The following is a 71,931-nucleotide window of genomic DNA, read 5'->3' as shown; positions in this document are numbered from 1 at the left end:
AGGGCGGATGTGGTGGTCTCAGGCAGGGCGGATGTGGTAGTCTCTGGCAGGGCTGGTGTGGTAGTCTCTGGCAGGGCTGGTGTGGTAGTCTCTGGCAGGGCTGGTGTGGTAGTCTCTGGCAGGGCTGGTGTGGTAGTCTCTGGCAGGGCTGGTGTGGTAGTCTCTGGCAGGGCTGGTGTGGTAGTCTCTGGCAGGGCTGGTGTGGTAGTCTCTGGCAGGGCTGGTGTGGTAGTCTCTGGCAGGGCTGGTGTGGTAGTCTCTGGCAGGGCTGGTGTGGTAGTCTCAGGCAGGGCTGATGTGGTGGTCTCAGGCAGGGCGGATGTGGTGGTCTCAGGCAGGGCGGATGTGGTGGTCTCAGGCAGGGCGGATGTGGTGGTCTCAGGCAGGGCGGATGTGGTGGTCTCAGGCAGGGCGGATGTGGTGGTCTCAGGCAGGGCGGATGTGGTGGTCTCAGGCAGGGCAGATGTGGTGGTCTCAGGCAGGGCTGGTGTGGTGGTCTCAGGCAGGGCTGGTGTGGTGGTCTCAGGCAGGGCTGGTGTGGTGGTCTCAGGCAGGGCAGATGTGGTAGTCTCTGGCAGGGCTGGTGTGGTAGTCTCTGGCAGGGCTGGTGTGGTAGTCTCTGGCAGGGCTGGTGTGGTAGTCTCTGGCAGGGCTGGTGTGGTAGTCTCAGGCAGGGCTGGTGTGGTAGTCTCAGGCAGGGCTGATGTAGCTTCTGGGGTCCCCCTTACTCCATTGGGGCTTAGGCAGAGTCTAGCCACTAGAGTCCCGCTGTAGCTCGGATCTCCTTCAGTGGCTGCACAGCAGAATGGAACAACAGGAGAGACCAGCACTGACCTCTTAAACCCCCTGAGCAGGACGAGAGGTGGAGGGGGGTCATTAGCAGGATGACAATGGAGGGACTGCCTTAATTGAGTTTAGGGACATTTTGGATGACAATGGAGAGGATACACTAATTGAATTTGGGAACTCTTGTGGAGGGGGCGCGTAAATTACAGCTAGGGGCCTTTGGCACACAAGGGTAGAATACTAATTGTAGGATGCCTTTCCTATGGCCAGGAGGAATTAAAGGAACAAGGAATTAATAACTGGGCTGGCAGAGAACTCGTGACACTCCGGATCATTAATCAGGAATTAATAATTGGCCACGCCCCTATACCGTGACGGGGGATTTACTAAAGGCAATTAGACTGTGCACTCTGAAAGTGCCGTTGCTCCAGAGCTTAGTAAATGAGAGGAAGCTCTGCTGACGTCCATCATCCAATCATGTGTAAGCAAAAATGCAGGTTTTTTTAAAAAAAATTTTATGTTCCTTGCACGTGATTGGGTATTCTTTTGCAAAGTGAGTCTTTACCTCATTTACTAAGCTCTGGAGCCACTGCCCTTGCAGAGTGCTCAGTCTGTTTGCTGTTAGTAAATCAACCCCATTGTGTTCACCGTTCCCACAGAAAGATTCGTCTCTGGTGCGATTTCATGGCCGGTTATGTGTCGATGGGATCCGGCGTTCCATGCGCTGAATGTTCCCAGGAATGACTGCTGTGGGCTGGGAACCACCACGGCTGGGATAGGCAGTGATGGACGTACCGCCATCTTTGAAATGTTTCAGCCATTCAAATGTCTTACAGCGGCCAAGCGTCTCATCGCCGTACTGCGCTTGAAGTCTTCGTTGTACGCCTTCGTTCACAAGAAACGTCATCAGCACCCTCTGTTCCATGCACGCACCAACACTGCTGTCCGCCATCTTGATTAATGTTCTCTGGACTGGCCCACGACATGTGCGCCCCCTATCAGTAATAGGACACACTGCCACTTACTACTGTGTGTAGTACAATTTTTCGATGTTCTAATTTGTTTGCACCCATAAATCTTTACACACACTGAGGGGAAGTTGGGATATTACTCTCTGGTGGTAGCTGCACGTTTTGGCCACTGTGCGCTGACTCAGCATTTTTATGACGTTACCCAAAGAATTGGTCATCTCTGACACCATTTTAGTAATCAGAAGTATACCAGTCTTGTGTACGGTGGTCCTTCCATAGCACACCCTGTGTGGACTGTCGGTCACTGCTATACACAGGCTGATGTCTGAATACAGGAGGTGTGCAGGACTTCCACCTCCCTTCTCATGACTCCCATTATCTCATTATCCAGGAGAATCATCCTCATCCTGGAAAACATTTCTCGGGTGCTTATCGTACGGCTTATTTACCGGATAACAAGGAGGGGAGAGACATCCTGCAACTGCTGAAGAAAGCCTTTGATCAGAAACTGATCTTCACCGTGGGAGATTCTCGTACAAGCGGAGCCACCGACATCGTCACCTGGAATGATATCCATCATAAAACCAGCACCCATGGGGGCCCACAAGGGTAAGATGAATATATATAGTATACAGAGAGATGTGTGTTCTACTTTATACCTCGTGTATTGAGTTGTATTGTTGGTGCTATAAGACTCCTGTATGATAAAATATGGAGGTGGGGTTATGGGGGGGGGGTGTAGGGTATTCTGACTTCTGAGGGTATATATAATACAGTATATTCAAGAGGCAAATGGCTTACTGTGCAATCGTAGGCCAACGTGTTCACTAATAGGATATGTAGCACTACCCCTGTAGGATCCTGAGTTTTGGGTCCCCCTAAGCTATGCATGGCCAGGCGACACGCATTCTCTTCACATCTCCACATGCACACAGTCAGTAATACGGTCCCCGAACTGGTTTTTAGTTGTGTATAAGAATATTTATTGGGTTTTTAAAACCCAATAATAAATTGGCGACATATATGGGATATCCTGTCAATATAGAGGAGTAGAAATCTCCAATCACATTCTACAAGAAGGAACATTGCATGAGAACAGTAAAGTGCATTCGGATTCGAGAATTCCCAATCCAGAGCAGATGTAGACCAGTAACTAAGGAGGTGCTGTGATAAAAGGCGAGTGAGAAGAAAAGGAGGACTGAAAGTTAGAGCCAATGGATGAAGAAGTGGGTGAAGGCTACAAAGTGTATGGTGTGGTCTGTTTCTGGATAAGCAGGGTGTACTGAGATGTCGGCCGATATCCACCAAAAACACAAAGAGGAAGGTATATAATTAAAGATGGAGATGGAAGAGAAGGAATGACGAAAAGGAGGAAACACGGGGGAGAAGGCAAACGAATACGGAAGAAAAGGAACACTAAAGTAGGAAGAGAAGGTGTGAGAAGAGAGAGAAGAGGCAGATTATTATTATTATTATACAGTATTTATAAAGCGCCGATAGTTGGCTCAGCGCTGTACATTACAGAGGGGGACAGAACATGTGACAGAACAATACCAATACAATGTGATACATGAGGGGATTGAGGGCCCTGATCCTTGGAGCTTACAATCTAGGAGGGAGGGGATGGTGGCACAGGAGGAGATAGCTGTGGGGGATGGAGTGGTAGGACGAGTGGAGGAGGTCGGCAAGTTAGCAGGGGGCGGGGTAGGCTTCCCTGAAGAGATGGGTTTTCAGGGTGCGCCTAAAGGAGAGGAGAGTAGGTGATAATCTGATGGGTTGGGGCAGGGAGTTCCAGAGGATGGGTGACACCCTGGAGAAGTCCTGGAGGCGGGCATGGGAGGAGGAGACCAGGGAACTAGAGAGAAGGAGGTCTTGTGAGGAGCGGAGTGTGCGTGTTGGGCGGTACTTGGATATTAGGTCAGTGATGTAGTTCGGGGCAGTATGGTGGACGGCTTTGTACGTCAGTGTTAGGATTTTGAATTTGATCCATTGCGCAATCGGAAGCCAGTGGAGGGATTGGCAGAGGGGGGTGGCGGAAACGGAGCGGTTGGAAAGGTGAGACCACTAAGGCTCATGTTGTGGAGTAGGAAGAAAGATAAAAATACGGAAGGGGGGGGGGGGGTAATAGAGAGGTAAGAAAACACTACCCGGGGAACCATATAGCCTGAAAAACAAAACAGAAGAGTAGTTGAGCTGGAACTGAGTTCGAGAGAGAATAGTAGAGTGAGTGGGGGTCAGAGAGGAGGGTGTCCCGTGACTCTGTATTCCACCAAGAATAAAAGGGAGGCCGTGAACAACTCCAGTTGCTTGGTATAGACATGTGATGCATTCTGACAGCAGATCTACAAATAGCATGATGTCATATATCATATCGAGGGTTCAAATCCCTGTTAGGGAAAAAAAAGATGAGGGTTGGGAAAGGAGGAGAAGACACATGAGAAATAAAAATGTTACACATCAATAATCTAGCATGACTTATACACAGCAAATCCCTACTGTAGGTAGAGCAACATTACATCATATGAGAGGCTTTGTAAAATGGCTTAAACCTCTGGAATCCTGGAGGAAGGATAATTGCTCCTGTGCAGAGAGAGACCCCGTGATGTAGAGCTTCCACTTCCGGAGGTATTGATCCGATCTGTAGTTGGATGGTGAGGAGACTAGGTTGAGCCTGTCTAGGCGTAGGAGAGAGTTGAGGTCTTGCTTTAGGTCTGGTAAAGTCAGAGGACAGTTGGAGACCCATTTCCGTAATATGGTCCTTCTTGCTATCAAGAGACAGGTAGATATCCATGGTTTGTTGTTTCTGAGAATTAATAATTGAGAGGAGGAGATTCCTGTAGCTGATTGTTCTGTGTTACCGAAGAGAAGAAGGGGCGGATCATTGGTCAGTTGGAAACTGGTGACAAAAGTTATAAAGGTGGTCACTTGCTTCCAGAAGACAGATATACAGGTGAAACTAATATATGAGAGACTCATTCCATGCAAAGCAAGATAGTTCCAGCCGTGATTTGTCATCATTGTGATGATTATGGCTTACAGCTCATGAAAACCCCAAATCCACAATCTCAGAAAATGAGAATATTGTGAAAAGGTGGAATATTCTTGGCTCAAAGTGTCCCACTCTAATCAGCTCATTCAGCCATAACACCTGCAAAGGGTTCCTGAGCGTTTAAATGGTCCCTCAGTCTGGTTCAGTATGAATCACAATCATGGGAAAGACTGCTGACCTGACACCATCACTGACACCCTCCATAAGGAGGGAAAGCCTCAAAAGGGAATTGCAAAAGAAGTTGGATGTTCCCAAAGTGCTGTATCAAAGCACATTAATAGAAAGTTATGTGGAAGGGAAAAGTGTGGAAGAAAAAGGTGCACAAGCAGCAGGGATGACCGCAGCCTGGAGAGGATTGTCAGGAAAAGACCATTCAAAAGTGTTAGGGACTTTCACAAGGAGTGGACTGAGGCTGGAGTCAGTGCATCAAGAGCCACCACATACAGACAGATCCTGGACATGGGCTTCAAATGTCGTATTCCTCTTGTCAAGCCGCTCCTGAACAACAAACAACGTCTAACGACTAAAGAAAAACAGACCTGGTCTGTTGCTCGGTGGTCCAAAGTCCTCTTTTCTGATGAGAGCAACTCTTGCATCTCATTTGGAAACCAAGGACCCCGAGTATGGAGGAAGAATGGAGAGGCCCAAGGACCACGAGAATGGAGGAAGAATGGAGAGGCCCAAGGACCCCGAGTATGGAGGAAGAATGGAGAGGCCCAAGGACCCCGAGTATGGAGGAAGAATGGAGAGGCCCAAGGACCCCGAGTATGGAGGAAGAATGGAGAGGCCCAAGGACCCCGAGTATGGAGGAAGAATGGAGAGGCCCAAGGACCCCGAGTATGGAGGAAGAATGGAGAGGCCCAAGGACCCCGAGTATGGAGGAAGAATGGAGAGGCCCAAGGACCCCGAGTATGGAGGAAGAATGGAGAGGCCCAAGGACCCCGAGTATGGAGGAAGAATGGAGAGGCCCAAGGACCCCGAGTATGGAGGAAGAATGGAGAGGCACACACTGCAAGATGCTTGAAGTCCAGTGTGAAGTTCCCAGAGTCTGTGGTGATTTGGGGAGTCATGTCATCTGCTGGTGTTGGTCCACTGTGCTTCATTAAGTCCAGGGTCACCGCAGCCGTCTACCAGGAGATTTTGGAGCACTTCATGCTTCCTTCCACAGACGAGCTTTATGGGGATGCTGACTTCATTTTCCAGCAGGACTTGGCTCCGCCCACACTGCCAAAAGCACCAAAACCTGGTTCAATGACCGTGGGATTACTGTGCTTGATTGGCCAGCAAACTCGCCTGACCTGAACCCCATAGAGAATCTATGGGGCATTGCCAAGAGAAAGATGAGAGACTTGAGACCGAACAATACAGAAGAGCTGAAGGCCGCTATTGAAGCATCCTGGTCTTCCATAACACCTCAGCAGTGCCACAGACTGATAGCTTCCATGCCACGCCGCATTGAGGCAGTAATTGCTGCAAAAGGGGCCCAAACCAAGTACTGAGTACATATGCAGCTTCTACTTTTCAGAGGTCCGATATTGTTCTATGTACAATCCGTGTTTATTGATTGCATGGAATATTCTCATTTTCTGAGATTGTGGATTTGGGGTTTTCATGAGCTGTAAGCCATAATCATCACAATGATGACAAATCACGGCTGGAACTATCTTGCTTTGCATGGAATGAGTCTCATATATTAGTTTCACCTTTTTTGCTGCAATGAAATAAATGAACTTTTGCACAATATTGTAATTTTTCGAATTTCACCTGTAGACGGGCATAGCCAAAATCTGTGGTGTAATGAAGGTTTGAGACAGCCGCAGAGTGGACATGTGGACAGAGCCGGGTCAGTTTTCGAACAGAGACAGGGCATATAGGCACGGTGCATGATCTTGAACTGCTGTTCACGCCAGAACTCGTTGAGGTTGAAGGCACAGGTGGTGTTGAAACCTGATAGTAGTTGTGAAGGCATTATCAAAGTCCTTGACCCAAGAATTCACTGAGGTAGATGATTCCAGGGGTTTCGTGTAATGAAGATTTAATGGTCCATAAATGTTTGATATTTTGGGGATTTTGCCAGAACATCTATTATTGTCGTGTGGAATCTAGTAGATTTGAGTGGAGCAACGGAGTTGACATAATTCCTTACTTGTAGAATGTAAAGAAAATGATGGGAGGGCAAGTTAAAAATTTGTTGAATGTTATGAAGAGGCTTTGGGGAGCCAGTAGAGGTATCCAACAGGTGCTGAACCAGAGTGAGGTCATGCGTGACCCAGGTTCCATAAGCTGCATATAGTTGCATGGGAGAAAAAGAGGTATTATGATGGATAGGAAGGAAACAAGAGAGCCACGGAGTAGTTGTTTTTATTAAGGGGTTAATAACTTGGATGGGGTCTAGGGGTATATGAGATGCCCAAGCAGATGAAAAAATGTGAGGATGAACTTCTTTGCAACCATTTCTATACAAAAAATGTGGATTGGGGAAAAATAGCACTTCTCTTTAAGTCCCCTTGGTTTTCCTCCTCTTCATCCGGCTGCAATGAGGGTATCCCTGGGCAAGGGATCCCAGGAGCTGGCACATAAGTAGTCCCAGATGAGAACTAGTTGGGTCTTGCACCTAATTGCCCTCTCCCATTCTGTGGCCCAGGGGGTGTAGAAGTACCCACACTGTCCTGTCATGTTTGCTTGGTGGGTTACAGCTGCTTTCAGGCCTTTCGCTGGGCTGCTCCTTCCTTGATGACAGGTTGTCCTCCCTAGGAGACGGTTAGACAGTGGAGGTCCTTCTATCCAGCCAGCAGCCTGTAGGTAGGCTCACCTCCCTGGGATCCACCTCCTGGGCTCCAAACTCCATCCTTCTCTCACTGCATCTTCCACCTTTCCTGCTGCTCTCCAGGCTCTATGATATTTAAGGGTTGTCTTTGGTCACCATGGTCAGCCTCCTGCCAGGAAATTATCCAACGTCTCTCAAACATGCAGACCTAGGCCTCCTCCCCTGCTCCACCCCTGTTCCAGAGAGTTCTCTAAGTTTCTGGAGACGTGGGAGGGCTCCAGAAGGTGAACTCACTTTCTCACTCCCTGGCTGACTCATCCCAGGCTGCTACGCCGCCTCTAACTACAAAACTACAAAGCCTATCTACCTAGAGGGCTCTACAGATATTAAATAGACATGAGGAGTCTTAAAGTGTTACTACACCCCGGAATATGGAAATGCAATTGTTTTAGTAAATATAAACTGCTAAATACCGTTTCTTATTAGCCATATATAGCTGTCTTGTGTCTTCTATCAGTGTCTAGCAGAGCACTGGTTAAAGCTTGTAAAAGGAATTTTCATTCTGCTCTAGGAGGCTGCAGAACCCCTGACCTCTGTCTGAACAGTGCTAATTGGCTTTGTGCTGATCACATGCACCCTCCCAAAGGGAAACAAAACTCTCTAGCAATACACACTAAACTGAGCATGTGCAGAGTGACATGCCTTAGAGCTCTGTACTATCAGCAGATGGATTGGGGACAGTAGAAGGGGAGGATCAGAGAAGACAGGATCAAACAGCTTTTTAACACAATGCAGAGTATTAACCCCTTAGGTTCCACAGTGAGTATACCCAGCATGCTTTACTGCATCTACAGACTGATGTCACTGTTGGGGGTTTAGTAAGCATTTTAAAGGGCTTTCCTATGTACAACATTCCTGGGTGGTAATGAATGAAATTTTTCCTTAACCTCTTGTGGCCGGCCGACCGCAAATGTGTGGCCTCCCGGCATCTGGGTCTAGACGCCAAGCTGCTGCACATTTGTGAACTATTTAAAAGCATATGTGCTGAGAGCGCGCGCCCTGCGAGCTCCCAGCACACACGTTCGGTACTCACGGAAAGGTCAGGATCTCCTCTTTCGATTGGGACCTTTCCCGATCATGTGACTGCCGTGAGAGCGAATCATGGCGGTCACATGACCCTAAACCCCCACCTCCCACCTTTTGGAGCCCTTAAAGGGCCGGGAGGCGTCAGCGCCAAGGGGTAAACAATACAAGACTATCTAAGATGGTCTAAGGCAGCTTTTCTTAACCGGGGTGCTAGGCAGCCTGGGGTGCCTTGAAGTTTTTTTAGGGGTATCTTGGCAAAATGTCTAAAAATTGCCCAAAATTTGTATACAAGCCAGCGGGTGGAACAAGTCTTCCTATTAGTTACACAAAGCCGCAGGTTTTCACTGTGTGCCATTATGACCTTCTAGCCATCGGTGGCCTGACAACCAATCACATCATCAGTCAATAAGGAGGATGTTGGTGGCCTGCACAGCATCCTAGTTTAACCCTCCCCCGCCCCTCTCCATGTCAAGGTCCTACCTTTCTTCAGAGCTTGTGCATCTCCATGAGCTGGCATCCATCTTGGTTTTCTGCAAAGCATGGTGGGAACCTTTATGCCTTCATGCTTCTGCGGCTCCTCCTCAGTAGGGTGTGGTTGAGCACATTTAAACCTGCTGTCTGCAAGTGTGCTCTGCACTTGTGTCCTGTATGTTGCCCTGTTGCAAGCTCTTGTGTTGTTCCCATTGCTCTCCTGGTAACCGACTCGGCTTTGACAAGACTATTCTCTGTGTTAACCCTTTACCTGACCTCCCGTTGCTGAACCCGGCCCGTGACCTGAGTATTCTTTGCCTACCGTCTAGTACTGTCTGCTCCGTTGTTATTGACCCGGCTTGTCTGACTACTCTACTCGTGTTCCCATCTAGCTCCCACCAGCTGTACGCCATTGGCGGCAGTCGTTATCGCAGCTGGGGTCACTCGGGGGCCGCGACCTGGTCTCAGGCTGCGTCAAGTCCATCCCCACCATCAGGGGCCCTGGTGAAGGGTAGCCTGGGGCTTAGACTCCGCGCCCTGAGGGACTCCGGTCTGTGGGTAGTGGCTATCGTCAGTCGCAGCGTGACCGTACCATAGGCCTGCCTGCCCGTTCCAGCGTTCCTGCCCTGACATTACACAAGTGCCATGAATCCTGACGGTGCAGGTACGCCTTCGATCCCTATGTTACTCGCCAGACTTGACCAACAGGATCGCTTGTTGGATCAGTTCGCTCAGGCGTTGCAGGCTCTGCTTGCACGCACAGCGCACCTTACTCCTGGGGCTATTAGGTCAGCTGTTACTCCGGTGGACTCTCCCACTGTTGCTCCGGTTGTTGCACCTACCTCCGCATCTGTTGCGGAACCCGTGGTACCCAGAGGTATGACTGGTTCTGCCCCTCTTCCTCAGCGCTTTGGGGGGGAACCGAGTCAGTGTCGTGGTTTCCTTAACCAAGTGGGGATTTACTTTGAATTAATACCTCACGCTTTCCCTACTGAGAGGGCAAAGGTGGGCTTCCTAATCTCGCTACTCTCTGATAGGGCCTTGGCCTGGGCTAATCCCTTATGGGAGAGGAATGACCCGGTGATTCACGTGTTTACCCGTTTCGTTGCCTCCTTCCGTACGGTATTCGACGTGCCCGCTCGCTCCGCTTCTGCTGCCAAATTGCTCATGTCCATGCATCAGGGTTCACGAACAGTTGCCGAGTACGCCATCGAATTTTGTACTTTGGCGGCAGAGGTGGGTTGGAACAATGAGGCTCTAGTGGCTGCTTTCTCTCATGGTCTCTCTGATGCGTTGAAGGACGAGATCGCAGCCAAAGAACTGCCTATGGAGTTAGAGGCACTCATCTCCTTCCTAATCTTGATTGACACCAGGCTCAGAGAGAGGCCTTCATTTAAGGAGCGTCTGCGGAGGCCTCCTAACCGTTTGGCGCCTACGTTTTCTGTCCCACCCGTGCCTCCCTCTCCTCCCACGCCTCCTGGGGATGGTTTGTCTGGTAGTGAGCCCATGCAGCTGGGGTTTGCTCGCCTTTCCGAGGGGGAGCGGGCCTCTCGGCGTCGGGAGGGTCGCTGCCTGTACTGTGGACTCGGGGGGCATTTTCGACAGTCCTGTCCGGTCCGTCCGGGAAACGCCCGCACCTGAGATCCTGTCGGGGCAGATCTTGGGTGGAGTTTCCTCGTCCCCGGTTTCCCGTAAAGATAAACCGCTTATCACCGTTGTCCTCTCTTGGGCAGGAGGCTCGGTGACGGCCCAGGCGTTGGTAGACTCTGGGGCTGGCGGTTTGTTTATGGACAGTTCGTTTGCTGCCCAGTACTCCATTCCTATGCAGGCACAAGAGACTCCATTGGTTCTCGAGGCGATAGATGGCAGGCCCTTGCAGCCATCGCAGGTTACCCACGAGACCCTGCCTCTGGAGGTAGCTATTGGGGCTGTTCACAGGGAATTGGCCTGTTTCCAGGTAATTTCTTCCCCGCACTACTCTGTGGTTTTGGGCTATCCCTGGCTTCAGAGGCACAATCCGACCTTTGATTGGCGATCGGCCGAGATTCTCTCATGGTCACCACGGTGTGGGGCTGGTTGCATCCGTGGTCCGGTTAAGGTGCTGTGCACCTCCTCGGACTCTGTGCTGCCCACTGAATATGGGGAGTACCTGGACGTGTTTGACAAGGTGCGCGCCGGTGCTCTGCCTCCTCATCGTCCATACGATTGTGCCATAACCTTACAAACTGGTGCCACTCCTCCGCGTGGCAGGGTGTATCCTCTTTCGGTGGCAGAGAATCAGGCCATGGAGGAATACGTTGCGGATGCGCTTTCCCGGGGGCACATTCGCAAGTCTACGTCTCCAGCAGGAGCTGGGTTTTTTTTCGTGAAAAAGAAGGGAGGTGAGCTGAGACCCTGCATTGATTTTAGGGGTCTCAATCGGATCACAATTAAAAATGCTTATCCTATTCCGTTGATCACCGAGTTGTTTGACCGCCTCAAGGGAGCAACGGTCTTTACTAAACTCGACCTTAGGGCTGCCTACAACCTCGTACGGATCAAGGAGGGCGACGAGTGGAAGACCGCGTTCAACACCAGAACCGGCCACTATGAATACCTGGTTATGCCCTTCGGGTTGTGTAACGCACCCGCGGTCTTTCAAGAGTTTATTAACGATGTCTTACGTGACTTGTTGCAGCAGTGCGTGGTGGTTTACTTGGACGACATCCTAGTTTACTCTGCGTCTATGGAGACTCATCCAGGATGTTAAGCGGGTGCTGCAACGGTTGCGTGAAAACGAGCTTTTCTGTAAGCTCGAGAAGTGTGAATTTCACCAATCCCAGGTTGCCTTTTTGGGCTACATCATTTCCCCGGTGGGTTTTTCTATGGACCCTGAGAAGGTTTCAGCGGTTCTGCAGTGGCCTCGTCCCAGTGGTCTTCAGTCCATTCAGCGCTTTTTGGGATTTGCCAACTATTATCGGAAGTTTATCAGGAACTTTTCCACATTGGCAAAGCCTCTCTCAGACCTGACCAAGAAGGGCAGTAACCCTCACGAGTGGTCACCCGAGGCCATCTCAGCTTTCAAGGCTCTGAAAGCCGCCTTCACTTCGGCCCCAATTCTGTCTCATCCCAATCCTGGGTTGCCTTTTGTTCTCGAGGTTGATGCATCTGAGACAGGAGTAGGCGCTCTCTTGTCCCAGCGTCGGTCACCCGAGGGACCCCTACTTCCTTGTGGGTTCTACTCCAAGAAGCTTTCCTCTGCAGAGTGCAACTACCAGATTGGAGACAGGGAGTTGTTGGCCATTATTCTGGCTCTCAAGGAATGGAGGCACCTGCTTGAGGGTTCTGTGGTCCCGGTCCTAGTTCTCACTGACCACAAGAACCTCACATATCTCTCGGAGGCTAAGAGGTTGACACCCCGTCAGGCCAGGTGGGCTCTGTTTTTGTCACGTTTTAACTATGTGGTCTCTTACTTGCCTGGTTCCAAGAATGTCAGGGCTGATGCCTTGTCGCGGCAATACTCTGAGCTGTCCAGGGAGGACACTGAGCCGACCTCGGACATTCCTCCAAACCAGATCCTGGCTGCCATTCGTACCAACCTGACTTCTCCCCTTGGGGAGCAGATTTTGGCGGCTCAAACTAACGCTCCCCCTGCGAGACCGGCTGGAAGATGTTTTGTACCTGAGGGATTGCGTACCCGCTTGCTACGTACCTACCATAATTCTAAGACTGCCGGTCATCCTGGTAGGAACCAATTGTCCTGGGTCGTTTCTCGGTTATTCTGGTGGCCATCTCTCCGTTCTGACATTGCCTCATATGTAGCAGCTTGTTCGGTCTGTGCCCAGAATAAATCTCCTCGGCACCTTCCATTGGGCCTTTTGCAACCCATTCCCAATGGGGAGCGTCCCTGGTCACACCTGGGCATGGATTTTATTGTGGATCTTCCTGCGTCTCAAGGTCATACGGTCATTCTTATGGTGATCGATCGCTTTTCTAAGATGTGCCATTGCGTTCCGTTCAAGAAATTGCCGACTGCACAAGAACTGGCTACGGTTTTCGCAAAGGAGATCTTTCGCTTGCACGGGTTGCCCAAGGTGATTGTCTCGGACCGTGGGAGCCAGTTTGTGTCCAGGTTCTGGCGCGCCTTCTGCTCCCAGTTGGGTATCGAGCTTTCCTTCTCTTCGGCCTACCACCCTCAGTCCAATGGGGCTGCGGAGCGTTCCAACCAGGCCCTGGAACAATTCCTTCGTTGCTATATATCGGATCATCAGGACAACTGGGTCGATCTCCTGCCATGGGCAGAGTTTGCGAGGAACTCGGCTGTCAACTCCTCCTCTGGGATGTCCCCCTTCATGGCCAACTATGGGTTCCAACCCGCTGTATTGCCTGAGTTGTTCTCTCCACAGGACATTCCGGCTGTGGATAACCACCTGGCTGCTCTGCGCTCCTCATGGGGGCAGATTCAGAGGTCCTTGAAGGACTCTGCACAGCGCCAGAAGCTCCAGGCTGATCGTAGACGGTTGCCCGCTCCCTCATACCAGGTCGGAGATCGGGTGTGGTTGTCCACTCGCAACCTCAAGCTTCGGGTGCCCGCACCAAAGCTGGCCCCCCGTTTTGTTGGTCCTTTCCGCATTCTTCGCAGGGTGAACCCGGTTGCCTATGCCCTTGCTCTTCCTCCTGGGATGCACATCTCCAATGTCTTCCACGTATCCCTGTTGAAACCTCTGATTTGTAATCGCTTTACTGCCTCTCCGCCTCGGCCTCGTCCTATCAGGGTCGACGGCCATGAGGAGTATGAGGTGAGCCGCATCTTGGATTCTCGGTTGGTCCGCGGTCGGGTACAGTTTCTGGTCCATTGGCGTGGTTATGGTCCCGAGGAACGTTCCTGGGTTCCTTCCGCGGATGTTCATGCTCCTGCCCTCCTCCGCGCTTTTCACGCCCGATTTCCTCAGAAACCTTTTGTTGAGCCGCGGAGGGGGAGGGGCCCTTGAGGAGGAGGTATTGTCAAGGTCCTACCTTTCTTCAGAGCTTGTGCATCTCCATGAGCTGGCATCCATCTTGGTTTTCTGCAAAGCATGGTGGGAACCTTTATGCCTTCATGCTTCTGCGGCTCCTCCTCAGTAGGGTGTGGTTGAGCACATTTAAACCTGCTGTCTGCAAGTGTGCTCTGCACTTGTGTCCTGTATGTTGCCCTGTTGCAAGCTCTTGTGTTGTTCCCATTGCTCTCCTGGTAACCGACTCGGCTTTGACAAGACTACTCTCTGCGTTAACCCTTTACCTGACCTCCCGTTGCTGAACCCGGCCCGTGACCTGAGTATTCTTTGCCTACCGTCTAGTACTGTCTGCTCCGTTGTTATTGACCCGGCTTGTCTGACTACTCTACTCGTGTTCCCATCTAGCTCCCACCAGCTGTACGCCATTGGCGGCAGTCGTTATCGCAGCTGGGGTCACTCGGGGGCCGCGACCTGGTCTCAGGCTGCGTCAAGTCCATCCCCACCATCAGGGGCCCTGGTGAAGGGTAGCCTGGGGCTTAGACTCCGCGCCCTGAGGGACTCTGGTCTGTGGGTAGTGGCTATCGTCAGTCGCAGCGTGACCGTACCATAGGCCTGCCTGCCCGTTCCAGCGTTCCTGCCCTGACACTCCATCAGGGCTGGGATCACATTAGCTCAGTGATGGAGAAAAACTGAGGGAGAAGAGAAACATTGGCATACTAGTCGGTACCAGTGTGCAACTGAGGGAGAAGAGAAACATTGGAATACTAGTCGGTACCAGCGTGCGACTGAGGGAGAAGAGAAACATTGGAATACTAGTCGGTACCAGTGTGCGACTGAGGGAGAAGAGAAACATTGGAATACTAGTCGGTACCAGCGTGCAACTGAGGGAGAAGAGAAACATTGGAATACTAGTCGGTACCAGCGTGCAACTGAGGGAGAAGAGAAACATTGGAATACTAGTCGGTACCAGCGTGCAACTGAGGGAGAATAGAAACATTGGAATACTAGTCGGTACCAGCGGGCAACTGAGGGAGAAGAGAAACATTGGAATACTAGTCGGTACCAGCGTGCAACTGAGGGAGAAGGGAAACATTGTAATACTAGTCGGTACCAGCGTGCAACTGAGGGAGGAGAGAAACATTGGAATACTAGTCGGTACCAGTGTGTAAAGGTGTATTTGCTTTGGAAGAATAAATCCCCTCCAATGTTGGGGTTCTACATGTGTGGATGTTGCTGTGTTTTATAAAACGACTAGAATAGTTCTTCCCATTTTAGAAGGGGGCGCCTCGGGACCGTCTATTTTAAAAGGTTGAGAAATGCTGGTTTAGGGAATTCCAAAAGAAGTTGTTGTTTTCCAGCTGCCATAGACCAAGGAGCAACCATACGATCGCAAGTGTTTGTATGATCAGCCAGCCAATCAGCTGTCTGCATTCTAGTGAATGGGGAATAGATGTCTATCAGTGGAAGTGTCTATAGCCTGCACACAGAGGAGCACGGGGGGGGGGGGGGGGGGCTGCAGACCGGGACTCGGGAGGTTCTGTTATGTTGTGTATATATATTCTGTTACTGGATCCAATAATTCCTGCATCCCCCGGAGGAGAACGGAGGGAGTAGGAGAGATCAGTTGTATTCTGCACTCCTCTCTCCACAATACTGATTATACATTCTTTTTATTGATATCATTTAGAACAAGAGGGACTATATTATTCAGAGAGTAGGAATTGTATGTACAGAGGAGATATATATAGAAGGTATACATTGTATCATTTTTTTTTTTTTTTCCTCTTGTAGGTTCGGTTACCCGGATCCGGATTACCTGAATCGTGTGCGGGATGAGCTAAAAGCGAAGGGGATTGAGTAAAAAAAAAAAAAAAAAGTCTGTAATCTGTATACTCACCGGCCACTTTATTAGGTCCACCGTTCTAGTGCCACAAAAATCTCCCCCACACCATGACACCACCACCAGCCTGAACCATGGATACGAGGCAGGATGGATCCCCCACACCATGACACCACCACCACCACCAGCCTGAACCATGGATACAAGGCAGGATGGATCCACCTCACCATGACACCACCAGCCTGAACCATTGATACAAGGCAGGATGGATCCACCACACCATGACACCACCACCACCAGCCTGAACCATGGATACAAGGCAGGATGGATCCACCTCACCATGACACCACCACCACCAGCCTGAACCATGGATACAAGGCAGGATGGATCCCCCACACTATGACACCACCAGCCTGAACCATGGATACAGGGCAGGATGGATCCACCACACCATGACACCACCAGCCTGAACAGTTGATACAAGGCAGGATGGATCCACCACACCATGACACCACCAGCTTGAACCATGGATACAAGGCAGGATGGATCCACCACACTATGACACCACCAGCCTGAACCATGGATACAAGGCAGGATGGATCCACCACACCATGACACCTCCACCACCAGCCTGAACCATGGGTACAAAGCAGGATGGATCCCCCACACCATGACACCACCAGCCTGAACCATGGATACAAGGCAGGATGGATCCCCCACACCATGACACCACCAGCCTGAACCATGGATACAAGGCAGGATGGATCCCCCACACCATGACACCACCAGCCTGAACCATTGATACAAGGCAGGGTGGATCCATGCTTTCATGTTGTTTACATCAAATTCTGACCCCACCATCTGAATGTCGCATCTGAAATCCAGACTCATCAGACCAGGCAACGTTTTTTCAATCTTCTATTGTCCAATTTTTATGATCCTGTGCGAATTGTAACCTGTGTTGTGCGTTCAGAGATGGTATTCTGCATACCTTAGGTGTAACGAGTGGGTATTTGAGTTACTGTTGTCTTTCTATCATCTCCAACCAGTCTGCCCATTCTCCTCTGACACCAACAAGGTATTTTCCTCCACACAACTGCCCCTCACTGGATATTTTCTTTTTTTCGGACCATTCTCTGTAAACCCTGGAGATGGTTGTCTGGGAACATCCCAGTAGATCAGCAGATTTTGAATAATCAGACCAGCCCGTCTGGCACCAACAACCATGCCACGTTCAAAGTCACTTGAATCCCGTCTTTTCTTTTCAGTTTGAACTTCAGCAAGTTGTCTTCACCAGGTCTAGATGCCTAAATCCATTGAGGTGCTGCCATGTGATTGGCTGGTTAGCAATTTGTGTTACCAAGCCTTTGAACAGGTGGACCTAATAAAGTGGCCAGTGAGTGTATTTGTGGTTCCATGGGGTTTAATCGTTGGGTGGAGTGACCCTTCACCATAAACATGTCATGTGAGGATATTTGGTTTTGTAGAACAATGTGAGTATATTTCCATGTTCTCCCTTTTCTGTCCGTGGTTTCTGCTCTGCACATCCTGGAGATGCTTTGTATGGGATCTGTCTGTGGATGTCTGAGCACCCTCCAGCAGCGGAAGAATGTGTCGGCGCCGTGCATTAGGAGGGCTTTCTGCTGCCCAACTCAGAAGGGTGCAGGAAGAGGTGACAACACTGCAGCTGAATGGACAAAGCGTTGTCACCCTGGGAAAGGAAGTTCCTCTGGAGACACCCGATGCTAGGAACACCAGGAATGATTCATTGAAAGCAGCAAATATATAAAAACATCAACTTTTTGACATCACTGGATCCCATGCGGCATCATATTCTCATATTCTGTTTCTATGTTCGGGTTTAGATGTTGCATCGGCATTGTCCGTCCTGATGGTGGTTGTACTCTGGATGGATGATATAAATGATATCTGACAGTCTATGGGAGGGTTTTAGAGTCTGCACACCATTACCGGCACCAATGTTCAACCAACACTGAGCACCATCGGCACAGGTATCCGAGTAGGTCACATATATACAAAGGGTTCATTTTGATCTGTAAGGATCCATGTATACATGTGGGGGAGGGATCACCAATCAGTCATAAGGCAGCTAATGTGTGGAATACATACAAGATGCCAGGACCCTCAATATGGTGGTGGGGTGAAAGAACCGGCAGAGGTCCTTGCAAAAGGGAGTTTTTACTTCTTTTACCCCCAAAATATTGGGTTCTTCCCAGAGGGGTTTTCTGACAGGTGTGCAACATTACACACCCGGCCCCCAACATGGGAGGGTCAGTCTGCGCTCCAGCCACGCCCAATGCAAAATAATAAATGTTTAGCATTAGACCTATGTACACCGTGCCAAATGGTAACTTAAAGGGGCGTGGTCACACAATCAGCGAGGCAGTGACAACTAACCGTTTTTACATCAGAAGCCCTCCCCTCCACATTAGGGTTCTCCATTCACATTAGTTCTCCCACTCACCTCAGGAGTCCCCATGTTTGAATCAGAGTCTCCATATTGGGAGTCTTCAAGTCTCATCAGGAGCCCCCCATTCACCTCAATGTCACATATACATGCAAGTCCCCATCACATAATTTGCAGTGCTGCAAATTAGAGGATGGGAGCCGGGAAGCGACTCCAGATGGGTTCCTTCTCAGACGAAAGTTCCACCAGCCTATGAATCCCGGAGCTAGCCTTTCACTAGTTCCAGGACTCCGGTGGTTGGATGGCAGCTAGCTTCTAGCAAACAAAAACCTGGTTGGGAGACTGCGGGGGGGGGGGGGGGAGGTGGGATGCATAGAACAGAGGCTTCCCCCACTAAACAATATACATTGAAGATTCCTCATTGGTTCTTCCTAGTCCAATCGCTCTGCTTCCTTTCTCATTATTCTAGTTGAGGTTCTGATTTCTTATATGTAGTGTTACCCCTCTTGAGAGCCACTGGTTTTGGGTCCCCCTAGTGTCATGCATGGCCAGGCAACACACATTTTCTAACAGTAACCAGTCCATGGGCTTGTTTTTTGTTCTTTTTTTGGGGGGGATAAACAACTTGGATAGGGTCTTGAGGTATATGGGATGGCCAACTAGACTAGAAATATAACTCTGAGGACAAACCACAAAATGTAGGATCCTGGACTTTCTAATCCCTCAAGAGTGGCATCAATCTCTTCATGGATCAGTAACACAGTCTTCATGAGGAGCACTTGGTCCCCTCTAAGTGAACCTCTTCAGATACCACCTAGAAACTACCCATCCACCTGGCTGCCTTTTGAAGGGTATCCTGAAGCAAGAGATTCTGAAACAAGCTTGCAGCACTGTCCCAGGGACAACTGGTTGGGTAAAGTACCTAGCAGCCCTCTCTCCTGTAGGCCCCAGGGGTGTAGAGGTGCACACACTTTGCTTGAGTCCTGTGGATTTGGGAAAAAAAACTGTTTTCAGTCTTTTGCTGGGCTGATTTCCTCCCAGGCTGTCCTTGCTTGGTGGGCTGTAAGGCAGTGGAGCTCCCTCCATCAGCTTCCTTTCCATCCTTCCTCCAGCCTGGAGGCAGGACCCCCCTTCTTCGGGGTCCCCTCTCAAGCTACACAGCAGCACAGCTCAGCACTGCATCTTCCACCCGTCTCCCTTGCTGGCTCATATTTATGGGCCAGTCTGCCACACTACCAGGCCTCCTGCCTGGGATTGATCAGACTCTCATGAATATGCAGATCAGCTCCTCTTAGCCTCCTCCCAATGGCTTCTAGAACCTTCTCCAAGCTTCTAGAACCAGAGGGAGGTACCCGAGGCCTGATCTGTAGATCCCTCCATCATGACCTGAACAAGCCTCTAACAAGCCTCTAACTACACAACCAGCTATGTACACAAGAGGGCGCTACATATGTATTCCCAACAGTAGCTGCCATATGATTGGGTGGTGATCACCCCACCCTGTACAGACATGGATCCTTGTAGATACAGATCAGGATTAACAATGTATCCTCCAATTGTATGATTGATGTGATCTGATGTACTCCGATATCTCTACTATGATATATATACTGTAAAGGCATTCTCCGGATGAGGCGTGCTGACTCCATAGACTCACGTCGTGGTTGTTGGGAGCAATAAAAATCTGCGACAGATCAGAGAAAACATCCGCCGATCACAGGGACTGTCCACTGGAATTGTCTGATGTGAACATTCCGGGGTATGGATGAATTATTGGGGAAGAGCGGGGGTGGGTGGTGGTGATGGAGGGGTGAAGACTTGTCATATATATCTGATGAATATAATGAATATCTGCCAATAAAATGTATGAATAATCCCGATGGATCAAATAAAATCACATTTCTGATTGTGTCCAATTAATTATTTGTATGTGTTGTTCATTCCGAACTTCAGATAGACAATTCCGTATGGAGGAGATACAGGACACGGGTCACTAGACCGAGGACACTGGACTCAGGACACGGGTCACTAGACCGAGGACACTGGACTCAGGACACGGTCACTAGACCGAGGACACTGGATTCAGGACATGGGACACTGGACCTAGGACACGGGTCACTAGACTGAGGACACTGGACTCAGGACACTGGTCACTGGACCTGGGACACTGCACTCACGACACGGGTCACTGGACCCAGGACACTGGACTCACAACATGGGTCACTGGACCTGGGGCACTGGATTCACGACACGGGTCACTGGACTCACAACATGTGTCACTGGACCCGGGACACTGGACTCACAACATGGGGCACTGGACCCGGGACACTGCACTCACGACACAGGTCACTGGACTCACGACACGGGTCACTGGACCCACGACATGGGGCACTGGACCTTGGACACTGCACTCACTACATGGGTCACTGGAGCCGGGACCCTGCACTCACGGCATGGGTCACTGAACTCACAATGCAGGTCACTGGACCCGGGACACTGCACTCATGACAGGGTTACTGGACCTGGGACACTGCACTCACGACACGGGTCATTGGAGCTGGCTTTAGACTGCTACATTCAGGTGTGTGCTGTGACCGCTGTGACGGTGCTGGGCCCTGCCACAGTGTGAAAAGAGGTAACTGGCACATAGGCTCCTCCCCCATACAGGTCGAGGGGCTCCAGCATGTAGACTCTAAGCACAGAACATCGATCTCGCAGCTTTCTCCGGTTTGGTAATTCCCAGATTGGCGTCTGGAGTCCAGAGGCTTCAAAGAGTCTTGGGAGGGTAGAAGCCTCTAACTCTGGGTCCAAGTCTTACCGGAGGCCAACAGCCTGTCTGTACCGGTATGCCCAGCCTTTACAATCAAGGGGGCGTTGGTGGTTCAGGGCTCCACCTGGGGGCCAGGAGGGCCCCAGCCCAGAAGTCAGGGTGTGGGCCAGAGCAGCTGATAGAGCTGAGAAAATGGCTAACAGTTGGTGGGACGGTCTGAAGGAGTAGACAAGAGGCCTAGACCTGAGGTTGGAGCAGTGATACCGCAAGTAGGCAGGAGGACTAATGCCATTCTCCTTTCATGTTTGATGATGGTGGAACCCCCTGAGAGGGGAACCTTTTTCATTTTTCAAGCGGAACTTTCACTTTGGTCCTAGAAGTGGACCAACAAGCCCTGAAACATATTTACTGGCTGGGTTGGACTTGGGGGGCGCTCACACTGGGACTGTGTTCCAGTCCCCCCCTCTGGTCTGCACTCACTACACTTTCAGGGCTCATTTACATCACGCCCCTGCTAACCAGACCGGTGGTCCCTGTTTCTGGACACAGTCTTCTATGGAGGGTTCTGTGCTCTGGCACGGTCTCCATGTCAGCACACCGGTCTGGACCACAAGTGAACCGGCAAGTGGCCCCAGGCACAGTTCACCTAACCGATCCCACTCGGGGTCCAGGGCACTCACTTTACACAAAGGGCTAGACCTTACTTAGAACCGGTTCAAAGTTCCATTGTGAGTGCAGCCTTAGGTTCCATGCAGTTCCGGGACAAGGTCACCCAACACTCGGGGCGAAGATGCCAAACAGCATCCCCCCAAATGTATGAGAATTATGAGTTAGCAAACCCCCCCCCCCAAATAAAAATATGGGCACTATTCTTCACACTTACCTCCTAGGCATAAAATTCTCCCTCCAAAATAATTACCCCTCTTCCAGTACAAATCCCCCCCCAGCTGAAATTATCTCCCTCCCCCCCTCCTAACACAATTCTTATACCCCTTAAATTTCCCCTCTGAGCATAAATTCTTTCCACCAAATTCCCCTCTCTCAGCACAAATCCCCCATATCCCCTCTCCAAGAACTTATCCCCTCCTCCCAGATTTCCCCTTCTAGCACAAATCCCCCCAAATCCCCTCTCCTAGGACTTATCCCCCCCCCCCAAATTTCCCCTCCCAGTGCAAATCCCCCCAAATCCTCTCTCCTAGAACGTATCCCCCCCAAAAATCCCCTCCCAGCGCAAATCCCCCCAAATCCTCTCTCCTAGAACTTATTCCCCCCTCCCAGATTTCCTCTTCTAGCACAAATCCCCTCTCCTAGGCCTTATCCCCCCACAAAATGTCCCCTCCTAGCACAAATCCCCTCTCCTATGACTTAACCCCCCAAAAAAATTCCCCCATGAGCAGAAATCCCTCCAAATCCCCTCTCCTAGGACTTATCCCCCCCCCCAAAGTTCCCCTCTCAGCACAAATTCCCCCAATCCCCTGGCCTAGGACTTATCCTACCCCCCCCCCCCCAAAGTTCCCCTCCTAGCACAAATCCCCTCTCCTAGGACTTATCCCCCCAAATCCCTTCTCCTAAGACTTCTCCCCCCCCAAAAAAATTTCCCTTCCTAGAAGGAATTCCCCCAAATCTCCTCTCTTAGGACTTATTCCCCCCCCCCCCCAGATTTCCCCTCCTAGCACAAATCCTCTCTCCTAGGACTTATACCCTCTCCCAAATTTCCCCTTCCAGCACAAATCCCCCCAAATCTCCTCTCCTAGGACTTATCCCCCCCAAAACAAATTCCAAATGTCCCCTCCTAGCACAAATCCCCCTAATGTCCCCAAATGCTTAGACCCCCCTTACTAACAGAAATCCACTCTCCTAGTACAAATCCTCCCCTCCAAATCACCCCACCTAGCACAACCCACCAAAATCCTCACTGTGCCCAGGGCAACCGTCCCTCCTGCCCACCCCTTGTCCCTAACTTCATGCACACTAGCGGTTTTTTAAGCTGAAACTAACCCCCCCACAGGATAAAAAAAAACATTGGTAATCGCGTTTTAGTAGCATTTAGGAGCATTAGTGTTTTATTGGCGTTTTTAGTCTCCATGCACATTATCGTTTTTTTAAGCTCCTAGAAGCTAAATAGTGTTCTCCTCTGTGCCCGCGCCCACTACTAGAACTCTCCTAACAGCTTTTTTATTCATTCACTATACCCGCTCTCCCCGGACCCCGCGTTCACTATATCCGCTCTCCCCGGACCCCGCGTTCACTATATCCGCTCTCCCCGGACCCCGCGTTCACTATATCCGCTCTCCCCGGACCCCGCGTTCACTATATCCGCTCTCCCCGGACCCCGCGTTCACTGTATCCGCTCTCCCCGGACCCCGCGTTCACTGTATCCGCTCTCCCCAGACCCTGCGTTCACTATATCCGCTCTCCCCGGACCCCGCGTTCACTATATCCGCTCTCCCCGGACCCCGCGTTCACTATATCCACTCTCCCCGGACCCCGCGTTCACTATAGCCGCTCTCCCCGGACCCCGCGTTCACTATATCCGCTCTCCCAGGATCCCGCGTTCACTATATCCGCTCTCCCCGGACCCCGCGTTCACTATATCCGCTCTCCCCGGACCCCGCGTTCACTATATCCGCTCTCCCCGGACCCCGCGTTCACTATATCCGCTCTCCCCGGACCCCGCGTTCACTATAGCCGCTCTCCCCGGACCCCGCATTCACTATATTCGCTCTCCCAGGATCCCGCGTTCACTATATCCGCTCTCCCCGGACCCCACGTTCACTATAGCCGCTCTCCCCGGACCCCTCATTCACTGTATCCGCTCTCCCCGGACCCCGCGTTCACTATATCCGGTCTCCCCGGACCCCGCGTTCCCTATATCTGCTCTCCCCGGACCCCGCATTCCCTATATCCGCTCTCCCCGGACCCCGCATTCCCTATATCCGCTCTCCCCGGACCCCGCATTCACTATATCCGCAACATAGTGCTCACTGCGGTTCACTTTATTTCATAATCAATACAAGAAACTCGCTCTCTTAGATGTGGCAAAAACAGACAGGCGCTGTGTACAGAAACCTGGAAGAAGCCGCACAAGGACCAGATACATGCAGATGACAGTATCTCCCTATCTTATGGATGGCTAAGCTCCTCCCAATAAGGTTTAGTTGTGCTGACGTCATCAGGGGCACCTGTGCCACAAAGAATTTGGACTGTTTTGGATTTTTCACTGCAGAGTTTGATGTTTTCAGATTTAAGTTTAATTTTAAAGAACTGTCCCGATTATATTAGCGCACAACACTTGGTTTTTGTTAAATAATTGCACCTGGAAACTTTGATCTTCTTCCCCGAGGCTCCAAGGAACTATCAATTCAGGACACTGGTCACTTTTCTTTGTTTGGTATTTGTGCTCTGAAGAGCTTACAGTCTGCAGAGAAAGAGGGCAGAAGAATGGAGACATGGAGGAGAAAACTATAATTCAGCTGAAATAACTGGGGGGGGGGGGCAGCTGTTGCTTGAATTTCCTGGGGGAAGAGACAACCCAATCCATGGCTGTTCTATGGAAGACTGATGGACCATCATGGCTCCTCCATGCAGATTTTCCCACCATTATCGGCATCATGGAGTTTCTTGAATTTTCTGGGACAAGGGACAACCCCAACCATGACCTCTTCTATGGAAGACCGATGGACCATCATGGCTCCTCCATGCAGACTTTCCCACCATTATCGTCATCATGGAGTTGATGCTGTTATCCAAAGAAGGATGACCCACAGGATGACCCACATCAAAAGGAGGATGACATGATATCAGCTGTTGCTTGAATTTTCTGGGACAAGAGACAACCCCAACCGTGACCTCTTCTATGGAAGACCGATGGACTATCATGGCGCCTCCATGCAGACTTTCCCACCATTATCGGCATCATGGAGTTTCTTGAATTTTCTGGGACAAGGGACAACCCCAACCATGACCTCTTCTATGGAAGACCGATGGACCATCATGGCTCCTCCATGAAGACTTTCCCACCATTATCGCCATCATGGAGTTGATGCTGTGTTATCCAAAGGAGGATGACATGATATCAGCTGTTGCTTAAATTTTATGGGAAAAGAGACAACCCCAATCATGACCTCTTCGATGGAAGACTGATGGACCATCATGGCTCCTCCATGCAGACTTTCCCACCATTATCGGCATCATGTAGTTGCTTGAATTTTCTGGGAGAAGAGACAACCCCAACTATGACTTTTCTATGGAAGACTGATGGACCATCATGGCTCCTCCATGCAGACTTTCCAACCATTATCGACATCATGGAGTTGGTGCTGTGTTATCCAAAGGAGGATGACCCACATCCAAAGGAGGATGACATGATATCCAAAGGAGAATGACCCACCATGTCACCTATAATACACTATTATTGGAAACGTTCAACTGGTGATGCCATATGGGCCAACCATGATTGTTCTCCACTCCACCCCCCCCCCCCTCCTCCCCAGCCAGAAGCAGTCAGCTCTCTGCTGTCTGAGGCTCATTGAGTAAAAATCCCAGAAATATAGACCAAAGCCGGCCATACATGGTTGTTTTTTTTTTTTTTCTGTTGGTTGCACTGGATGGTCTGGTGTCTTTTTTCAACCAGACTAACTACAGTTGCAAGAAAAAGTATGTGAACCCCTTGGGATTACATGGAGTTTTGCATGAATTGGGCATAAAATGTGCTCTGAACGGCATCTAAGTCACAACAATAGAAGAACACAGTCTGCTGAACATAATACTACACAAATATTAGATGTTGCCATGGTTTAATTGCACATAACATGTAAACATTCACAGTGCAGGGAGGAAAAAGTATGTGAAGCCCTAGCTTAATGACTTCTCCCAGAGATAATTGGAGCCAGGAGTGAGCCAACTTTGACTCCAATCAGTGTGATGATATTGGATGTGTTGCTGACACCTGTTTTGGGTTTACTGGTTTCAAGAAGCACTGTCTGATGTGAACCATGCCTCGCAGAAAAGAGCTATCAGAAGACCTACCATCAAGAATTGTTGACTTGCATGAAGCTGGAAAGGGTTACAAAAGTATCTCCTTGAGCCTTGATGTTCATGTGTCCACGGTAAGACAGACTGTCTACAAATGGAGAAAGTTTAGCACTGTTGCTACTCTCCCTAGGCGTGGTCGTCCTGTAAAAATGACTGCAAGAGCACAGCGCAGAATGCTGCATGAGGTAAAGAAGAATCCCAGAGTGTCAGCTAAAGACCTACAGAAATCTCTGGCACATGCTAACATTTTTGTTGACACATCTACAATAAGGAAAACATTAACCAAGAATGGAGTACATGGGAGGATACCACGGAGGAAGCCATTGCTGTCCAAAAAGAATATTGCAGCACGTTTGAAGTATGCAAAAGAGCACCTGGATGTTCCACAGCACTACTGGCAAAATATACTGTGGACAGATGAAACCAAGATTGAGTTGTTTGGGAAGAACACACAACACTATGTGTGGAGAAAAAAAGGCCCAGCACACCAACATCAAAACCTCATCCCCACTGTGAAACATGGCGGAGGGAGCATCATGGTTTGGGGCTGCTTTGCTGCCTCAGGGCCTGGACGGATTGTTGTCATTGATGGGAAAATGAATTCCAGAGTTTATCAAGACATTTTGCAGGAAAACGTACGACCATCTGTCCGCCAACTGAAGCTCTGCAGAGGATGGGTGAGGCAACAGGACAATGACCCAAAGCATACAAGTCATTCAACAAACCAATGGCTGCAACAGCACAGAATACGCCTTCTGGAGTGGCCCAGTCAGAGTCCTGACCTCAACCCGATTGAAATGCTGTGGCATGACCTTAAGAGAGCGATTCACACCAGACACCCCAAGAATATTGCTACACTGAAACAGTTTTGTTAAAAGGAGTGGTCCAAAATGACTCCAGATCATTGTGCAGGTCTGATCTGCAACTACAGGAAACGTTTGGTTGAGGTTATTGCTGCCAAAGGAGGGTCAACCAGTTATTAAGTCCAAAGGTTCACATACTTTTTCCTCCCTGCACTGTGAATGTTTACATGTTATGTGCAATTAAACCATGGCAACATCTAATGTTTGTGTAGTATTATGTTCAGCAGACAGTGTTCTTCTATTGTTGTGACTTAGATGACGTTCAGAGCACATTTTATGCCCAATTCATGCAAAACTCCACGTAATCCCAAGGGGTTCACATACTTTTTCTTGCAACTGTATGTAACAAAAAAAATATCCAATTGCCTCTCGGGGGATCAGGAAGGAATTGTTTTCCCCTGCAGGAGCAAATTGGATCGTGCTTTGCTGGGGGGTTTTTTGCCTTCCTCTGGATCTACTGTGGGTGTAGGAATATAACTTTTTTTATTTTATTTTAATGGTAGAACTGGGTGGACTTTTGTCTTTTTCAGCCATGTAACTATGTAAAAAAAACTGACCCAAAACTGACTTTTTAATACAAAACATTAAAAAAATTGCTTTTAAAAGGTAAAGAGAGACCCCAGATCTCTCCTTAAAGTGGACCTGTCATGCTTATTTCTGTTACAAGGGATATTTACATTCCTTGTAATAGCAATAAAAGTGATTAAAAAAAACAACAAAACAAAAGGGACGGTGTAAAAAAAAAAAATTAATAAGAAAAAAAAAATTCTAAAGCCCCTCCCCATTCCTCTATACTCAAGTGCAGAAATATGTTCGCAGCACACATGCGAGGTATCGCTGCAAACGTTAGAGCGAGAGCAATAATTATAACGCTAGAGCTGCTCTGTAACTCTAAACTGGTAACCTGTAAACATTCCTAGAGTCACCTTTGGAAATTTTTAAGTACCGTAATTCCATTCCACACCCGTGTGCAATTTTAATATGTTGGGTGTCTATTTACTCGCCTCTTTCATATTTTAGACAAAAAAAATGGGGTATATATTGCGTTTTTTTTATTTTTTTTTATTTCCATAAAGTGTTTTTTTTTCCAAAAAATTGTGCTTGAAAAACTGCTGTGCAAATACCGTGTTACATAAAAGATTGCAATGATCGCCATTTCATTCTCTAGGGTCTTTGCTAAAAAGAAATAAAGTGATACATTTATAAATGATATAAAATTACAAATGTATAAATAAAATTTCATATACAGGTGAAACTGGAAAAATGAGAATATGGTGCAAAAGTTCATTTATTTCAGTGCAGCAACTTAAAAGGTGAAACTAATATATGAGACTCATTCCATGCAAAGCAAGATAGTTCCAGCCGTGATTTGTCATCATTGTGATGATTATGGCTTACAGCTCATGAAAACCCCAAATCCACAATCTCAGAAAATGAGAATATTGTGAAAAGGTGGAATAATCTCGGCTCAAAGTGTCCCACTCTAATCAGCTCATTCAGCCATAACACCTGCAAAGGGTTCCTGAGCCTTTAAATGGTTTCTCAGTCTGGTTCAGTAGGAATCACAATCATGGGAAAGACTGCTGACCTGACACCATCACTGACACCCTCCATAAGGAGGGAAAGCCTCAAAAGGGAATTGCAGAAGAAGTTGGATGTTCCTAAAGTGCTGTATCAAAGCACATTAATAGAAAGTTATGTGGAAGGGAAAAGTGTGGAAGAAAAAGGTGCCCAAGCAGCAGGGATGACCGCAGCCTGGAGAGGATTGTCAGGAAAAGGCCATTCAAAAGTGTTGGGGACTTTCACAAGGAGTGGACTGAGGCTGGAGTCAGTGCATCAAGAGCCACCACACACAGACGGATCCTGGACATGGGCTTCAAATGTCGTATTCCTCTTGTCAAGCCGCTCCTGAACAACAAACAACGTCAGAAGCGTCTTACCTGGGCTAAAGGAAAACAGACCTGGTCTGTCCTCAGTGGTCCAAAGTCCTCTTTTCTGATGAGAGCAACTTTTGCATGTCATTTGGAAACCAAGGACCCAGAGTATGGAGGAAGAATGGAGAGGCCCAAGGACCCCGAGTATGGAGGAAGAATGGAGAAGCCCAAGGACCCCGAGTATGGAGGAAGAATGGAGAAGCCCAAGGACCCCGAGTATGGAGGAATTATGGAGAAGCACAAGGACCCGAGTATGGAGGAAGAATGGAGAGGCCCAAGGACCTGAGTATGGAGGAAGAATGGAGAGGCCCAAGGACCCCGAGTATGGAGGAAGAATGGAGAGGCACAAGGACCCCTAGTATGGAGGAAGAATGGAGAAGCGCAAGGACCCCGAGTATGGAGGAAGAATGGAGAAGCCCAAGGACCCCGAGTATGGAGGAAGAATGGAGAAGCACAAGGACCCGAGTATGGAGGAAGAATGGAGAGGCACAAGGACCCCGAGTATGGAGGAAGAATGGAGAGGCCCAAGGACCCCGAGTATGGAGGAAGAATGGAGAGGCCCAAGGACCCCGTGTATGGAGGAAGAATGGAGAGGCACAAGGACCCCGAGTATGGAGGAAGAATGGAGAGGCACGAGGACCCCGAGTATGGAGGAAGAATGGAGAGGCCCAAGGACCCCGAGTATGGAGGAAGAATTGAGAGGCACAAGGACCCCGAGTATGGAGGAAGAATGGAGAGGCACAAGGACCCCGAGTATGGAGGAAGAATGGAGAGGCCCAAGGACCCCGAGTATGGAGGAAGAATGGAGAGGCACAAGGACCCCGAGTATGGAGGAAGAATGGAGAGGCCCAAGGACCCCGAGTATGGAGGAAGAACGGAGAGGCCCAAGGACCCCGAGTATGGAGGAAGAATGGAGAGGCCCAAGGACCCCAAGTATGGAGGAAGAATGGAGAGGCACAAGGACCCCGAGTGTGGAGGAAGAATGGAGAGGCACACACTGCAAGATGCTTGAAGTCCAGTGTGAAGTTTCCACAGTCTGTGGTGATTTGGGGATCCATGTCATCTGCTGGTGTTGGTCCACTGAGCTTCATTAAGTCCAGGGTCAGCGCAGCCGTCTACCAGGAGATTTTGGAGCACTTCATGCTTCCTTCCACAGACGAGCTTTATGGGGATGCTGACTTCATTTTCCAGCAGGACTTGGCTCCGCCCACACTGCCAAAAGTACCAAAACCTGGTCACTGACCGTGGGATTACTGTGCTTGATTGGCCAGCAAACTCACCTGACCTGAACCCCATAGAGAATCTATGGGGCATTGCCAAGAGAAAGATGAGAGACATGAGACCGAACAATGCAGAAGAGCTGAAGGCCGCTATTGAAGCATCCTGGTCTTCCATAACACCTCAGCAGTGCCACAGGCTGATAGCTTCCATGCCACGCCGCATTGAGGCAGTAATTGCTGCAAAAGGGGCCCAAACCAAGTCCTGAGTACATATGCAGCTTCTACTTTTCAGAGGTGCGATATTGTTCTATGTACAATCCGTGTTTTATTGATTGCATGAAATATTCTCATTTTCTGAGATTGTGGATTTGGGGTTTTCATGAGCTGTAAGCCATAATCATCACAATGATGACAAATCACGGCTGGAACTATCTTGCTTTGCATGTAATGAGTCTCATATATTAGTTTCACCTTCTAAGTTGCTGCACTGAAATAAATGAACTTTTGCACCACATTCTCATTTTTCGAGTTTCACCTGTACGTACACACACACACACACACACCAACTTTTAATGTATACCTATAGTATACAGACCATTGTCAATGTTCATTTGCTAGGAAGGTTAGATATGCATGTGCATGCGTGTTGTATGCATACATGTAACATTTACATTGTCTCCCTATAATTGTATGTAGCTCATACATGCAGCATTCCTGTTTAGTAAAAGCACATTAATAGAAAGAAAATGTAATCTGCTGCACAAAAAATGACACTAAACAAATAAAGCATCCAGCACCAAGGTGTAGGATACACTATACCAGGGGTCTCCAAACTTTCTAAACAAAGGTCCAATTTACTGTCCTTCAGACTTTAGGGGGGGTTGGAATGAGGCTGTTGGGAGTAGAAGAGGTCCTGCCATCAGTGGGAATAGACAATACCCCATCTTTGGTGTCAGTGGGAAGAATTGGACCCCATTATTGAGGTCATTGGAAGGAATTGCAGCCCATCATTGGTGTCATTGGGCTCCATTGTTGGCATCATTGGGAGGAATTGTGCCCCATCATTGGGAGGAATTGTGCCCCATCATTGGGTGTCATTGGGAAGAGTTGTGCCCCATTGTTGAGGTCATTGGGAGGAATTGCACCCCATCATTGTTGTCATTGGGCCCCATTGTTGGCATCATTGGTAGGAATTGTGTCCCATCGTTGGGTGTCATTGAGAGGAGTTGTGCCCCATTGTTGAGGTCATTGGGGGGTATTGCACCCCATCATTGGTGTCATTGGTAGGAATTGTGTCCCACCGTTGGGTGTCATTGGGAGGAGTTGTGGCTCATTGTTGAGGTCATTGGGAGGAATTGCACCCATCATTAGTGTCACTGGGCCCCATTGTTGACATCATTGGGAGGAGTTGTGCTCCATCATTGGATGTCATTGGGAGGAATTGCACCCCATCATTAGTGTCACTGGGCCCCATTGTTGGCATCATTGGGAGGAGTTGTGCTCCATCATTGGATGTCATTAGGAGGAATTGTGCCCTATCTTTGGGTGTCATTGGGAGGAATTGTGCCCCATCCTTGGGTGTCATTGGGAGGAATTGGGCCACTTCATTGGTATCAGGGATGAAATAGTGCCCCAAGGGCCGGATAAAAGCAAGCAAAGGGCCACATCTGGCCCCCGGGCTGCAGTTTGGAGACCACTGCACTATACAATTCACTTATATTTGATTAGGTGCAGCGCTAATAGGATACACTATACCAGGAGTCTCCAAACTTGGAGAGTGACGGTTGGGAGTAGAAAAGGTCCTGATGTCAGTGGGAACAGACAATGCCCCATCTTTTGTGTCAGTGGGAGGAATTGGACCCAATTGTTGAGGTCATTGGGAGGAATTGCAGCCCATCATTGGTGTCATTGGGCCCCATTGTTGGCATCATTGATAGGAATTGTGTCCCATCGTAGGGTGTCATTGGGAGGAATTGTGTCCCATTGTTGGGTGTCATTGGGAGGAATTGTTCCCCTTCATTTGTTGTCATTGGGAGGAATTTTGCCCCATTGTTGGGTGCCATTGGGAGAAGTTGTGCCCCTCATTGGGTGTCATTGGAAGGAATTGTGCCCCATCGTTGGGTGCCATTGGGAGTTGTACCCCATCATTGGGTGTCATTGGGAGGAATTGTGCCCCATCATTGGGTGCTATTGGGAGGAGTTGTGCCCCATCATTGGGTGTCATTGGGAGGAGTTGTGCCCCATCGTTGGGTGCCCATGGGAGTTGTGCCCCATCGTTGGGTGTCATGGGAGGAATTGTGCCCCATCATTGGGTGCTATTGGGAGGAGTTGTGCCCCATCATTGGGTGTCATTGGGAGGAATTGTGCCACTTCATTGGTATCAGTGGATGAAATAGCTCCCCAAGGGCTGGATAAAAGCAAGCAAAGGGCCACATCTGGCCCCCGGGCTGCAGTTTGGAGGCTACTGCACTATACAATTCACCAACATTTGATTAAGTGCAGCACTAATTTAAAAAAAAACCTCTGAAAAGTGAAATGACACTCTGAAGATTGAGCTCAGTAGTTAATAGTAGGACTCATATTCCTCAGGAGGGCGGACCATCACTCTAAAGGGTTAACTCAATATCCATTGTGGATACAAATACAAACACTCAATGGAAATATGAAAAAACAAAAACCTCTGAAAAGTGAAATGACGCTCTGAAAAGTGAATTTAGCAGTGAATAAATAGCTAATATCCCTCTGAAGGGTGAAACCACCACTGAAGAGCCAGCTCAGTGACCACTATAAATACAACCTCAGTATTGACTAGGGATGCACCGATACCCTTTTGTGATTGGAGTGTATGAGTATCATCACTTTTGGTCAAGTACTCAAGCTCCACCCAACATGTTTCGTCAAAAATGACGTCATCAGGGGTTTTCTTGGCGCGGCACTTAATCAAAAGCACATTAATACACTACAGGGTTTTTGTTTCCTTGCTTTTCCTCAAAGCAGCCATAAAGATAAGTGAAATCAAGATGGAGTGAAAAATAAGCGACGCTAAAATTGGTCATTTCTGGAGTTGCTTGCGGGCGACCCCCGGACACAGCCATAGATCATCACTGGAAGATGATGTGATATTCGGGGTAGGCCTGGTTGTCATGAAATATCACAAACATTGAAGGGTCCTGGGCGTTATCCGTCACGCTGTCATAGCGGTCGGTGGGTTCGACTACGTTTTTGGCTGGAGGTTCTTTCATCCCTTGTCGTCCAACACAGTAGAGTCCGGTGAGAGCGCGGGCCAGGTACATGTGCTTCTGTCCGTCTCTATCAGGGCTGGCGTAATTAACGGAATAATCTGCATTCACTGCAAAATATGTGCCATTTCCATAAAGAGTACCTGTATGAAATGAAAGACAAGTCACACATTGGGATGACTTAACAGGAGAGTTCCAGAGGAGAGGTGCAGCAGGAGAGAAGGTCTGGAAGTGCGAGTGAAGATGAAAAAAGGCTGAATTCACACCATGTGTCTCTGTGTTTACAAGTGGTTCCATTATCGCCCAGCACACATCAAAGTGCTCTGGTGCACATGTCAGGGCATGGGTGTGAACTGGCCCATTTGGAACCATTGGACTTTGGACAGCATTGCGTTGAGACAGGCAGCCTGCTTTGCAGTGGCTATTTTAGTGATTTTTGTAACATAAATATATACATAGAATAATACATTATAAATACCTTCTGGAAATGAGAAGCTGAGCTTCCCCTATTCACAGGCTAATTAACTTGTGTGACTGGTTCGCAAAGGCTAGTTAAACAGGAAGTGATGTTGGCAGGAAATGGGGGGGAGAATTGAGAACCCCCACCCATGTGCTAAACACAGGAGGTCTGGAAGGAAGAGGAGGACCAGCTACACTATATTGCCAAAAGTATTGTCCCCCCCCCCTCCTCCAGTCATGTGATTCAGGTGTTCCAATCCCCTCCATGGCCACAGGTGTTCCAATCTCCTCCAAATCATTTGATTTAGGTGTTCCAATCCCCTCCATATCATGTGATTCAGGTATTCCAATCCCCTCCCAATCATGTGATTCAGGTGTTCCAATCCCCTCCCAATCATGTGATTCAAGTGTTCCAATCCCCTCCATATCATGTGATTCAGGTGTTCCAATCCCCTCCATATCATGTGATTCAGGTGTTCCAATCCCCTCCATGGACACAGGTGTATACAATCAAGCCCCTAGGCATGCAGACGGCTTCTACAAACATTGGTGAAAGAATGGGTCGCTCTCAGGAGCTCAGTGACTCCAAGCGTGGTCCCCTGATAGGTGGCCACCTGGGCAATAAGTCCATCCGTGACATTTCCTGGCAACTAAATATTCCACGCTCAACTGTTAGTGGGATTATAACAAAGTGGAAGCAACTGGGAACAACAGCCACTCAGCCACCAAGTGGTAGGCCACGTCACATGACAGGGCGGGGTCAGCGCATGCTGAAGCGCACGGTGCGCAGAAGTCGCCAACTGTCTGCAGAGTCAATAGCTAAAGACCTCCAAACTTGGTGTGGCCTTCAGATGAGCCCAACAACAGTGCGTAGAGAGCTTCATGGAATGGGTTTCCATGGCCGAGCAGCTGCATCCAAGCCTTCCATCACCAAGTGCAAGGCAAAGCGTCGGATGCCGTGGTGTAAAGCACGCTGCCACTGGACTCTAGAGCAGTGAGGAAGTGTTCTCTAGAGGGACCAATCACAATTCTCTGTCTGGCCATCCGATGGACGTGTCTGGGTTTGCCAGGAGAACGGTACTTACCTGACTGCATTGTGACTAGTGTAAAGCTTGGTGGAGGGGGGGTTATGGTGTGGGGTTGTTTTTCAGGGGTTGGGCTTGGCCCCCTAGTTCCAGTGAAGGGAACTCTTAAGGCGACAATTTCATGCTCTCAACTTTGTGGGAAGAGTTTGGGGATGGCCCCTTCCCTCTCCAACATGACTGCACACCAGTGCACAAAGCAAGGTCCATAAAGACATGGAGGAGCCAGTTTGGGGTGGAGGAACTTGACTGTCCTGCACAGAGTCCTGACCTCAACCCCATAGAACACCTTTGGGATGAATTAGAGCGGAGACTGCGAGCCAGGCCTCCTCCCCCGACATCAGTGCCTGACCTGACAAATGTGCTTCTGGAAGAATGGTCCAACCTTCCCATAGACACCCTCCTAAACCTTGAGGACGGCCTTCCCAGAAGAGTTGAAGCTGTTATAGCTGCAAAGGGCGGGGCCAACTCAATAATGAACCCTACGGACTAAGATTGGGGGGCCATTAAAGGTCATGTGCGTGGAAAGGCTGGCGCCCAATATGGAACCCTACGGACTAAGACTGGGAGGCCATTAAAGATCATGTGTGTGGAAAGGGCGGGGCCAACTCAATATTGAACCCTACGGACTAAGACTGGGGGGCCATTAAAGGTCATGTGTGTGGAAAGGGCGGGGCCAACTCAATATTGAACCCTACGGAGTAAGACTGGAAGGCCATTAAAGTTCATGTGTGTGGAAAGGCCGGCGGCCCAATACTTGGGGCAATATAGTGTATGTTCATTTTCCCTGAGCAACCGTCGTGAAGCTCGTGAAGCTAAGACACACATTAATTGGGGCAAATAGAGCTGATTGCTTATGTATGGACAGATTGTGTGGGTGCAGATGTAGAGCCCCAAATACCAACACTGTGTATTTGGGGCCACTCACCCACACCTGCACACTTCTCGAATTAGGGCCTGTGGCTGTGTTCATACACAGAGACAGAGGCTCCTGTTCATTCATAAACTGAAGCATAGCAAACACAGTTTACTATGCTTCAGTTATGAATGAACGCAGCGAGTGACTGATCACTCACTGTGTTCATTCCCTAAAGGAAGGGGTCGGTAAATTACACATTTACCAGGCCCCTTTCTCCGCTCTCCATCCTGAACATCCCCCTGCACACAGCAGCTTGCAGAGGGACTCAGATGTGGGCAGGACAGTAAGGGGGATTAGTGAGTTGGAGGGCAACCATAGGAACGATGCCCTGTGTGCCTCTCCCTCCAGCAACTGAAAGTTGGTGTGAGGGAAAGAGGGAGAAACCTTCTTTAAGCCGCTGCAGAGAGCCGCAAAGGGCATCGTTCCTGTAATTGCCACAGTACCGATCATCCTCCCTGTCCTGCCCACATCCAATTGCCCCTATTACCTTGGCCCTCCTGTATGCCAGGGCCCCGTAAAGGGGTAAAGGGGGTATGCTCTTATTATTGGCCCTGCTTCCAATATTTAGACTAGGGAGGCAGAACTGACAGAGACAAAACCTTGTGGAGATATGTCAGGGCGTGTATAGAGTAGTCAGGAGTCCATCTGGGACAGAGGAGCACGTGCGCCAATGCACAGGCCAGGCACATCCACTAGTGTCCTATGTGGACATGCTCATTTGCACTTGTGTTTGCATGCACATCCAATTCCACAAATTGGCACCAAACGCCCCATTCAAGGAGAGGAGCAGTGACAGAAGATTGCTGGATGATCTTCAGCTTGCCCTTGTTTCTTGCTCCCGTCTTATTATTGACTCGGCTTGCCTCTGGACTTCTCCTCTGCTGGATCGCTACGACCTCAGCTCATCTAAGGATTCTGCTTCTCTTAATTACCCGTATAGGACCCTGACCTGGCTCCTGACTCTTCTGCTGTATCCATCCTCTTGATCAGTGTAGGACCCTGGTTCCAGCTCCTGATGACACTTCTCCAGTTTTCCCCTACCAACCTGATTCTGAACCACCTTCATACACTACAGGTGTCATCACACAGCTTACTGCTGAACCTGCCCTGTTCCACCTCAAGTGTGCCTTGTGTTCCTGCTCACATCCTTGCCCACCTACCTAAAATCTACCCAGTCAGACACTTCTTGGAGCAGCCACCGGTGAACCAGTCTATTGGCACCTGTGTCTTCTTTGGGCCTTGCACTCCCTGCCAGCACCTCCAGGGGTACATAGACCAAAGCTGCAATGGAAGCCCTCTGATCACTTTGGCCTCCAACCAGGAGAAATGCTGCTTTCACACACAGCAGCAGCTCTGCCCGCCCCCCTCCCCCGCAGGCCATTAGAAGAAGGCTTTGTATTTTGTGAATGGATTCACATAATACAAAATGCTTTGTGACTGGAGAGTAGGAGGGGAGGGGTGGGCAGAGCGGCTGCAAGAAACCAGAAGGTCCAGCATTGGGGTGCTAGAAGTATAGCGATAGCTGTACTCCCGGCACTCAGTAAAAATGAAAATTGCAAATTAAAAGGATAAGTCCATGAGGTGACACACACCTCATTGAGCTTTACCCATAGTAATCTAAACCATCTTACAAAATGGCGGAATTCCTGGAGTTCATTTTTAAGCTGTAATTGTTCCTCTGAAATCTCTCACCGTTTTTCCCTGCGTAGCTGCGGTTGAATCCATTATGATTGACGTGTTGGATGGAGTTGAAGTCGGTCCCATGGAAAAGCTCCTTCTCACTGGTGGTGGAACTGTTCTTGGAGTCGATGTCCTGCTTCGTTATCTGGTACTTGAGCCAGAGATGTCTGTTCTGTACACGCCGAATCTGGGAGGACAAGGCATGCAAAGGTTCAGATCTATACAATGTTCTACCAACTAAACTGCAGAGTGTTCCACCCACTATAGAGGACATGTTCTATGAAGAATACAAGTCAAGTATTGGTTCTAACATGGTGTTATGGGTGGAATATTCTATTGAAGGTTTATGTCATAGTGCCAGTCATTATTCTGTAATTGGAGTGCCCAGTTCTTTCAGTGCCTCACAGGCCTCCGCTCTGTTGCTTCCCCGTCTTCTGGAGAACTCTAGAATCATATTGGGACAAAGAACAGGGCATGCAACCTGAATATTTATGGAACTCCAGCCAATCCCTGGGGAGCTGGTGAGAGAGCCCATAAATAATCTAAGGCTTGAGTAGCAGGGTGCATTATTCCTGGGCCCAGTCCTGCTGGAGGAGACCCCTGTGCAGAGGCTCTGCCACGGGTGCTGAATTTTAGGAGAAGCCTTCAGGAAGACACAAAGGTCCCAGATAGGCTTTGCTGGGGTGACAATTTGCTTGAGTCTGGTGATCAAGTTGGTTCCGGAGATGCTCATTGGAGAGAGCCAGGAGGAAGTTGGTGGGGAGTCAAGAGTCAAGCAGAAGAGCCAGGTGACTATCGGTAGGAGGCAACCGATGATCCTGTGTGGGTACATGACTCCAGTGCTGAAGAGTCAGTGACTGTGTGCAGCTTTGTAACTTCCGGAAGGAGTACTAGTCACTGTCAGCGTACAGATCCTGAGGGACATTCCTTTTTCTACAAGTGCAGCCAGAGAGTTGAGAACTCCTCTAGTTATCAAGTTCTACAGTTTCAGGGTATCCCATGATCCCTACCCCTATCCAAATTCATCGTTCCCGATAAAACCCCCAAAAGAGAAACCTCTAGACTGTTCTTTGGATCCCGTAGAAGAATAAGGGACATGCAGTATGCCTGGCTGTGTGTGTGTGTGGGGGGGGGGAGGACCAAATTCACCAGTGGTTCATTTGGGGGTGCGCCACTAGATATAGAGTTGTGCTCTAAAGTTTGCACCCCCTGGCAGAAATGGTAAAACTTTGGCATTGATAAGATTTTGATGAGCCAAAAACTGTCTTTTATTGAAGGATGGTGATGATATGAAGCCATTTATGATCACAGAGTTGTCTGGCTCCTTTTTAAGCCGTAATGATAAAAGAAATCACCCAAATGGCCCGGATCAAAAGTCCCCCCCCCCCCCCCCGGAATGTTCGGCCTTGGTACAGACACGCAAGGTGACACACACAGGTTAAAATAGCAATTAAAAGGTTAATTTCCCACATCTGTGGCTTTTGGAATTGCAATTAGTGTCTGTGTATACATAGTCAGTGAGTTCGCTCTCACATGGATGCACTGAGCAGGCTTAGATACTGAGCCATGGGGAGCAGAAAAGAACTGTCAAAAGACCTGTATAATAATGATAGAACTTTATAAAGATGGAAATGGATATAAAAATATATCCAAACCCTTGAATATGCCGGTCAGTACTTTTAAATCACTTTTTAAGAAGTGCACAATTCGGGGATCTCTTGATATCAAGCCAAGGTAAGGTAGACCAAGAAAGTTTGCAGCCACAACTGGCAGAAGAATTGTTCAGGATACAAAGTAAAACCCCCCACAGGTCACCTCAGGAGAAATACATGCTGCTCTGAAAAATGATGGTGTGGTTGTTTCAAGGAGCACAAAATGAGCTGCATAGTTGACTTGCCAGAAAGAAGCCTTACTGCGCCAATGACACAAAAAAGCCCGGTTGCAATATGCCTGACAACACCTTGACACTCCTCAAAGCTTCTGACACACTGTAATCTGGAGTGACGAGGCCAAAATAGAGCTTTATGATCACAACCATAAGCGTTATGTTTGGAAAGGGGTCATCAAGGCCTATTTCACCAAGAATACCATCCCCACTGGGAAGTCAATGACTCTTCCTTCCCCACCTCCATCAATGAGCCTTCCCTCCCCACCTCCATCGATGAGCCTTCCTTCCCCACCTCCATTGATGAGCCTTCCCTCCCCACCTCCATCCATGAGCCTTCCCTCCCCACCTCCATCGATGAAACTTTCTTCCCCACCTCCATCGGCGAGCCTTCTCTCCCCACCTCCATTGATGAGCCTTCCCTTCCCACCTCCATTGATGAGCCTTCCTTCCCCACCTCCATCGATGAACCTTCCCTCCCCACCTCCATCGATGAGCCTTCCCTCCCCACCTCCATCGATGAGCCTTTTCTCCCCACCTCCATCGATCAAACTTCCTTCCCCACCTCCATCAGCGAGCCTTCTCTCCCCACCTCCATCAATGAGCCTTCCTTCTCTGCCTCCATTGATGAACCTTAACTCCCCACCTCCATCGATGAGCCTTCCCTCCCCACCTCCATCGATGAAACTTCCTTCCCCACCTCCATCGGCAAACCTTCTCTCCCCACCTCCATCGATGAACCTTCCCTTCCCACCTCCATCGATGAGCCTTCCCTCCCCACCTCCATTGATGAGCCTTCCTTCCCCACCTCCATCGATAAACCTTCCCTCCCCACCTCCATCAATGAGCCTTCCCTCCCCACCTCCATCGATGAGCCTTTTCTCCTTACCTCCATCGATGAAACTTCCTTCCCCACCTCCATCAGCGAGCCTTCTCTCCCCACCTCCATCAATGAGCCTTCCTTCCCCGCCTCCATTGATGAGCCTTCCCTCCCCACCTTCATCGATGAGCCTTCCCTCCCCACCTCCATCGATGAGCCTTCCCTCCCCACCTCCATCAATGAGCCTTCCCTCCCCACCTCCATCGATGAGCCTTCCTTCCCCACCTCCATTGATGAGCCTTCCTTCCCCACCTCCATTGATGAAACTTCTCCCCACCTCCATTGACGAGCCTTCTCTCCCCACCTCCATTGACGAGCCTTCTCTCCCCACCTCCATTGACGAGCCTTCTCTCCCCATCTCCATTGACAAGCCTTCCCTTCTCACCTCTATCAATGAACCTTCACTTCCCACCTACATCAATGAGCCTTGGACGCCCATGACCCTGACCCCGGTTGGCTGTTTTTTTCCTTCCTTGGATAGCATTTTGTTGATCCTGACCACTGTAGACCAGGAACATCCCACAAAAGCTACAATTTTGGAGTTGCTCTGACCCAGTCGTCTAGAAATTACAATTTGGTTCTTGTCAAAGTCTCTCAAATCCTTCTGCGCGTCCATTCTTTCCGTTTTCCTGAGCTGAATTTTGATGACTTGGCTGTCAGATCACACTTCCTGTCTTTTGATTTTGCTCTGCAATTGTCTAACATTGCCCTTGGAGATATTTTGCATCCCTGCACCTGTTAGAAGCTTGCCAGAGGTCCAGAAAGGCAAGCAAATAGCTCAGCACTTTCCATCTTTCCAGCCTGTATCATGTCACCAGTGGAGCCTCTACTAGGGGATCTATCTGGCATCACCCAGTAGCGGTGTGACCCTGTGAACCTTGCATCTCCAGGTAAGTCACACATCTCTCCCTGATGGCATGGAAGATCCACCTACTCCATGACACATACTTAGCACCAGCCTCCAGTGCCATGTTGGCATGTCCAATCTCCATCCTATGAGCATGTGGGGAAGTGCAACATGCTGCGGGCAGTAAACACACAGAGTCTGGTTGCGGTGAAACTTGAACCTTGTATTGAGCAGAATGCCAACGCTACAAACACCCTAGTAGAGCACCGCTAGGAAAATAACACAGTTCAACACAGCAAAAGATGTGGCTGAGGAGAGGTGCCAATGTGTCTGTTTCAGAGGGAGAAATGCGGCCTGGTTGGTCTAGTCCCAAGAGGGAAGGCTTCTTCTGGACAGTTACTTTCCCTAACAAGCTGAGTCTCCTTCCTTACCCTAGTCACTCACAAATATGCCTGCCAAAACCCATGGACCATAGACCCTGCTGACCCAAGATGGCCATCAAGGGTAACATGGCTGCAGTGTAGCCAACCAAAACCAAAGAGAAATGGTGTTTGCCTTGGACTTCCTCTCCAGGCTTTGGCATCAGTCAGGTTGAGTGCCACCTACAGTGGAGAAAACAGACTGCACTTGCCTACAGGTAGACCACCATCACTCCCAGCCAGAATTCTATCAGTGACATCTGAACCATTCATCACAATGTATTGGAGACAATACCTTCAGTATTGTGTTTCCACAGCTCTTCTGGAATTTCTGCTGTACAGAAGAGTATTCAGGAGTTCCTGGAATGACATCCACTTCCATTACACGTTTCCTACCCATCGGCTTCCAGTGTGACGGTAAACTATGATAATCCCCATCTGTAAGATAAGATGTGCAGTCAGGACCAGAAGAAGAACTAGACAAGTAAAACCTTGGTGTACAGCCGTGCTGAGAGCATTGACATGGCAGCCAATAAGACCTTCTTCCTGGACAGGGCTGAGGATTTTTCTAGGAATTGAAGGACTGACACTTCTCAGATTTTTAATGTTGAAAGTTCACTGTGTGCCATAAAAAGACTCAACCAGGACAGAGGCTTTTGGAGGGGACTGCAGGCTAGCCTCTTGCCTACTGACCATGGGTCCTGGCATCTGAGGGGGCTCTATCCTTTAGGAGGTGTGTGCCTGGGGGGGACCTTTGGAGTAGTTTTACTTTGCATTCATGTCTCTCCCGAAACACACGAAGAACTGGAGGACCAGCATACAGATTTGGGGCCTCTGTGCCCAAACAGTGGTGTATTTAGGTTTCGTGCTGCCCTAGAGAATCGGCTCTCCCCCCCATGGAGATACCCTGACACTGACAAACACCCCCCTCCCCCACGATAAGAGCCTGAACGGGAGAGCCTTCCATTACCATGGCCCCATGCACACTGGCAACCCCCCCCCACACACACACCCTGGCAAGAGACACTCACCTTCACAGCTGCTGGACAACCCTGGGAACAAGAGTAAGGCTCTGCATACACCATCAAGCAGTCTTTCTCAGATCCCACCTTGTGTCCTTTCTTCCATCCCTTCTTTTGGGGTTTGGCGCTTCCCCCCTGAAAAATGCTGCTGCCCCCCCTGAAAAAATGCCGCCCTAGGCAAATGCCTTGTTTGCCTTGTGGTTAATACACCCCTGTGCCCAAACCAGCATTGGCTGCTTCCATCCCCCTCCTAGACTCAGGGCAGGTCTTATTATAATCAACTCAAACCAACCTGATGCTGAGGCCTATTGCCGCAATCTGTTTGTTAAGGTGTGATGTGTTTACTGTTGTGTTTTTGTCCCAATGTTAATTGAGTTAATTGAGTCACCTATTGTTTCTGTCTGTTGGCTAGTGATCCTGGAGGTTCCTACATGATGGGATTAGATTGGTGTCAGCTTTACCTCGTATTCTAATCAGTGTGGTATGTTTATCCCAATGTGTAATATTTTTTTTTTTTATTGTTCATGTGGGGACTGGCCCTATTTCTTAAGTGTATAAAAACCTGTATTTCTGTTCAATAAACCGTTCCAGTTGCACTTAAGCTAGTGTTGCCTAGTCCTCGGGTGCAATTCCCGGCTATAATACCTTGTTTCTGTGTCCCAGAGGTGGGGAAGCAGTTCTGTTTTGGGGAGATATGGACTTGAATCCAAAGTAAAACTACTCCAAAGGTCCCTCCGGGCACACACCTCCCAAAGAATAGAGCCCCCTCAGATGCCAGGGCCCATGGTCACTAGGCAAGCGGCTAGCCTGCAGTCTCCTCCAAAAGCCCCCGTCCCGGTTGGGTCTGTCACAATAACCTTTATTGGAAATCTAAAATTGATCCTTTATCTATTGACATGATTTGCACAACTGTTAGATAATACCATTCTAAAACTATTCCATTCTAAAACTATTCCATTCTAAAACTATTCCATTCTAAAACTATTCCATTCTAAAACTATTCCATTCTAAAACTTTTCCAGGAAAGTTTATTGCAAACAGTTAAGCCAACTCCACTCCACTCACAACATTTGCAGAATCATATCTACATTTTTCGGGGCCTCCAGTGATCTGCTGCTTGAACCTGATGTTTGCTGTGCAAACTCGTAAAGTCCCGTACACATGATGAGAATATCGGACGAATGATTGTCTGTTTTTTTTTTTCTGCATACTCATATCGAAAATGAAGAGGTTACTAAAGTTATAAAAATTCTCGAATAAAGATTCGGAAGTGATGTCAAGTATTTGTATTGTATTTTCAGATTAAAACTGTACTGATTAAATGAAAATCGTACAATTTGGTATTGTACTAGAAAACATTTTTGTGCTTGTCCCTTCGAATAATCTCAGACATAAACTGTGTACTAACAATGACGCACAAATGCTTTGAAAGCGGTACTTTTCGTACGATGTTCTGATCATGTGTACTAGGCCTTATACTTCACCAGTATACTGATACCATATACTGATAATTGAGTCTGCCTACACTGTATCCCGGATTTATTCTGTTAAGCCCCAACTAAAGGAGTTGCGTTAAAACCCCCAGAGCCCGTTGGAACAAACTTGTATTTAGACATAATTATCACATTGTGGTGCTTCAAGCAAAACATGACTTAGTACTTGGTGAAGGAACCCTTGTTGGCGAGCACAGAGGTGAGACGTGTCTTGTAGTTGGTGGTAGAACCCTTGTTGGCGAGCACAGAGGTGAGACGTTCCTTGCAGTTGGTGGAGGAACCCTTGTTGGTGAGCACAGAGGTGAAACGTTCCTTGTAGTTGGAGAAACCCTTGTTCGTGAGCACAGAGGTGAGACGTTTCTTGTAGTTGGTGTAGGAACCCTTGCTGGCGAGCACAGAAGTGAGCCGTTCCTTGTAGTTGGAGGAACCCTTGTTGGTGACCACAGAGGTGAGACGTTCCTTGTAGTTGGTGGAGGAACCCTTGTTGGTGAGCACAGAGGTGAGACGTTTCTTGTAGTTGGCGGAGAAACCCTTGTTGGTGAGCACAGAGGTGAGACGTTCCTTGTAGTTGGTGGAGGAACCCTTGTTGGTGAGCACAGAGGTGAGACGTGTCTTGTAGTTGGTGGAGGAACCCTTGTTGGCGAGGACAGAGATGAGGCGTTTCTTGTAGTTGGTGGAGGAACCCTTGTTGGTGAGCACAGAGGTGAGACGTTTCTTGCAGTTGGTGGAGGAACCCTTGTTGGTGAGCACAGTGGTGAAACATTCCTTGTAGTTGGTGGAGGAACCCTTGTCGTGAGCACAGAGGTGAAACGTTCCTTGTAGTTGGTGTAGGAACCCTTGTTGGCGAGCACAGAGGTAAGACGTTCCTTGTAGCTGGTGGAAGAACCCTTGTTGGAGAGCACAGAGGTGAAACATTCCTTGTAGTTGGTGGAGGAACCCTTGTTGGCGAGCACAGAGGTGAGATGTTCCTTGTAGTTGGTGGAGGAACCCTTGTTGGCGAGCACAGAGCTGAGACGTTTCTTGTAGTTGGTGGAGGAACCCTTGTTGGTGAGCACAGAAGTGAGACGTTCCTTGTAGTTGGAGGAACCCTTGTTGGTGAGCACAGAGGTAAGACGTTCCTTGTAGTTGGTGGAGGAACCCTTGTTGGCGACCACAGAGGTGAGACGTTTCTTGTAGTTGGTGGAGGAACCCTTGTTGGTGAGCACAGCGGTGAGACATTTCTCCACCAACTACAAGGAACATCTCACTTCTGTGCTCACCAACAAGGGTTCCTCCACCAACTACAAGGAACGTCTCAACTCTGTGCTCACCAACAAGGGTCCCTCCACCAACTACAAGGAACGTTTCACCTCTGTGCTCGCCAACAAGGGTTCTTCCACCAACTACAAGGAATGTTTCACCTCTGTGCTTGCCAACAAGGGTTCTTCCACCAACTACAAGGAACGTCTTACCTCTGTGCTCGCCAACAAGGGTTCCTCCACCAACTACAAGGAACATTTCACCTCTGTGCTGGCCAACAAGGGTTCCTCCACCAACTACAAGGAACGTTTCACCTCTGTGCTTGCCAACAAGGGTTCTTCGACCAACTACAAGAAACATCTCACCTCTGTGCTCGCCAACAAGGCTTCTTCCACCAACTACAAGGAACGTCTCGCCTCTGTGCTCGCCAACAAGGGTTTCTCCACCAACTACAAGGAACGTTTCACCTCTGTGCTCGCCAACAAGGGTTCCTCCACCAACTACAAGGAACGTTTCACCTTTGTGCTTGCCAACAAGGGTTCTTCGACCAACTACAAGAAACATCTCACCTCTGTGCTCGCCAACAAGGCTTCTTCCACCAACTACAAGAAACGTCTCATCTCTATGCTCGCCAACAAGGGTTCCTCCACCAACTACAAGGAATGTTTCACCTCTGTGCTCTCCAACAAGGGTTCTTCCACCAGCTACAAGGAACGTCTTACCTCTGTGCTCGCCAACAAGGGTTCCTACACCAACTACAAGGAACGTTTCACCTCTGTGCTCACCAACAAGGGTTCCTCCACCAACTACAAGGAACGTCTCACCTCTGTGCTCACCAACAAGGGTTCCTCCACCAACTACAGGAAACGTCTCACCTCTGTGCTCATCAACAAGGGTTCCTCCACCAACTACAAGGAACGTCTCACCCCTGTGCTCACCAACAAGGGTTCCTCCACCAACTACAAGGAACGTCTCATCTCTGTGCTCGCCAACAAGGGTTCTTCCACCAACTACAAGAAACATCTCACCTCTGTGCTCGCCAACAAGGGTTCTTCCACCAACTACAAGAAACATCTCACCTCTGTGCTCGCCAACAAGGGTTCCTCTACCAACTACAAGGAACGTCTCACCTCTGTGCTCACCAACAAGGGTTCCTCCACCAACTACAAGGAACGTCTCACCTCTGTGCTCACCAACAAGGGTTCCTCCACCAACTACAAGGAACGTCTCACCTCTGTGCTCACCAACAAGGGTTCTTCCACCAACTACAAGAAACATCTCACCTCTGTGCTCGCCAACAAGGGTTCCTCCACCAAGTACTAAGTCATGTTTTGCTTGGGGATCATATACTTATTTTACTCACTGAATGGCAACTCCATTTATAAGATTTGTATCATGTGTTGTTTCTGGATTTTTGGTTGATATTCTGTCTCTATCCTTTAAAATACACCGATGATAAAAATATATAGACCCTTAATTTCTGTGTAAGTGGGCGAATGTACGAAATCCGTAGGGGATCAAATCATGATTTCCCCCACTGTACATACAGAAATGTTTCTTCCCCTTTTTTGTTCAGTTGACCGTCCCGAACTCTCACCGCAACTCACCGCAGATCCTAGTGAATTCTTCCTTTTTTGTTTTGGGCAGGGCAGTCCCCTCTCTCTTCTTCATGCTCCTGTAGAAATCGTTCAGCAACTGTTGCTGGAACAGAACCACTTTCACCGTCCGAAGAGAACGGACCGATTTAGATTTGATGAACTCCTCCAAACCATCCAGGATTAAGTCGGCCACTGTGGAGGCGGCTAATCCCCCCGCACCTGTATCAATGAGACAAAATGTTTACCATAGATATCTACTGACCACAAAATGTAACTTTTCTTTCAGTAAATGTAAAAGGTAAAAAACATCACTCAGAGGAACCAAAAGTTCTGTATTGAAAAATTGTAGCAGATGAGGATACTACATAAAGCTTCTCTCAAAGCTCCAAGAAACTGGTAGAATCGGTTAATTAACCGGTCTACAGACCTGGGAACCCAGCACAGGGATGGTGGGAACCCCTTATAATGGGCACAGCGGGCATACAGACATGGGAATTCAGCACAGGGATGGTAGGAACCCCTCATAATGGGCACAGCGGGCGTATAGACCTGGGAACTTGGCACAGGGATGGTGGTAACCCCTCATAATGGGCAAAGCGGGCGTAAAGACCTGGGAACTCTGCACAGGGATGGCGGGAACCCCTCATAATGGGCAAAGCGGGCGTAAAGACCCGGGAACTCTGCACAGGGATGGCGGGAACCCCTCATAATGGGCACAGCGGGCGTATAGACCTGGGAACTTGGCACAGGGATGTAGGAACCTCTCATAATGGGCAAAGCGGGCGTAAAGACCCGGGAACTCTGCACAGGGATGGCGGGAACCCCTCATAATGGGCACAGTGGGCGTATAGACCTGGGAACTTGGCACAGGGATGTAGGAACCTCTCATAATGGGCAAAGCGGGCGTAAAGACCCGGGAACTCTGCACAGGGATGGCGGGAACCCCTCATAATGGGCACAGTGGGCGTATAGACCTGGGAACTTGGCACAGGGATGGTAGGAACCTCTCATAATGGACAAAGCGGGTGTACAGGCCCGGGAACTCAGCACAGGGATGGTGGGAACCCATCATAATGGGTACGGGGGGGGGGGTGTACAGGCCCAGGAACTCAGCACAGGCACATTGGGAACTCCTCATAATGAGCACAACGGGTGTATAGACCTGGGAACTCAGCACTGGGATAGTGGGAACCCCTCATAATGGGCAAAGCGGGCGTACAGACCCGGGAACTCAGCACTGGGATAGTGGGAACCCCTCATAATGGGCACAGCAGGAGTATAGACCTGGGAAGTCAGGATAAGGATGGCGGGAACCCCTCATAATGAGCACAGCAGGTGTACAGAGCTGGGAACTCAGCACAGGGATGGTGGGAACCCCTCATAGTGGGCACAGTGGGGGTACAGACCCGGGAACTCAGCATAAGGATGGCGGGAACCCCTCATAATGGGCACAGCGGGGGTACAGACCCGGGAACTTGGCACAGGGATAGTGAGAACCCCTCATAATGAGCACAACGGGCGTTCAGACCCGGGAACTTGGCACAGGGATGGTTGGAACCCCTCATAATGGGCACGGCAGGAGTACAGACCCGGGAACTCAGCATAAGCGCTGGAGCGCTTCTGGCGCAAAAGCAGATCCCCTCGTGCGTTCTCCCTCTACAGAGCCGTCTACCTCGCCTACACCACCTCCCTCCACGCCGCCAAGCAAGCCTATTTCATAACCCTTATCAACACCCTCTCCACCTGTCCTCGCCGGCTCTTCTCCACTTTCAACTCCCTGCTCTCTCCCCCCCACCTCCACCCAGCACCTCACTCACCGCCCACAAGATTGCCAATCACTTCCAAAACAAGATTGACGCAATCCATAAGGACATTGTCAACTCACAATCCACCTCTCCACCCAGTCTCTCGCCCTTCTCCAAACCCGCAACCCTCCCCTCCCCTGACCTCATAGCCGCACTACCCCCCACTATACCCAATGCCCCGCACACCATCACCTCCCCAACACTCCGCTCCTTCAGCCCAACTACCTCTGAGGAGGTCTCTAAGGTCTTCACTGAAGCCCGCCTCACCACCTCCCGCTGGACCCTATCCCCTCACAGCTCCTCCAGTCACCCCCCCCCCCTCCATCATTCGCTCCCTCACCCACATCTTCAATCTCTCCCTCTCCACCGGCACCTTCCCCTCCCCTCTAAAGCACGCACGCATCACCCCATACTCAAAAAACCCTCCCTTGACCCCACTAACCTTAACAACCTCAGACCCATCTCCCTCCTGCCTTTCACTTCCAAGCTCCTTGAGCGCCTGGCCTACATTCGCCTAAGCGCCCCCCTCACTGATAACAACCTCCTTGACCCCCTACAGTCCGGCTTCCGTCCCCTACACTATACCGGAACCACCCTACTTAAAATCACCAATGACCTGCTAACTGCCACAGCCAATGGCCACTATTCTATCCTCCTGCTCCTCGACCTCTCCGCGGCTTTCAGCGCTGTTGACCACCCTCTCCTCCTTGCCAAACTGCACTCCCTTGGCATCAAGGACGTTGGTCTCTCCTGGTTCTCTTCCTACCTTTCCCACCACTCCTTCAGCGTTACCTACAACACTGCCACCTCCCCCTCTCTGTCGGGGTCCCCCAAGGCTCTGTCCTCGGGCCCTTCCTCTTCTCCATCTATACCTCCTCCCTTGGCAAACTTATTCACTCCCACGGCTTCAATTACCACCTCTCTGCCGATGACACCAAAATTTACCTCTCCACCCCCCACCTCACCCCCTCACTCTCTGCCCGCATCACCCACCTCCTAAACCACATATCAGATTGGATGTCGCTCCATTTCCTCAAACTTAACCTATCCAAAACCGAGCTCCTGGTTTCCCCCCCCCCATGCCCCCCCCATCCTCTCCATCACTACTAACAACGCCACCATCTCTCCCACCCCACACGCCAAAGTCCTGGGTGTCACCCTGGACTCCCACCTCTCCTTCCTACCCCACATCCAACTGCTATCTAGATCTTGCAGGCTCCACCTCCGCAACATCTCCAAGATACGCACATTCCTCACCCCAGACACCACCATACAACTCGTACACTCCCTCATCATCTCACGCCTGGACTACTGCAACTCCCTTCTCACCGGCCTCCCTCATCATCTCACGCCTGGACTACTGCAACTCCCTCCTCACTGGCCTACCCAAACGAACGCTATCCCTACTCCAGTCGATCCTAAACTCAGCGGCCAGACTCATCCACCTCACCAACCGCTCCACATCTGCCTCCCCCCTCTGCCAATCCCTTCATTGGCTCCCGATTGCCCAATGCATCAAATTCAAACTGCTAACTCTGACCTACAAAGCCGTTCACAACGCCGCCCCAAACTACATAACTGACCTGATACCCAAATACCACCCTACCCGTGCCCTCCGCTCCTCACAGGACCTCCTACTCTCTAGCTCCCTGATCTCCTCCTCCCACGCCCGACTGCAGGACTTCTCTAGGACTTCCCCCATCCTCTGGAACTCCCTCCCCCAATCCATCAGACGGTCACCTACCCTCCTCACCTTCAGGCGCACCCTGAAAACCCATCTCTTCAGGGAAGCCTACCCCACCCTCACCTAACTGCCGATCTCACCTAACAACTAACCTCCCCCACTCCTCCCATCACTCCATGCCCCACAGCCATTTCCTCCTGTACCACCTTCCCCTCCCTCCTAGATTGTAAGCCCGAAAGAGCAGGGCCCTCGAACCCCTTGTGTAGTGTATTGTTACTGTCTTGTCTCATGTTCTGTCCCCCTTGCTATTGTACAGCGCTGAGCATACCCTTTGGCGCTATATAAATACTGTATAATAATAATAAGGATGGTGGGAACTCCTCATAATGGGCACAGCGGGGGTACAGACCTGGGAACTTGGCACAGGGATGGTTGAAACCCCTCATAATGAGCACAGCGGGTGTACAGACCGGGAACTCAGCACAGGGATAGTGGGAACCCCTCAAAAAGGGCACATCAGGGGTACAGACCCAGGAACTCAGCACAGGGATGGTTGGAACCCCTCATAATGCGCACAGCAGGAGTACAGACCTGGGAAGTCAGGATAAGGATGGTGGGAACCCCTCATAATGGGCAGAGCGGGGGTACAGACCCGTGAACTCAGCATAAGGATGGTGGGAACCCAACACACTGCTGACAATCCCATGAAGCACAGTAGATGTGTAGAACACCTTCCCATGTAGTAAGTCTCCTAAACCAAGTTGGGTGGTTATTGGGTGCAGCTGAGAGGAACACTTATTGTGTCTGGCACATGGAAGTAGAACTGTCTGTGATGCATGGATCATACCTGTTCCCAGAGCGGGGAAGCTGACAGAAGAGGCCTGAAGGTTCTCACACTCCTGCAGGACATCCAGGACAGTTTTCTTGATAGATGCTGGATTATTCGGTCCTACCACATGGAGAATCCATATACAATATCTGAGCATTCCAGACCCAGTAATGACGTATCTTTTTTGAGTTTGGGAACCTGTCAGAAATTGAAATATACAAAAATGTACATGACATGGTGTAACGGAACCGGACCCTGACTGCACTAGGGTATTTCTGTTAGACTCCCGCTTCCCTGTCTGAACACAGATCCCCGGACACCACCGCTGACCATACAAGAGGAGACAGCACCAGACTTGAAGGATTCCAGGAGATAGACTGCTTTATTTTAACACAGATACAAGATATATACACAGGGCGGGGAAATACACTCAGTAACAGGAAACACATCAGCAGGCCGTCCCATCAGGGGAAAGGGCTGCCGGAAACACCCCCCACCAAGCCAATACACAAACACATCCCATTATAGTTTGCTCCCAAGCAAGACACACAATAGAACAATGGGTTACAGCCACATGGCAGTGAACAATGAACAACCCCCCCCCACCTATCTCCTACACATGTCTACACAATAGCAGGACATTCCACCCTGTACCCCTAACAGGCACAGGGTGACTTACACATAAGAGCAGGGGCGGACTGACAACTCATGGGGCCCCCGGGCAATAGAGGGTCATGGGGCCCCTGTGTCCTTGCCCAAACTCAAAAAAGCCTATGAAAAAGGTACCAGGGGCACCTCATGGGGCCCCCTACTGACCCTGGGCCTTCGGGCAGTGCCCGAGTTTCCAAATGGTCAGTCCGCCCCTGCATAAGAGGGATATGGGGAGCAGAGACAGGGGTCCCCCCACCTCTCTAAAGGGGGCTGTGTTCCATGGGCCCCCCACCCAAAGTGACTCCCATCACATACATGGCCTTTAGGCTACAACACTGAGCTGAGCGTTTTTCCAGGTGTTTTTTTCAGGTGTTTTTGAGTGTTTTTTTGTTTTTTAGCATGTTTGTAAATATTGTAGGCGTTTTTGCTGTGGCCAATAGAAACAGCTACTGTTTGAGCTGAAAATGCCTGGAAAAAAAAGCTAATTTCCACAGTTCAGGCATTTTCCATTCAAGTCTATGGGGACAAAACGCTCAGATCTACCTGAAAAGTAGCGCAAGTACTTTTTTGAGCGACAGGCATTTTGCTGCAGGTGACAGAAGGCTGAAGTTTATTGGAAAAAAATGGATTTTACTTGTTGAGCTTTGATCCGAAAAACGCTCAAATGTGAACGGGGTCTTAGGCTGCGTTCACACCTAGGCGTTTTGAATTGCGGGCAGAATCGCCATGACTCTGCATGGATTTCAAAACTCTCTACTAAAATGGCAAAATGCACAACACGGACTTTAGACGTCATTCATTTGAATGCCACCTAAAAACGCGATGTGGTTCTGCCGCAATCGTCACGCTATAAATTGCGCAATGCGCGAAGCTTGTCGCCCAAAAGAAGCTCCTGCTCCTTTTTGGGCTACAAGCTTCGTTCCTTGCAGTTTGCCGCGACTGCAGCGCGATGTATCGCGGCAGAGCCACAACGTGTTTCTAGGTGGCGTTGAAAAGCATCTAAAATACGCGATGTGCGTTTTGCCATTTCAGTAGAATGTGTGAATGTGCCTGGCACCCGGTGAGCACCCATGAACCATAATAACCCCAATGATTGAAGCCCCCTTCCCTCTATGTCCTCCTAGATCTCCCCCACCTCGGCCAAATTCTTGTCTATTCCTGTACACGTGAAAAACTATTTTGACAAAAGAAAAAAATAAAACAACGATAGTCCAGTGCAGAGCTTTACCCTGTGCCGCCGCGGAAAATGCAACAGATGGTCCGGCCGCTTCCAGAATCGCTTTTGAAACCCCTACAAAAAAAATATATATATATTAACACAATGAAACTCAATTCACAAAGCTGTGACACAAGAAGTACCTTTTTTTAGACTTGTGACTAATTTTCAGATCTCCCGGGACTCAACTGAAAATAACTGTCACTTTAAAAAAGAAGTCCTTTTCCTGCCTGGTGTGTTAGCTTTGTGAATTGGGCCCCATGTCAACTCAACAGAGAGCTGAGCCCACCAAATTCATATCCCTTCATCTACAAGGCTCTCCATCTATAACTCATACAAAGCCCTTCTGTCTTTACCTGTTGGGGGGAGGGGGTCATCTGTCATTACCAGGTGGGGGGAGGCTGTCATCTGTCATTACCAGGTGGGGGGAGGGGGTCATCTGTCATTACCTGGTGGGGGAAGGGGGTCATCTGTCATTACCTGGTGGGGGAAGGGGGTCATCTGTCATTACCTGGTGGGGGGAGGGGATCATCTGTCATTACCTGATGGGGGAGGGGGTCATCTGTCATTACCTGGTGGGGGGAGGGGATCATCTGTCATTACCTGATGGGGGAGGGGGTCATCTGTCATTACCTGGTGGGGGGGAGGGGGTCATCTGTCATTACCTGGTGGGGGGAGGGGGTCACCTGTCATTACCTGGTGGGGGGAGGGGGTCACCTGTTATTACCTGGTTGGGGGAGGGGGTCATCGGCCATTACCTGGTGGGGGGAGGGGGTCACCTGTCATTACCTGGTGTAGGTAGGGGGTCACCTGTCATTACCTGGTGGGGGGAGGGGGTCACCTGTCATTACCTGGTGGGGGGAGGGGGTCACCTGTCATTACCTGGTGGGGGGAGGGGGTCACCTGTCATTACATGGTGGGAGGAGGGGGTCATCTGTCATTACCTGGTGGGGGGAGGGGGTCATCTGTCATTACCTGGTGGGGGGAGGGGGTCATCTGTCATTACCTGGTGGCAGTGGCGTATTTAGGTTTTGTGCTGCCCTAGGCAACACAAAAATTGGCGTCCCCTCCTTCCTCAGAAAGAGCCTGACATTGACCAAGAGCACCCCTGCCCTCCACCCGAGCCTTCCACTACCACTGCCCCCCATACAACAGCCACCATCCCTCCTGGCGAGAGAGAGAAAGACGTTCACCTTCACAGCTCCGGATATCCCCAGGAACGGGAGTGGGGCTGTACATACACCATCATGAAACCCACAGCATCTCTCAGAACCCACCAGGTCACCGTGTCGCATGTGTCCCTTCTTACAAGGGGCAATGCAACCCCCCCTGAAAAATGCCGCCCTAGGCAAATGCCTTGTTTGACTTGTGGTAAATACACCCCTGTCTGATGGTAATGCATTCTGAAGGAATTCTGACTAACCCCCTAGCAGGAGGCTTGGCATGAGGTGAGGAAAGCCCTTAAGAGCAATTGAGCCTGCTCAGGAGCAGAGAGAGTTCGGGTGGAAGTGAGCAGGATGGAGTGTGGAGCCTGGGAGGGGGTCCAGGAGAGGAGCCTACCTACAGGTAGAGGAGATGGAAGGGAGGATCTCTCATCCTCAATTGCCCCCTGAGAGGGGGACAGCCTGGGAAGCAAGGAAGGATCCAGCCCAGCGTAAGGCTCGAAGGCAGCCACCAACCCAAAGGCGTACAGTAGAGGACTGAGTAATCCCACACCCCTTACACCAGGGGTCCTCAAACTGTGGCCCAATACGGGTGTAACATACATGTAAGAGTAGAATCATTTTATCAGTAGTTGAGATATGATGTGATCAATAGAAATATGTAATTGTCTAATGATACTGCTGTTCAGAGCCAAAACGAGGAGGGGCGGACACATGACCTGGGCGCAAGAATATACTGGGGGGAAGGGGGATGCCGCTGAAGCCTCGAATGTGCAGTCTAGTCATATTTTTTTCAAACTATAGTCTGCTCCCCAACAGGCTAAGGAACAGTGAACTTCCCCCCCGTTTAAAAAGTCTGAGGACCCCTGCCCTATACCATCTGACGTCTCAATGCCATTCATCACCAGTTTCCAGATACAACCACACTTAACTTCCCCCCCCCCTCCTCTAGTCATGTCCTCACTCTCCTCCACCCAGAATTTCTCTGAATTCCCTCCCCGATCACCTCTACAGCCTCCAAGTGCGCTCTCCACACTCCTCTCCTCAGACAAGGTTGTAGGTTTCTCTGCTATCCTGGTCATTGTACTGTCTGTACCTCCCGTGTTCTTCTTAGGACTTTGTACGTGACCCCTTAGAATGTTTCTGGATCTCTGCATGATTGATTCCTAATCTATAATCTGATATTTGGATCTCGGGGTCGGGATGAATCACCTGTGCGTAGGGTGAAGTCTCGGTTGGAGGAATTTACAATGACTTCGGTCTTCTCTTCGGTGATATCGCCGGTCTTCACCTGATAAGTGACCGATCCAATCTTCATTTCATGAACACCGAGGGATGGGTTTGTCACCGTCCTCAAGGATGCTGCAAGACAGAGATGACAGGGATGATAATAAGCAGAATGGGGCATACAAGAAAGCCGTGTTCCCACCACCGATGGTCAACTGTGTATGGTAAGATTAGGGATGTTTTGGTCTGCCAGCTGCTGAAAGTCCAAAATCAGAGACACACCAAGAGAGGGGATCTATTTCCACGTCTTCCAGCCATATCCACCCTCCCCCCTCCCACCCATCAATTCTCACTCTCCTTTCTCTATGTTATCATTATTCTCCTCATCTTCCATCTAGTTCCACTTTCCAATGTCATTCTCCTCCTTTCCCATCTGTAGCCAGGTACTTGGCTAGCTGCAGAAAAATTTAGGTCAGGCCAAATTTAGTAAAATTAACCACGTCCTGCCACTAGGGGGAGAACTACAAGCAGAGGAGCTCAATAAATATATGCTGCAGTGAGCCATGGGAGATGTAGTTCAGAAGAGAAACCTTGCTGTGGAAATCAATGTATTAGTGGACTACAATCCCCAAGGGGAGACTACCATAAGGAAGAGAAAGGGCTGCTTTTTTCCAGGTCGGAGACCAAACTACTTCCTCTTGCTGCGGGAAGACCAGGGAGTGCGCACCTCTGCCATTGTGTGCCCACTTGCCTGCTGCAATCAGTGCTGAGGACTGGAGTACTGAAGACTGGAGTGTTGTAACTGGAGTGTCATGGGTGCAGAGACTGAAGAAGTAAAGATAGCCAAGTGCTGGAGTCAAGGCTGTTGTATTTCTGAGACTGGTCGTGGCCATGATTAGTTACTGCTGCTGGCAGAGACCAAACACTAGATAGAGACTGGCCATCTTACTAACAGGTTTGAATCACTGCATGCAGACTTTAAAGGGACTGTACTTTTGTGCACCACCTTAAAGACTGGGCCCCCACACTTGCCGGCTCAAAGCCAAGGACTGTAAATCAACCATCTGCTCTACAGGAACTTTCTGGATCTGCTCATAGTCAAAGGTTCCTTCTGCTGCCAGTCAGTGCCACCTATCAGTGCCCTTCAGTACTGCCTATTAGTGCCCTTCAGTCATGCCTATCAGTGCCCATCAATGCTGCATATCAGTACAACCTCATTAGTGCCTCCTCATCAGTTCCCACCAGTGCCACCTCATCAGTGCAGCCTCATCAGTGGCCATCAGTGCAGCCTCATCAGTGGCCATCAGTGCAGCCTCATCAGTGCCCCATCAGTGCAGACTCATTAACGCACATCAGTGGAGCAGAAAAATTACTTGTTTGCAAAATTTTTTAATAGAAACTAAGAAAATTGTTTTTTCATGTAGAAAAAAAGCCCCAGTGGCGATTAAATGCCATCAAGAGAAAGCTCTATTTGTGTGAAAAAAAAATGATAAAAATTTCATATGGGACAGCGTTGCATGACCGAGTAATTGTCATTCAAAGTGCGAAAGTGCTGAAAGGGGAAATTGTCCTGGGCAGAATGGGGGTGAAAGTGCCCGGTAGGCGAGGGGTTAATAGGTAGATCCTGAAATAGATACAATATTCGGGGTGGCGTTGTCATTTTGAGTGAGCTGCATCCCCCAAACCACGTCAGGGTGAGGGAATGTCCCAGCATCCGAGATCTCTCTTGATATTATGGGGAAGAGGAACAAAATTCACTGTACTGTGCAGGGGTGGACTGACTATTTGAGCACTCGGGCACTGCCCGAGGGCCCGGAGTCAGTAGGGGGCCCCATGAAATGCCCCTGGTACCTTTTATAGGCTTTTTTGGGTGTGCTTTGAGTGTGGGCAAGGACACAGGGGCCCCATGATCCCCTATTGCCCAGGGGCCCCATGAGCTGTCAGTCCGCCCCTGGTACTGTGTATAGAGTGGATGGATCCCTAGTTATGTTGGTGTCTAAGTATCCAATGTGTGCGTCCACCCAGCAGAAAGAAAATCGAGGTCGAAATGATTGCATGTCTTGGGGAGGAATTGATGTTCATCGCCGACATTTTCCTTTTCCGCTTTTTTAACAGACAGGAAGGATCCCTACCTCTTCTTTTTACAACTTTGTGCCTTGGGCTTTAGCTGTGGCTGGCTTATGGCAGGAAGATGGACTGTCAGACAAGCAGAAAAATGGAGAAGACAATAAATTTTGGAGAGAAAGGCCAATGCAGGATAAGATGTCTTACCCATCCGGAGCTTCCGGAGTGACGATAATCTATGAGAATCCCCACCTGGAAGATAAGATGTGCAGTCAGGACCCAAATAATAACCAAACAAGTAAAACCTTGGATGTACAACCTCACTGAAAGCATTGTCATGGCAGCCCATAAAAATGGTTTAATGTAGAGAAGATAGTTTTGAGGTCCCCTCATACCCTCAGGTTTCTGTTCTTTAAGCTGATAAAACCACCAAACCGTACCAGAGGAGCATATTGTCCTCCTTATCCCAAATGGACTGTCCTTAGGATCTCACACTCCCTCCATGTCCCTGCTATGTAGGAACGTCTCCATAAACGTGATCTGCATAACCGATGTGGCTGTAAAATCTTGTCTTTCTTCAGTAAACCACAGCGTACAAAGTTACAGTAACAGTCAGTTGAGTTTCAGCCTGCACAGCTTTAGTTATGGCTAATGCCATGTAGGCTGAAATGTGTCACATTGTGGGGCTTCAGTTGGTTGTTCTTCCAGGAATGAGCTCCTTCGCCTTTCTTGCTCAGTTGGCCATCCTGAATTTACACCCCACTCATGGGATGGCCTACTGGAGACATCGAACAAAGGGACATTCAAACCAATTCAACTAATTCAGCAAAGAGACATCCCCATCCAGCAAAGAGACATCCCATTTAGCAAAGAGACATCCCCATCCAGCAAGGAGACATCCTGTCTCTATGCTGAATGGGGATGTGTCATTGCTGGCTTGGTGTGCATGGAAGGAACAGGAATGTGTTGGTCTTCCAGCTGCAGAAAGTCCAATCTCCAGAATTAGACACACTGAGATAAGGTATCTACTACCATTTTCCCATTTCTTCCAACCATAACCACCCACCCCCCCCCCCCCCCCCTTCATCATCCTCCTCATCCGTCCTCACTCTCCTTCCTTTTTCATCCTCCTCCTCTTACATTTAATTTGACATCCCCCCTCCCCCGTATCCTCTTCTGTACCCACTCTCCTTCCTTTCTGACATCCTCCTCCTCCATCCTCTTACATTTAATTTGACATCCACCCTTCTCCTCATCCTCTGTACCCACTCTCCTTTCTCTTTAACAGCCTCCTCCTCCTCTTACATTTAATTTGACATTCCCCCCTCCCCCCCCATCCTCCTCCTCCTCTGTACCCATTCTCCTTCCTCTCCGACATCCTCCTCCTCTTACAGTAAATTTGACATCCCCCCCCTAATCATCCTCTTCCTCCTCTGTACCCACTCTCCTTCCTCTCTGACATCCTCCTCCTCTTACATTTAATTTGACATCCCCCCCCCATCCTCCTCCTCCTCTGTACCCACTCTCCTTCCTCTATGACATCCTCTTCCTCCTCCTCCTCTTCTTACATTTAATTTAACATTCCCCTCCCACCCATCATTCTCCTCCTCCTCCTCTGTACCCACTCTCCTTCCTCTATGACAGTGGTTCTCAACCTTTCTAATGCCGCGACCCCTTAATACAGTTCCTCATGTTGTGGTGACCCCCAACCATAAAATTATTTTCGTTGCTACTTCATAACTGTAATTTTGCAGTGGGAGGAATAGTGCCCCATCATTGGTGTCAGTGGAAGGAATAGTGCCCCATCGTTGGTGTCAGTGGGAGGAATAGTGCCCCATCACTGATGTCAGTGGGATGAATAGTGTCCCATCGTTGGTGTCAGTGGGAGGAATAGTGCCCCATCGTTGGTGTCAGTGGGAGGAATAGTGCCCCATCACTGATGTCAGTGGGAGGAATAGTGCCCCATCGTTGGTGTCAGTGGGAGGAATAGTGCCCCATCGTTGGTGTCAGTGGGAGGAATAGTGCCCCATCGTTGGTGTCATTGGGAGGAATCGTGCCCCATCGTTGGTGTCATTGGGAGGAATCGTGCCCCATCGTTGGTGTCAGTGGGGGGAATTGTGCCCCATCGTTGGTGTCAGTGGGAGGAATAGAGCCCCATCGTTGGTGTCAGTGGGGGGAATAGTGCCCCATCATTGCTGTCAGTGGGGGGAATAGTGCCCCATCATTGGTGTCAGTGGGGGGAATAGAGCCCCATCATTGGTGTCAGTGGGGGGAATAGAGCCCCATCATTGGTGTCAGTGGGGGGAATAGAGCCCCATCATTGGTGTCAGTGGGGGGAATAGTGCCCCATCATTGGTGTCAGTGGGGGGAATAGTGCCCCATCATTGGTGTCAGTGGGGGGAATAGTGCCCCATCATTGGTGTCAGTGGGGGGAATAGTGCCCCATCATTGGTGTCAGTGGGGGGAATAGTGCCCCATCATTGGTGTCAGTGGGGGGAATAGTGCCTCATCATTGGTGTCATTGGGAGGAATAGTGCCCCATCATTGGTGTCAGTGGGAGGAATAGTGCCCCATCATTGGGGTCAGGGGGGGAATAGTGCCCCATCATTGGTGTCAGTGGGGGGGGGAAATAGTGTCCCATCATTGGTGTCGGTGGGGGGAGGAATAGTGCCCCATCGTTGGTGTCAGTGGGGGGAGGAATAGTGCCCCATCGTTGGTTTCAGTGGGGGGAGGAATAGTGCCCCATCGTTGGTGTCAGTGGGGGGAGGAATAGTGCCCCATCGTTGGTGTCAGTGGGGGGAGGAATAGTGCCCCATCGTTGGTGTCAATGGGAGAAATAGTGCCCCATCGTTGGTAATAGTGACACAAATGATGGGGCACTATTCCTCCCACTGACACCAATGATACTTACCTTGCTGACCCCTGCTCCAGCCTGGGCTCGCTCTCTCACTTACCTGTCAGCTGTCTTCCTTCTCTGGCCGCTCTCCTCTTCACTTACTTCGGCAGCTCCCTCGATCTTCTTAGATCTACGCGCGCTGCCGCTCGGCTCCTCCTCTCCAAGCTCCACCTCCTCGCCGGTGATTGGCCGCCTGTGTGCCTCTCCTGAGCTACAGTTCAGGTGGCCAATCAGCGGCGAGGAGGCGAAGCTGTTGAGTGATCCCGGAGGTGTGGCCAGGTGACAGGGCAGCGTATCATCCCGCCCACACATCGCCTGAGACAGGAGCGGTGTCTCGGTTCCTAAGACCATCGGAAATATGTGTTTTCCGATGGTCTTAGGCGACCCCTGGGAAATGGTCGTTCGACCCCCAAAGGGGTCGCGACCCCCAGGTTGAGAACCGCTGCTCTATGACATCCTCCTCCTCCTCTTCCATACATGCCCATCTCTATCCCTATTTTCCTCATCTTCCATCCTGGACAGATATAACATTCAGGAAAATGATACAGACAATATTTCTTACATTAAAAATGACACAAAATGCCCCACAGAAGATGGCCCCCTCCACAATTACTCGGGTATTAACCCCTTCAATACCGGACACTGTCACCCCCCAGGCCAATTTTCAGCTTTCAGCGCTCTCAGATTTTGAATGACAATTGCGCGGTCATGCAATACTGCTCCCAAACTAAATTGTTATCATTTTGTTCACACAACTGGAGCTTTCTGTTGGTGGTATTAAATCACCACTGGGGTTTTTATTTCTTGCTATATAAACAAAAAAAAAAAAAAATTTTGAAAAAAAACATGTTTTTCTTTATTTCTGTTATAAAAATTTACAAATAAATAATTGTTCTTCATAAATTTAGGCCGAGATGTATTCTGCTACATGTCTTTGGTGAAAATAACCCAAATTAGGATGTATTATTTATCTGTAGGAAAGTTATAGAGTTCACAAATTATGGGAGATATCTGAAAATTGATCAATCCTGAAGTACTGACGGCCAATCTAATTTCTTGAGACTCAAAAATGTCAGAACAGTACAGATATCCCCCAAATGTCAGAACGGTACAGATATCCCCCAAATTTCAGGACGGTACAGATATCCCCCAAATGTCAGGACGGTACAGATATCCCCCAAATGTCAGGACGGTACAGATATCCCCCAAATGTCAGCACGGTACAGATATCCCCCAAATGTCAGCACGGTACAGATATCCCCCAAATGTCAGGACGGTACAGATATCCCCCAAATATCAGAACAGTACAGATATCCCCCAAATGTCAGAACAGTACAGATATCCCCCAAATGTCAGGACGGTACAGATATCCCCCAAATGTCAGGACGGTACAGATATCCCCCAAATGTCAGCACGGTACAGATATCCCCCAAATGTCAGCACGGTACAGATATCCCCCAAATGTCAGCATGGTACAGATATCCCCCAAATGTCAGGACAGTACATATATCCACCCAATGTCAGGACAGGACAGATATCCCCCAAATGTCAGGATGGTACAGATATCCCCCAAATGTCAGGACGGTACAGATATCCCCCAAATATCAGGACAGTACAGATATCCCCCAAATGTCAGAACGGTACAGATATCCCCCAAATGTCAGGACGGTACAGATATCCCCCAAATGTCAGGACGGTACAGATATCCCCCCAATGTCAGGACGGTACAGATATCCCCCAAATGTCAGGATGGTACCAGGGGCGGACTGACCATTTGGAAACTCGGGCACTGCCCGAGGGCCCAGGGTCAGTAGGGGGCCCCATGAGATGCCCCTGGTACCTTTTTCATAGGCTTTTTGGAGTTTGGGCAAGGACACAGGGGCCCCATGATCCCCTATTGCCCGGGGGCCCCATGAGTTGTCAGTCCGCCCCTGGATGGTACAGATATCCCCCAAATGTCAGGACAGTAAAGATATCCCCCAAATGTCAGAACAGTACAGATATCCCCCAAATGTCAGGACGGTACAGATATCCCCCAAATGTCAGGACAGTAAAGATATCCCCCAAATGTCAGAACAGTACAGATATCCCCCAAATGTCAGGACGGTACAGATATCCCCCAAATGTCAGGACGGTACAGACATCCCCCAAATGACCCCTTTTTGCAAAGTAGACCATCCAACATATTTCATAACAGGAATGGCAAGTTTTTTGAAGTTGACATTTTTTTTGTCATCATTTTTTGGAAAATGAAGAAATTAAACAAATTTTCACAATTTTTTTTTTACATCCTGTCACCAGTGCAGTACAGCGTCATCATATAACTGGTGTGGCGGTAATCAGGGACACTAACTGATGGTAGTACGGAAAAAAAATTTATAATTTCTTAAAAAAAATTTTTAACATTTTATTATTTTCTTTTTTTTTAAATTAAATATTTTTCTCTTTTTTTAAGATTTTTTTGTTCATATTACGCCATGACCAAAGTAGTATAGTGTTACCATAGTAACGTTGTACTACTTTGGGGAAGTGATCAGTATTTTTTTACACAATTTGATTGCTTATAGCAAAGAATTTATTTGCTATAAGCAAGCACTTAACGGAATTAAATCGATTCATTCAGGTTTTTTGTTGTTGTGATTATCTGTGATTGGCCACGGCTAATCACATGACACAGATGGGCTGTGATTGGCCCAGCCTGTGCATGTGATCGCTGTGACCAATCACAGCTAGACACACTTGTATACAATGGATGGCATGAAAGGAAACATGTGCCAACATGGACCATTCCACCTGCAGTGGAGACTGTAAAGTGCACCTGCCTACATATCTCTGTTTAGGACTTTGGATTTGTGATTGGAAGTCTGTCTTCCTGTATTTGCAGATGTTCCTGGAATGTCCCGGTGCCCCCTGATGATGTCATTATGATGAAACGCGTTGAACAGAGCTTATTGGCCAGGGAGAGAGAGCTGCATATACTGTGGGCTGAGCCCGAGTGGTTATTCACATTCAGCAGCAGCAGTGATTTATTAATTAGTTCATTAATTTTTTTTTAATACAGAAGAAATCATTAGGCAGTATGCAGCCCCTTCTTTGTTGTTGAGCCTGAGGCTATACCGATTTTTCCCTGGAAATGTCTATGTGATCCATTGATTATCAGGTGGAGCTGTTACTCGATGCCACTGGGGAACAGGAATCTTTTCCTATGTGTTGTTGCTGATTGAATCCATCTGAAGTGATCTGGGAATATGTGTACTTCATGCGGGTTTAGTTTTTGTAGAGAGGGTCAAACTGTAAGGTGAGAGCACACCTTTTGGGGAGCCCCTTATCTGGCCCAGGGGGTGTAGGAGTACTCACTCAGTCCTTTCCTGCTTGCTTAGTGCGTTAGTGGCTGCCTTCAGACTATGCTGGGCTGGCTCCCTGTCAGGGCAGGAGCTGAGGAACGGACAGGCAGGCCTAAAAACAATGTAACGCACTGGCTGGCGACAACCACCACCCACAGACCGAAGTCCCCCAGGGCGCGGAGTCTAAGTCCCAGGCTGCCCTAAACCAGGGCCCCTGATGGTGGGGATGGACTTGACGCAGCCAGGAACCAGGTCGCGGCCCCTGAGACACCTCAGCTGCGGTAATGGCCACCGCCAATGGCATGTAATTGGTGGGAAAGAAAATAGAGTAGTCAGGCAGGCCGAGTCAACAACAACGGGACAAAACGGTACAGGACAGCAGATGAGAATCACTGGTCACGGGCCGAGTTCAGCAACGGAGGGTCAGATCAAAGGAGAACACAAAGAATGGTCAGGTCACAAGCCGAGTCAGATTCCAGGAGAGTCACGAGAGTCAGAACAGAGTTATAGCAACACAAAGACACAAGACACAAGTGCAAAGGGCATGTGCCGACCACAGGTTTATATGAATTCAGCCCCCCCCCCTGGGGGATGGACCTCAGAGACCAGAAGGCATAAAAAGATTCCCACCATGCTCTGCAGAAATCCAACATGGATGCAAGCACATGGAGAAACATAACCTCTGGGAAAAGGTAGGACCTTGACACTCCCTCCTTGCTTCACAGGTCGTCCTGCCATGGAGACGATGGGACAAAGGAGATCCTCCTTTCCAGCAACTGCCTGTAGGTAGGCCCACTCCCTGGAGCCCCCCTTCCAGGCTCCAAACTTCAGCTCTTCAATCCATCTTCCACCCGACACTACTCACTCTCTCCAGGCTCTGTAATATTTGAGGGTTGCCCTGGTCACCATGCCCAGTCTCCTGCCAGGGGATTGACCAGGGTCCCTCAAACATGCAGATATGGGCTTTCCTCCTCCACCAGTGATCCAGAATGTTCTCAGCTTTCTGGAAAGGTGGGAGGGCTCCAGAGATTTGTTAGAGCCTCCCAGACTGTTCTGAGTAAACCTCACTCCCCAGGCTGACTCATCCCTGGTTGCTACTGTCTAAAAAACCATATAGCTAACCTGGAGGGCATTATAAATATATAACTAGCTAGTTCTAACCCACTTTAACACTGCTGCCCACATGCTGGTTTTGACAATGGAAGGCCCTTCACAGGCCTGAAGATCACATGCTCAGCTACTTCTACCTTCAGGTGTGGCCTGTTGATGGGAAGAAGCAGAGAAATGTACCTTCTCTGGGTGTCCAGGAACCCAGGGGGTTTTGGGGAAAGGCATTAAAGGGATCTGTGCTTGTATTTGAGCATAGTGAGTATTCACAGTTGACACCCTGAAGCTCCACGTAGCAAAGACTTAATGAGTGATGAGAAAAAAGCCATTGCTGAAAAATCTATAATAAATCTATTTTGGAGTTTGCCAAAAGGATTGTGCTAGACACAGTAAACACTGAATGGTGGCGGGGGTATCGTGTTGTGAATAGGCTTTTCATCAGAGATAGGTCAGGGTTGAGGATGAGAGGGCTGGAGCCAAATATAGGAAAAGACTTTGTTCAGTGTTCTAGAGAAGAGGTCTCCAAACTTCCTAGACAAAGGGCCAGTTTACTGCCCATCAGACTTAAGGGGGGCCAGACTGTGGCCATTGGGAGTAGAAAACGTCCCAGCATCTGTGGGAGTAAACAATGCCCCATCATTGGTGTCATTATTCCCCATTGTTTGTGTCATTGGGAGGTATTGTGCCCCATCATTGGTGTCATTATGCCCCATTGTTTGTGTCATTGGGAGGAATCATGCCCCATCACTGGTGTCATTGTGGCCCATTGTTGATGTCATTGGGAGGAATTCTGCCCCATTATTTGGCGTCATTGTGCCCCATCATTGGTATTGGGAGGAATCATGCCCCATCACTGGTGTCATTGTGCCCCATTGTTGATGTCATTGGGAGGAATTGTGCCCCATTATTTGGCGTCACTGTGCCCCATCATTGGTATCATTGGGAGGAATCATGCCCCATCACTGGTGTCATTGTGCCCCATCATTGGTTTCTTTAAGAGGAATTGTGCCTCATCACTGGTGTCATTGTGCTCTATCAATGGTGTCTTTAGGAGGAATTTTGCCCCATCACTGGTGTCATTGTGGCCCATAGTTGTTGTCATTGGGAGGAATTGTGCTCCATCACTGGTGTCATTGAGCCCCATCACTGGTGTCTTTGGGAGAAATTGTGCCCCATCAATAGTGTCATTGTGCCCCAATGTTGGTGTCCTCAGTAGAAATTCTGCTACATCATTGGGGTCAATGGGAGGAATAGTGCCCCATTACTGTTATCATTGGGAAGAATTGAGGGCCACATCCAGCCCCTGGGCTGCAGTTTGGAGACCATTGATCTAGAGGGCCACCTTCCATCAGGACAATAGACCTAAACACACAACCAGAACTGCACTCCACAACCTGATTACCCAGCCAAAAGCACTGCATGCGTTGCAGCATCTTTCCTTTGCAGGAGTGGGCCAGACATTCCTGATATAAGATCATTATGTTGTGATGAGGCATAGATATGATGTATATTACCTTCATCGTCTGAGGAACCAGATGCTCCATCGTCTGAGGAATCAGATGTTTCATAATCCTACAAAACACAGAGATGGCCAATCATTACACCAACAGGATTTGTTTCTCATCATTTATGGTTTAATACAGTAATGGAATACTGTCAGATTTTAGTGTATTTCGTGAACGTCACTTTTTAACATTTTCAAATTTCCCACCGGTTCTGTCCCCCGTACGTCCCGATGCTCGCAGGGAATGAATCCCGGAAGATGGATGCTGGCATTGGCAGGAGCAGATGGCCGGGGACACTACAGAGGGAGCGCAGGACAAGGTAAGTGCTGGAGGGATCCCGGAGCAACGCTGCATAGTACTCCAGAGTGTAGCTCGGGGTTACCGCTTGTAGTTCTGAAACTTTACCCCGAGCTACCCTCATGAATACCGCCAGGGGGGTTAAACTGCTCTAGTTCCTTGTGTCAGTGCCGTTTGGTCTACTAGGTTTCCTAAGCATCCAAGCATCTGTTCCTCTGTTGATCTCCTGTTGATGACTTGATCCGTTCCTGTCGCTGCTGAATGCTGCCTGTACTGACCCCTGGCTTGCCTTCGGACTTCGCTTCTGCCTGCTCCTTCTGCTTATCTGCCTTGTTGTTACAAATTCTGGCCCGACTCCTGACTACTCCTTCTGTCTGCTCCTTCTGCCTTGTTACCAATCCTGGCCCGACTCCTGACTACTCTTCTGCCTGATCCTTCTTCCTTGTTACCAATCCTGGCCCGACTCCTGACTGCTCCTCTGCCTGATCCTTCCGCCTTGTTACCAATCCTATCCCGACTCCTGACTGCTCCTCTGCCTGCTCCTTCCGCCTTGTTACCAGTCCTGGTCTGACTCCTGACTACTCTTCTGCCTGCTCCTTCCGCCTTGTTACCAATCCTGGCCCGACTCCTGACTACTCTTCTGCCTGATCCTTCTGCCTTGTTACCAATCCTGGCCCGACTCCTGACTGCTCCTCTGCCTGATCCTTCCGCCTTGTTACCAATCCTATCCCGACTCCTGACTGCTCCTCTGCCTGCTCCTTCCGCCTTGTTACCAGTCCTGGTCTGACTCCTGACTACTCTTCTGCCTGCTCCTTCCGCCTTGTTACCAATCCTATCCCGACTCCTGACTACTCTTCTGCCTGCTCCTTCCGCCTTGTTACCAATCCTTGCCCGACTCCTGACTACTCTTCTGCCTGCTCCTTCCGCCTTGTTACCAATCCTATCCCGACTCCTGACTACTCTTCTGCCTGATCCTTCTGCCTTGTTACCAATCCTGGCCCGACTCCTGACTGCTCCTCTGCCTGATCCTTCCGCCTTGTTACCAATCCTATCCCGACTCCTGACTGCTCCTCTGCCTGCTCCTTCCGCCTTGTTACCAGTCCTGGTCTGACTCCTGACTACTCTTCTGCCTGCTCCTTCCGCCTTGTTACCAATCCTATCCCGACTCCTGACTACTCTTCTGCCTGCTCCTTCCGCCTTGTTACCAATCCTTGCCCGACTCCTGACTACTCTTCTGCCTGATCCTTCCGCCTTGTTACCAATCCTGGTCTGACTCCTGACTACTCTTCTGCCTGATCCTTCTGCCTTGTTACCAATCCTGGTCTGACTCCTGACTACTCTTCTGCCTGATCCTTCCGCCTTGTTACCAATCCTGGTCTGACTCCTGACTACTCTTCTGCCTGATCCTTCCGCCTTGTTACCAATCCTGGTCTGACTCCTGACTATTCTTCTGCCCGCTCCTTCTGCCTTGTTACCAATCCTTGCCCGACTCCTGACTACTCTTCTGCCCGCTCCTTTCGCCTTGTTACCAATCCTGGTCTGACTCCTGACTACTCTTCTGCCTGATCCTTCCGCCTTGTTACCAATCCTTGCCCGACTCCTGACTACTCTTCTGTCTGCTCCTTCCGCCTTGTTACCAATCCTGGCCTGACTCCTGACTACTCTTCTGTCTGCTCCTTCTGCCTTGTACCAATCCTGGCCCGACTCCTGACTACTCTTCTGTCTGCTCCTTCTGCCTTGTACCAATCCTGGCCCGACTCCTGACTACTCCTCTGCCTGCTCCTTCTGCCTTGTTACCAATCCTGGCCCGACTCCTGACTATTCTTCTGTCTGCTCCTTCTGCCTTGTACCAATCCTGGCCCGACTCCTGACTACTCTTCTGTCTGCTCCTTCTGCCTTGTACCAATCCTGGTCTGACTCCTGACTACTCTTCTGTCTGCTCCTTCTGCCTTGTACCAATCCTGGTCTGACTCCTGACTACTCTTCTGCCTGCTCCTTCTGCCTTGTACCAATCCTGGTCTGACTCCTGACTACTCTTCTGTCTGATCCTTCCGCCTTGTTACCAATCCTTTCCCGACTCCTGACTACTCTTCTGTCTGCTCCTTCTGCCTTGTTACCAATTCTGGCCCGACTCCTAACTACTCTTCTGTCTGCTCCTTCCGCCTTGTTACCAATCCTGGCCTGACTCCTAACTACTCTTCTGTCTGCTCCTTCTGCCTTGTACCAATCCTGTCCTGACTCCTAACTACTCTTCTGTCTGCTCCTTCTGCCTTGTACCAATCCTGGCCTGACTCCTGACTACTCTTCTGTCTGCTCCTTCCGCCTTGTTACCAATCCTGGCCCGACTCCTGACTACTCCTCTGCCTGCTCCTTCTGCCTTGTTACCAATCCTGGCCCGACTCCTGACTACTCTTCTGCCCGATCCTTCTGCCTTGTTACCAATCCTGGCTGATCTGCCTGCTACGTAGTTGCTGACATGACTGTCTGACCTTGCCTTGATCCTTCTTCCTGCACCTGAACCAGCTGAGCCGTGCCTGTCTCCTGTTCTTCTAATAGCACACAGGTGCGCACAAGTGCGCATGCACGACGGTGAATTGGCACCAAGCGGGCTATTTAAGCTGGGCTAGTGCCTTACATTAGTGCCGTTTGGTCCAATACTTTTGAGTGCCCGTGCATCCTGTTACCTGTGATTCCGTTGGTGATCTGATCTGTTATTGACCCTGCTTGAACTCTGCCTGCACCAACCCCTGGCCTGCCCTTTGACTATTCTTCTGCCTGTCGTTTCTGCTTACTCTGCCTGCTAGTTGCTGACCTGGACCGCCTGACCTTGCCTTACTCTGCTCCTGCACCTGAACCAGCTTATCCTTGCCAGTATCCTACTTCTGCACTTCTGCCAGTGTGCCATCTGCCAAGCCTTTCCTGCACTTCTTCCTGCATGCCATCCACCAGCTCCTCCTGCACTTCTGCCGGTGTACCATCCACCAGCTCCTCCTGCACTTCTGCCAGTGTACCATCCACCAGCTCCTCCTGCACTTCTGCCAGTGTGCCATCTGCCAAGCCTTTCCTGCACTTCTTCCTGCATGCCATCTGCCAGTCTGCTCCTGCACTTCTGCCAGTGTGCCATCCACCAGCTGCTCCTGCACCTCTGCCGGTGTGCCATCCACCAGCTGCTCCTGCACCTCTGCCGGTGTGCCATCCACCAGCTCCTCCTGCACTTCTGCCAGTCTGCCATCCACCAGCTCCTCCTGCACTTCTGTTAGTGTGCCATCCACCAGCTCCTCCTGCACTTCTGCCAGTGTACCATCCACTAGCTCCTCCTGCACTTCTGCTAGTGTGCCATCCACCAGCTGCTCCTGCATTCCTGACGCACTTCAGCATCCATCCGCAGAAGTTATACCGAGCACTCATGCACCTCTGTGCTCCAGCGCTCCCTGTTACTCTACTAGGGCCCCTGAGCCAGAGCTGCAAGGGAGGCCTTCCTCTGCACTTCAGGTTCTACCACCAGGTACGTTACACCCAGCCTCTAGGTAGGCCCCTTCCCACTGGACCCCCTCCCAGGTTCCTACATCTCAGCCTTCCTCACATCTTCCTCACCCGAATTCTTCTTTTGCTGAGCAGGCTCAGTCACACTTAAAGGCTGCCCTGGCTCCATGTCAAGCCTCCTGCTTGGGCCAAAGTCCTCAGAGTGTGCAGACCAGCTCCTCCTCACCCCCACCCACTGCTTCTAGAATCTTCGCCAAAATTCTAGAGCAGGGGGAGGTATTAAGGAACTGATCTGCATAGCCTCTCAGCACTGACTCAAATCTGACCCAACTATTGCCCAGGCTGCTACTCAGACTTTCTAACTAAAAAATAATCAGATAGCTCCCCCTACTTAATGAGGAGGATGCTACAGAAAGATCCTTTTGTCTCCCTCACTGTGGATGCTGGGTGGCACACAGCTCATAGGACTCTGTGAGTAAAGACCTCGTTGGGGACTATTAGTTGTGCAAGTGCCAGAAGCGTCTACAGTATATGGACTGGGACTGCTGCTATGGTGTCACGATCAGGGGTCAGGCTCAAAGACCAGTTGCTATAGCAATGGAAAGGCTCACCTGAAACCAGCAGGATAGGTACACAAGCAGGTCACCGTGGCGGAGGAGTGGGCTCACCTGAGGTGCGGAGTCTAAGTACCAACCGGTGTTCACCACAGCTCCTAATGATGGAGATGGATTTGGCTGCGTGTTAGCACAGGTCGCGGTCCTCAGGATCATCCCACCAGGAGGTGAGCAAGCGGAGGTCCAGTAGCATATTAAGCAGGTAAGGGTCAAACGGAAGCGTGGTCAGTAAACAAGCCAAGGTCGGTAAGGAGCAGTCGCAGGTTGGGATCAGGCAGAAGCGTAGTCGAGAACAAGCCAAGGTCGGTAATGAGCAGTTGCAGGTTGGGATCAGGCAGAAATATAGTCGAGAACAAGCCAAGGTCGGTAATGAGCAGTCGCAGGTTGGGATCAGGCAGAAGCGTAGTCGAGAACAAGCCAAGGTCGGTAATGAGCAGTCGCAGGTTGGGATCAGGCAGAAGCGTAGTCGAGAACAAGCCAAGGTCGGTAATGAGCAGTCGCAGGTTGGGATCAGGCAGAAGTGTAGTCGAGAACAAGCCAAGGTCGGTAATGAGCAGTTGCAGGTTGGGATCAGGCAGAAATATAGTCGAGAACAAGCCAAGGTCGGTAATGAGCAGTTTCAGGTTGGGATCAGGCAGAAGTGTAGTGGAGAACAAGCCAAGGGTCAATAACGAGTGATAGAAAAATATGGATAATAACAGATGATAAGGAGCACAATACTGGCTGGAGAGCACAATAATCTGGCAAACAGGAAGTGCAGAGACATGGCTTATATCAGGAAGTTCATGGGAGGAGAAAAAGGTTCAAGGTTCATGACAGACAAGGTCAAGGCAGGATCATCCAAACAATTGTCAAGGGAGGTATCCAGCATTCCAAGTGGCTCAACAAGAAGAAACATTACCACTCACCACAGAAGGCTCAGGTTTGGACCCAGGCTCTGACATATGGGGTCCTAGATTTACTGGCCATTCCTTGGTACCTCCAGGAAAGGCTGCTATTAGGAGGTTCATGAGAAGTCTGTCCTCCTATAATTGCTATTGATCATTTAGGAGTATCCTGTGACCCTAAACCCCTCTCCTGTTAAAGTTCTTC

General features: G+C 49.6%; 2 protein-coding genes across 2 annotated transcripts in view; one reads left to right on the top strand and one right to left on the bottom strand.

Moving 5' to 3' along the window:
* Positions 1-20,291, top strand: part of LOC149434580 (E3 ubiquitin-protein ligase DTX3L-like) — a gene marked incomplete at its 5' end in the record, with an annotated part of 39,175 nt that extends 18,884 nt beyond the window's left edge. The window contains 2 exons of the mRNA XM_089663621.1: positions 2,149-2,366; positions 15,895-20,291. Coding sequence (XP_089519747.1) covers positions 2,149-2,366; positions 15,895-15,964 — 288 coding nt within the window. The remainder of the gene's footprint in view (positions 1-2,148; positions 2,367-15,894) is intronic.
* Positions 20,292-33,197: 12,906 nt separating this feature from the next.
* LOC149434579 (protein mono-ADP-ribosyltransferase PARP15-like) lies at positions 33,198-69,829 on the bottom strand. Its single transcript, XM_089663622.1, has 9 exons — positions 69,623-69,829; positions 66,455-66,512; positions 55,515-55,664; positions 53,152-53,214; positions 51,291-51,470; positions 46,964-47,173; positions 41,898-42,040; positions 37,584-37,758; positions 33,198-33,574 (listed from the first exon to the last, which is right to left on the bottom strand). The coding sequence occupies exons 1-9, from the start codon at positions 69,827-69,829 to the stop codon at positions 33,294-33,296; spliced, it is 1,467 nt and encodes a 488-aa protein (XP_089519748.1). The 3' UTR covers positions 33,198-33,293.
* Between the last annotated feature and the right edge of the window lie 2,102 nt (positions 69,830-71,931).

The sequence above is a fragment of the Staurois parvus genome, unplaced genomic scaffold, assembly GCF_062004578.1.
Source record: "Staurois parvus isolate SC_StPar_1 unplaced genomic scaffold, SC_StPar_1.0 ptg001732l, whole genome shotgun sequence".
Lineage (NCBI taxonomy): Eukaryota > Metazoa > Chordata > Amphibia > Anura > Ranidae > Staurois > Staurois parvus.
Note: the sequence above shows the minus strand (reverse complement) of the source record. Positions and strands in the feature narration are given on the sequence as shown.

Bases quoted from the DNA above. Each gene is read 5' to 3' on its own strand.
- LOC149434579 (XM_089663622.1), bottom strand. From the start codon at position 69,829: ATGGCATGCAGGAAGAAGTGCAGGAAAGGCTTGGCAGATGGCACACTG. The intron at 66,513-69,622 runs GTAGGATACTGG...TGTGTTTTGTAG, and splicing joins ACACTGGCAGAAGTGCAGAA to GATTATGAAACATCTGATTC. The intron at 53,215-55,514 runs GTGATTCATCCC...TTTTTTTTGTAG, and splicing joins AGACTTCACCCTACGCACAG to GGGTTTCAAAAGCGATTCTG.